General features: G+C 44.3%; 1 pseudogene; it reads right to left on the reverse strand.

The window, feature by feature from the left end:
- Nucleotides 1–17,365: 17,365 nt before the first annotated feature.
- Nucleotides 17,366–55,414, reverse strand: LOC134352498 (Ig heavy chain C region-like; annotated as a pseudogene).
- Nucleotides 55,415–72,089: the final 16,675 nt, after the last annotated feature.

Genomic DNA, 72,089 nt, shown 5'->3' on the forward strand with positions numbered 1-72,089 from the left:
ACCGCGTACCAATGATGCTGCTGCAAGTATTTTCCATTGAACCTGTGCACACATGTTTTCGTGTATTTGGCAACAAACTTGATTCTGTGCGTTCTACTAAAGGCGTGGCCGGTTAGGCTAGCATCAATTTACCATTCTTTTAGGCTTATTCTATTAAGAATATTAGTCAGGGAAATCGGTGACGTCTGGTGGACGTTCGATTAATTCAAATAAACCTTAAACAGGCGGAACTATCAATGGATATTCCAACTCCGATTTTCAGTTATTTACATTGACGTATGAGCAGCGTAAAGCTAACCTCACTAATTCTTGAGCAGTGACCTCCCGTAAAAGGTACATTCAGGAACGGAGCTGAATAATTCGAGGTGGAGAGCCACGAGACGCAAAGGGTGGACTGACCAGTGATCATTCATGACTGTTTGTTTTCCACTGTAGCAATCGGAAGGGAACTTATTGACGTTGCACATGTTTCTCCATGGAGAGCCAGTTGTTCAATCAAGGAACACGGCCAGGAAACGTAGGCAAATAAGATTTTGCCAACATTTTGCGGCGACGCACTGAAAGAACAGTTAATCGGAGAAACAGGCGTTGGATTAAAATTCAACGGAGGGGTTTTTGGAGTGCCCTGTACTGTGTTTTGCTCTTTCATTCCGATAGCAAAAAAAGAGTCTTGGCTATAGAGAAAATAAATACCTAATGTTATTCCTATGAGCTGGATTTCGCTGTGCCATCGTTGGGGTTTTCGCGAAACAGGTAAAAGACTCGAATCTTTCCTTTATAAGAACGGGATCATAATCAGGATAACAGTGTGAGGTTTCAAAATATATTGAGCAGAATGACTGGTCATTTGTGATTCCTGCGAATTCAAAAGTCAAATATGAATGTTGGAACAAAACGAGGAAGCACAGATGTACAAAGGGGAAGTTGAATTAAATATCAGATGAATGTACAATTGTACTATCTAACTTCCGAACTCGCATAATACAATCGATGTCCATCGTACAGATTCCGGAAGCCAAAGGGTAATTGGGTCACTATTCGGCAGCAACCCTGCTGTTAATCCTCTGGAGCTGTTTGGATTTATCAATCGTCTGTCAATTTAACTGCCCACATCGCTCCTATTTAGGTCCCCCGCCGATACAGTTTAATAATTTTGAAACCTAGTAGCTCGAACTCAGAAATGACCCTGAGTTAAGCAATTTCAGATTCAATTTCGGTTTGAAGGTCACATTTCTACCTTTCAGCTTTTGCCCCTTACTTTATCCTTCTTTTCTCTTGTGTCATTGATTTCTACCTACGTCCACCTCAGCTTTACTGTCCACCTGATGCCACCTTTCAGGGCCATTTCGGCGTCCCTCTCTCCGTCCTTTCGCTTCCCTTCCATTTTTTTACACAGTATGTTTCCCCTCTTTTGCAGGGAAAAATGTAAGTAGGTGAAGCAAGAGTATTCTTGGTCATTCAACAAAACAACGGATGGCCTTTTACCTTGGTACCACTCTCCTTTCCTAAACTCATATTCCTGATTCCATTAAGATCTCAAAAACCTATCGAAATTTTGTCTTTAATATTCCCAACATATCAGCCCTCTTCATGGCTCTTCAACCTCTTGTATTCCTACCATTATGCTGAAGATATTTCTACACATCTTATCCTAAACGGCACTTATGTGGCTACGAATACTGGTTTTGCCAGAAGAACCGTCATGCCTGATTTATTCTGAGTAGCTCCGCATGATTCTGTGCATTTGAAAGGTATTAATTCCTATTGTCTATAATTTTGTGGTGTAATTGCTCAGTTGTCCTAATGTCTCCTCATCACAACTCCAACTCCAACCAGCTTTATCATCACTGAAGAACTGAGGTGAAATTTGTTGTTATCCAGCAGCAATACAGCGCAAAGACATAAAAATCTGTAAATAGTGCAAACATTGAAATAATGAGGTAGGGTCAGAAGTCCATGGATCATTCAAACATCAGCGAGATAATATTTATAGACCTGTATACAGTATTGCAGTCTTGTGGGAAAATGTTAATTCTTTGGATTTGAAAGGTCACTGACTGATAAATGGAATAGAAGAGTTGTGAGGTTTGCCTTATGACGAAAGGTTGAACAAGTGAGACTTGTATCCACTGGACTTCAGAAGGGTAGCAGAGGAACCATTGTAAAATGTAAGATTCAGAGGTTTCTTTGGTGCCTGGATGAGGACAGACTAGAATCTCTTCATGGTTGTATCTAAAAGGTAGTGATTGGGGATAAGGAAATAGTGGACTAAATAAATATTTTGCGGCAGTCTTCAGTTTGGATTGCCCAAGCAGTATGCTGGAAGCTTGAGGTATTGGAGCAAAAATGCGTGCAGTTTCTATTACTGGAGAGAAAGTGTTTGGGAAGCTGAATGGTCTGAAAGTAGATAAGTCACTTGGACCAGATGGAATACACCTCAGAGTTCTGAAAACAGGTAGCTGAAGAGATTATGGCGGCATTAGCAATGATCTTTCAAGAATCACTCGATTCTGGAATGGTTGAAACTTGCATATGTCACTCCACCCTTCCAGAACTGAGGAAGACATAAGAAAATGAATTGTAGGCAGGTTAGTGGACTTCAGTGGTTGGAGAAATGTTGTAATTGATTGTTAAGGACGTATTTCGTGTTACATCGAGGGACATAGTAAAATAGGGCACAATAAGTATGGTTTCATTAAGGGAAAATCATACCTGACAAATCTGTTTGAGGTAATAAGAAGCAGGATAGTCAAAGGACAATTGGTGGATGTTGTGTACCTGGATATTCAGAAGGCCTTTAGTAATGTTCTGCACATGATGCTGCTTAATAAGATAAGATCCCATGGATTTTCAGGAAAGATACCAGCTGGAGATTTGGCTGATTGGCAGGAGGCAAAGCATGTGAATAAAGGGAGCCTTTTCTAGTTGTCTGCTAGTGACTAGTGGTGTTGTGCAAGGGTCAGTGTTGGGACCACTTCATTTTACATGGTATGTCAATGATTTGGGGATAATGGAATTATGGCTTCATGGCTAAGTCTTCGGATGATACGAAGCTAGGTGGATGCACACGTAGGGTTGAAGCAAGGAGGCTGCAGAAGACTTTGATAGATTCAGAGAATGTGCAAAGAAGAAGCAAATAGAAGAGAGTGTCAAGAAGTGTATAGTCATGCACTTTGGCAGTAGCTATAGAAGTATAGGCTATTTTCTAAACGGAGAGAAAATTCAAAATATCCGAGGTGAAAAGGAGTCCTTGTTCAGGATTCCCTAAATGTTAATTTGCAGGTTGAGTCAGCGGTGGGGAAGGTAAATATAATGTTAACATTTATTTTGAGAGGAGTATAATATAAAAGTAAGGATATAATGATGAGGCTTTATGATGAGGCCTCACTTGAAATGTTGTGAGCAGATTTGGGCCCTTTATTTCAGGAAAGGTGTGCTGAGTTTGGAAAGGGTTCAGAGGAAGTTGACGAGAATGCTTCCAGAAATGAACAGTTTATCATACGAGGAGTGACTGGTGGTTCAGGGATTTGCTGGAATTTAGAAGAGTGAGAGGAGATTGCATTGAAACCTATGGAATGTTGAAAGGGTTAGATAAAGTGGCTGTGGAGAGGATGTTCCGTATGGTGGGAGAGTCTAGGACCAGAGGGCACAGACTCAGTATAAAGGGACGTCCATTTCGAACGGGGATGAGGAGGAATTGCTTTAGCCAGATGTTGGTGAATCGATGGAATTGATTGCCACAGGCGGCTGTGGACACAAGTCTTTGGTTGTATTTCAGACTGTGGTTGACAGGTTATTGATTAGTGAAAGTATGAAAGGTTAAACGGAGAAGGCAGGAGAACGTGGTTGAGAGGGAAATGTATCAGCCACGATGAAATGGAGGAGCAGACTAGGCCAAATGACTCCATTCTACTGCTATGTCTAATGGTCCTATGGTCTCAAACTAGTGATCATTATTTTAAAACCCAGTGTTGCCATTTCTTGGCAGTAATGAACCTTTGTTCATCAATCTTTGTTATTGTTTGTCCAACTGACTGATTCTCTCTCTCTCTCCCTCTCTCCTTCACACATACATACACAAACTCTCTCTCTCTCTCTCTCTCTCTCTCTCTCTCACTCACACACATACACACACACTGAAACATACACACATACTACAGGTTTGGAGGCCAGGTACAGATTCAATGATTCAGGCATCAAATACCACAGTTCTGAACAGTTTTAGCAAACTTGTAGTGTAAGGTTAATAAACTGAAAAGTCAACATGGGTTCTCTCTACAAATATTGTGAGCTGTCGATGATTTGCCACACTTCATGCTTTTGAGTCCAGCTGTACTAGGTCTGTTTAGAACTCATCTACAGTACAGTTTACTTCTGACCAACACATAGAACATAGAACATTATAGCTCATCTCAGCAAGTATGTATTGACTACTGCTGATTTCAAAGTATACTCAAAATCTTTTGTATAGAATTAACACAAAATGTTGTCAAGCCAAGCTGCCTCTTCAAGAGGCACAAAGACACTTTATGGTGGATGGTTGTTTACCATATCCGCATTTTTATTTCATTTAGGTGTATGTTATCCGCGGGAAGACTGTGCAGAATTAGTGGAATGATATCAGCTTTTGAATTGTGTAGAATGTGAGAGGTCTGCTATTTCTGAAGTTGAGAGGAATAAGACTGATTGCAATGAAGTTTTAAAATGTTGGAACTTGATAGATCAGAATGGAATAAAATCACGCTGGTGTGGGATTCGATAAGATGACCTGCGTGAAAATGTGAAACAGGTTTCTATTTCTTTCCATTCACACAATACCAAAGGTATTGTCCAATGGTAAGCGGATGAAGGAAAAGATGAAACTCAGGCTTGAATTCATGAAATTCAGAATTTGCATGAATTTATCAGAAGCTCTGAGATAAATTGGATAAATGGACTTAGAAAACAAAAACAAAGCGATCTTCGTGAATGCTCAAATTCTGCGTTGCTCTACCAAGAGCGATTACGAGATGGGGTATTGGGGTAACATTTAATATTTTATTTCCAGCCAATAAATCAGGGGCTGAAGATTTCAGATTAAATTACGATGGTGTTCATGCTTTTCTGCTGGGATCCAATTAATGTGAATTATTATCTTTCTAAAGACATGGATTATATTAATTTCCTGATTGTGGCCGGGAAGTTCAATAAGCAATACGGATGAAACAGGCTGGGTTTGGATTGCAGATTTTCTCTCCCGAAGGGCATGAGCGAACCAAATGACTTTATACATTAATGTGGTAGTGTCTTGCAGTGCGCTGAAGCTAACATTAAATCAAAATTCTGGGAGGATTTAGTGTATTTAGTTACCATTGAAAGCATTCTGTTTCCTCATACACCAAGCAATGTTGCGGCAGTCTGACAAGTACAATGTTCGATGTGCTGTGTGTTCAGAGATAGTCTTCTACACTTCACTGTTGAATCACAGTCACCTTCCTATCAGCTTGAATCAGTCTGGCCAGTCTCTCCTGACCTCAATTACCAGCAAGGCGCTTTCACCCACAGAACTGCCACTCACTGGAATTTTTTGTTTGTTTTCGCTCCATTCTCTGTAAACTGTAAGTAACATTCTGCATGAAAATTCCAGGGATCCGTGGTACCTGAAATACTTAAACCACCATGTTTGGTACCACTAATCATTCCACAGTCAAAGGCAATTACAGCACATTTCTTCATGATGGTTTGATAGTTTGTCTGCTTGTTTCATCCATTGAGTTGCTGCCACATAACTGGCTGCATAGATACTTGCATTAATGAGCAGGTGTATAGATGTAAGTATTTGGCTAGACAGGGACAGACTAGCCAATTTGATAGAGGCTATCGAGGAAAATACCAGCAAAGTTGATTAAGGTAAGGCAGTAGGTAACGTCTACATGGATTTTAGTAAGGCTTTTGATGAGATCTTAAATGGGAGGTTGGCTAAGAAGCTTCATTTAGTTGGCAATCAGGATGAAATGGTAAATTGAATTAGAGATTGGCCTCGCGGAAGAAACCTGAGAATGGTCGTAGATGGTTGCCTGTGACTTGTGGTTTGTTCCAGGGATTGGCGCTGGGTCTGTTGTTCTTTATCATCTATTGTATATAGTGATGTGGATGATAATGTGGTAAACTGGATGAGCAAAAATTGCGGCAGACACCGCGATTGGGGGTGTAGTGGACGTGAGGAAAGCTATCAAAGCTTGCAGTGGCATCTGGACCAGATTGATAAGTGAGCTGAAAATGGCAAATAACACTCAATGCAGACAAATGTGAGGTATTGCACTTTGGGAGCACCAAAACAGCGTAGCACTTCCACCATTGTAGGGCATTGTGGTGTTGGTAGAGCAGAGTGTCTGGGAATAGAGATCAATAATTCCTTGAAGGTGGTCACAGGTAGATGGGGCCATCAGTAGAGCTTTTGGCACATAGACTTTCATAAATCAAAGTACTGAGTATAGGAGTTGGGATGTTATGTTGAAGTTCTATAAGACAATGGTGAGGAGTATTGTGTACAGGTCTGGTCACCTACCTAAAAGAAATATGTCAATAAGTTTTAAATATTGCAGAAAAAATGACAAGGATATTGCTGGAACTTGAGGATCTCAGTTATGAGGAAAGGTTAAATAGGTTAGGACTTTATTTACTAGAGCACAGGAGCAGGAGGCGGGATTTGATGGAGGTATATCACATTGTGAGAGTATAGATAGGATAAATGCAATCACACTTTCTCAACTACATATCGGTGAGACTAGAACAAGTGAGTTGAGGGTGAGAGGCGAAATTTTAAGGGGAAAATGACGAGGGATGTCTTCACTCAGAGCGTGGTGCCAGAGCAAACCATTTCACTACTTAGGGGAAATCTTGATAGTACATGGATGACTATAGGGGTATGCAGGACTATGGGGTGTAGATCAATGGGATTAGGGTGTTTTACAGATCGGTACAGAATAGTTGGACCAAATGGCCTGTTTCTCTGCTGTAGTGTTCTATGATTTTATGTCTGGTCTGACAACTGCTCTGCAAATTACTCTAGAAAGACCACAGTCAGTCAGGCCGTCACAAAAACCAAGGTCCCCTCTATGTCCATACTGCTCACTTCTTTAGTAAAGCAGCCTGCATAATCAAAGACCTCACCCACCCCGGAATTATCTTTTCTCCCCACTGCCATGGGGCAGAAGATGCAACAGCTTGAAAGCACGTAACACCAGACTAAGGACAACTTCTATCCCACTGTTAGCAGACTCTTCAACAGACCTGATGGAGTCTGGGACTTGTATTCTACCTTGTTATAATCATTCACTTCATCGTCTACAGGTGCTTTTTCGTCAACGTTCACACTTTATTCTACATTATTATTATTTACCTGATTCTAGCTCAATTCACGATGCAGTGTCCTCCTCCGTATAAACCGTACTGGCCTTTCATTGTATCTGGGTACGCATGACAAGAATAAACCAATACCAATACGAATAATGATCTAATATTCCTCAATCGCCACTGTTAGAATACAGCTCATGTTGGTGTCTGTTAGTCCAGTAACTTAACTACCATGAAATTAACTCTGTCTATACTATCAAAGCTCACTCATTATTTTTCACTCACCCTTGCAACCACCCTGATATCCCTAGGTCCTCTCCCGGCACACTTTTCTGTATAGCTGCTGCACCTCTTCTCCCTAAAATCTTTTTTCAAACCCTCTTCCATCCATACCGTCTATAAAATGTGTTACATCACCACAGAATCGTTCCTCACTGAGAATAAGAACGTCTATTTATTTGTCTCTACTTATTCCTTCTTACCCATTGAGGGACAAAAGTCTTTCTAAGGTTGGAGAACCACAATGCTACAAAACGCATCCTCATTTCCCGCACTCGCAGTTTGTCTTTCGGTTCTCCGTTGTCTTCGCACATGAACAACCATCTTAACGTTGCTCAAGGTGAATCATATTTTAGTCTCTCAATCCTCAGACAACCAAACTTCTGAGCGCCATCTATCTTTCGAACAGTTCAAAAGCTTATTTTTCGAGTTAAATTATGGACGGTGGCAATTCGATGTGTTGGAACCGAGACGATACAAGGCAGCGGGCCCATCACCGAGACCAAGGAAGACTCGAGTTTCGATCGATTTAAGCGCCGGGCCGGATCTGAAAGGTCACCAGAAAGGGCCGAAGCGACTGAACCCATTGTTTGCACGATTTAAGAACCGGGACAGATTGAAAATGCCAGGGTGTTGGGGTCTGAGGCAAGGGTCGGGCCGGTTCAGCTCGCTGTTCCGCTCTGTGCTGACTGGCGTAGGCTACTGCGTAGCCCGTATGCAAATGTATAAATCAGTTTAAGAGTCTGTGGACAGGACTGTCTTTGTGAACTTCAGTTCAGAATGCAATTTGTTTGCGTTCATTGTTTTCATAGAAACATAGGAAACCTACAGCACAATACAGGCCCTTCAGCCCACAAAGTTGAGCTGAACATGTCCCTACCATAGAAATTACCAGGCTTACCCATAGCCCTCTATTTTTCTAAGCTCCATGTACCTATCCAAAAGTCTCTTAAAAGACCCTATCGTATTCGCCTCCACCACCGTTGCCGGCAGATGATTCCACGCACTCACCATTCTCTGCGTAAAACACCTATCCCTGACATTTCCTCTGTATCTACTCCCCGGCACCTCAAACCTGTGCCCTCTTGTGGCAACCATTTCAGCCCTGGGCAAAAGCCTCTGACTATCCACACGAGCAATGATTTGAATGTTTTCCTGATTTATCACTCCCTCTCTCTCTCTCTGCACATTGGGTGTTTGATTGTTTACCTTTCTTTGTTTCGTGGCTGCCTTTTAAGCGACGAATCTCAAGTGTGTATAATGTATATATAGATTATAAATAATGTAATTTGAACTTTTGCAATTTTTATTGACGCCAAAGGGACAATAAGGCTCAGGTCGGATGTCAGATAGGAACGTACAGTCACCTACCTAAAGGAGAAAATGTGAGACTTTACAGCAGGCAGAGCAGGTAGATAAATGTAGAATTCCTGTTGTTTGCGTTTAAATTCACTACTGCGAAGCCTCTTCCGGTGATGCCTACACCGAAGAAGTTTAGATCCTCTCTTCGACGGGAGTTCAGTGAAACCATCTCTCACTGCTCCCCATCTGTAATTTCTTCGGCTCTTCAACTTTTCGACCACACTTTGACTCAAACTCGCTATCACAGCCATGTATCCTTTCTTGGAACGTGCCTCCGTCGCCAACTTACTCCAGTTGGCTTTAGGATTCGTTTCCAAGCCTCTCAATTTGGACCTTCTGAGGATCCCAGGTACTCACATTTTATTGACTCTGCCTCTCGCCGCTTCTCCCGTCAAGCTCTGAAGGCGACGCTCTCCGCCATGAGGAGGTACTTGGTGTCCCTATCCCAGACCCTTCCACACCTTCGGGACACTTTCTTCGCCGTCTGTAATGGTCCTACCCGCTATTTCATCCTCCGTCGGATCCACGCCAGCAATCGCCGTTTTTTTGACTTTGTCATGTTAGGCAAAGATCGCAAGATCTTACATCTACGGACTCCAGAGCCTGCCGGCCCCGAAGCTAGCACGCATGAACTTTCAATTGCGGCCTCTGCCATTGATCTCGGCGGCTCCAACACCTCAGGACATATTCAAAACCCGGACTCCAGCAACGACCATGGACACATTCGAAGTGATTACGCAACCACCAACTGCGACTCCAGCCTTGAACTCCAGGCCGGGTCTTTATGTGCTGCTGTTGTGACTCCCGTCTCCCCTTCCCCCACCACCACTCCGCAGCCCCGTCTTCCTCAGATCCCACCGTCAGCTCCTGGGCCCTCAGAGGCTCCATCTTCCTCTCACCCCAACCCTCCCCTCTCCATTGACACCCCCAGCCTCCCCCCTCCCTCCTCTGATCCCAGCTCTCATCCGTGCCGGGTCTTTACCATCCCCTCCGACCTTCAACTGTCGGAGGCAGAACGCTCTGTCCTCAGTAAGGGCCTCACGTTTGTCCCCCTTCGCCCACACCTCAGCGAGTTCCGTGTTCGCCACGATGCGGAACTTTTCTTCCGCCGTCTCCGTCTCCGAGCCTACTTCTTCGGCAAGGACTCTTCCACCCCCACCGATGACCCCTTCTCCCGTCTTCAACCCTCCTCTTCTTCATGGACACCCCGCTCTGGTCTTCTGCCTGCTCTGGATCTCTTTATTGCCAACTGCCGAGGGGACATCAACCGTCTCGACTTCACCGCACCTTGTCCCCATTCCAACCTCACTCCTTCGGAACGCTCTGCTCTCCACTCCCTCCGCACTAATCCTAACATTATTATTAAACCCGCTGATAAAGGGGGTGCTGTTGTAGTCTGGCGTACTGACCTCTACCTTGCCGAGGCACAGCGACAACTCGCGGATACCTCCTATTTACCCCTCGATCGTGACCCCACTAAGGAGCACCAGGCCATTGTCTCCCACACTATCAACGACTTTATCCGCTCAGGGGATCTCCCATCCACTGCTACCAACCTTATAGTTCCCACACCCCGCACTTCCCGTTTCTACCTCCTTTCCAAGATCCACAAACCTGCCTGTCCTGGCCGACCTATTGTCTCAGCTTGCTCCTGCCCCACCGAACTCGTTTCTGCATACCTCGACACTGTTTTATCACCCCTTGTTCAATCCCTTCCGACCTATGTTCGTGACACTTCTCACGCTCTTAAACTTTTCGATGATTTTAAGTTCCCTGGCACCCACCGCTTTATTTTCACCATGGATGTCCAGTCCCTATATACTTCCATCCCCCATCAGGAAGGTCTCAAAGCTCTACGTTTCTTTTTGGATTCCAGACCTAATCAGTTCCCCTCTACCACCACTCTGCTCCGTCTAGCAGAATTAGTCCTTACTCTTAATAATTTCTCCTTTTGCTCCTCCCATTTCCTCCAAACTAAAGGTGTAGCTATGGGCACCCGTATGGGTCCTAGCTATGCCTGTCTTTTTGTTGGGTTTGTGGAACAATCTATGTTCCGTGCCTATTCTGGTATCTGTCCCCCACTTTTCCTTCGCTACATCGACGACTGCATTGGCGCTGCTTCCTGCACGCATGCAGAACTCGTTGACTTTATTAACTTTGCCTCCAACTTTCACCCTGCCCTCAAGTTTACCTGGTCCATTTCCGACACCTCCCTCCCCTTTCTAGATCTTTCTGTCTCTGTCTCTGGAGACAGCTTATCCACTGATGTCTACTATAAGCCTAATGACTCTCAGAGCTATCTGGACTATTCCTCTTCTCACCCTGTCTCTTGCAAAAACGCCATCCCCTTCTCGCAATTCCTCCGTCTCCGCCGCATCTGCTCTCAGGATGAGGCTTTTCATTCTAGGACGAGGGAGATGTCTTCATTTTTTAAAGAAAGGGGCTTCCCTTCCTCCACTATCAACTCTGCTCTTAAACGCATCTCCCCCATTTCACGTACATCTGCTCTCACTCCATCCTCCCACCACCCCACTAGGAATAGGGTTCCCCTGGTCCTCACCTACCACCCCACCAGCCTCCGGGTCCAACATATTATTCTCCGTAACTTTCGCCACCTCCAACGGGATCCCACCACTAAGCACATCTTTCCCTCCCCCCCTCTCTCTGCATTCCGCAGGGATCGCTCTCTACACAACTCCCTTGTCCATTCGTCCCCCCCATCCCTCCCCACTGATCTCCCTCCTGGCACTTATCCGTGTAAGCGGAACAAGTGCTACACATGCCCTTACACTTCCTCCCTTACCACCATTCAGGGCCCCAAACAGTCCTTCCAGGTGAGGCATCACTTCACCTGTGAGTCGACTGGGGTGATATACTGCGTCCGGTGCTCCCGGTGTGGCCTTTTATATATTTGTGAGACCCGACGCAGACTGGGAGACTGCTTTGCTGAACATCTACGCTCTGTCCGCCAGAGAAAGCAGGATCTCCCAGTGGCCACACATTTTAATTCCACATCCCATTCCCATTCTGACATGTCTATCCACGGCCTCCTCTACTGTAAAGATGAAGCCACACTCAGGTTGGAGGAACAACACCTTATATTCCGTCTGGGTAGCCTCCAACCTGATGGCATGAACATTGACTTCTCTAACTTCCGCTAGGCCCCACCTCCCCCTCGTACCCCATCTGTTACTCATTTTTATGCACACATTCTTTCTCTCACTCTCCTTTTTCTCCCTCTGTCCCTCTGAATATACCTCTTGCCCATCCTCTGGGTCACCCCCCCCCGTCTTTCTTCCCAGACCTCCTGTCCCATGATCCTCTCGTATCCCCTTTTGCCTATCACCTGTCCAGCTCTCGGCTCTATCCCTCCCCCTCCTGTCTTCTCCTATCATTTTGCATCTCCCCTTCCCCCTCCAGCTTTCAAATCCCTTACTCACTCTTCCTTCAGTTAGTCCTGACGAAGGGTCTCGGCCAGAAACGTCGACTGCGCCTCTTCCTATAGATGCTGCTTGGCCTGCTGCGTTCACCAGCAACTTTGATGTGTGTTGCTTGAATTTCCAGCATCTGCAGAATTCCTGTTGTTTGCAGATAAATGTAGATGGCTGGAATGCTAAGCTAAAGGTGCTTCTGTTTGAACTCAACAAGTCTAACTCGCGAGGCAGATGAATTGTTAGCGTTAATTGCGCGGTTCTAAACCAGGAAGCACGACACAATCAGCAATTTACACAATTTGGCTCACAACACTACCTATTCACTTCAAATAACATAAAGTGAACTGTTATTTCACGTTAGCTGTGCGGACATTTACCGATTATGTTTCTTTGTTAATAAGGAATGAATAAATTAATAAAACTAATTAATTTTATTGCGAAAGCAGAGTATTTGCAATCGTTTTGTAATAACCTTCATTCAAATTAATTTAAACGGTGTAAAACTTCGGGTTACTTCGGCAACAGGCCCAGTTCTTGGCAAGACCATTTGATTGATTCTTAGTCTTAAGGATCATAGTTTCACAGTTGCATACATTAATTGAATTACCGCCTTGATTTTTTTTTTCACACAACATGCTGCTTTAAGTGTTACTGTGGAAAGTTTGATTAATGTCCAGTGGAGCAAAGTAAAATGCATGCGGAGACGTGTGAGATTTAAACCAGAATTTACTGTAAAACTAAGTCAATCGGCATTGAACACTTTTATTGCATTCTCTTTGTTGACATTCTAGCTGGAATTTGCTACAAGTGAAGAAAATGATATCGTTCAGAACAGCGATAAGGATATAATCTGTTGAAGAGAGCATTTATTATTTCCCTTGACTTTAGGTCCTCGGGAGAATTAACGGAAGTTATGCCTTGATGGTAAGAGATATTAGGATATATGGAATTGTGAAGGAATTGAATTGATGCAGAAACACATAGTCCGAATGTAATTGGCAATGACTGAATTGTACCTGATGTGTCAATATCACAGTAACGTAATTTCATAACTTCAAATCATTTGCAATATTATCATAGTGGTATCAAAACCCAGGCTGCACAGGGAGAAGCCGGATCAGAACAACAACCTGATTATAATCGCAGGAACTTACGTCATTCAGGTTCTGAATTGATTCTCTTGTGTTCTTTCAGGGTTGTAAGGCTTTGATTCTGACTTGAATGGATGTAGATTTTACTCATGTTACTTCACTGACGGGATGTGCTCTCCACTGAGTACGACTTATTCGAACGGCCCAAACGCATCCGCAAGACATCCGTTCTCCAGTTACTAATTGTGGAAATTCAAAGTGTAAGCAAAGAACAGAGAAGCATAGAACATAGAACAAAGAAATTTACGGCAGATTACAGACTCTTCGACCCACAATGTTGAGCTGACCATGTAAACTACTCTAGACACTGCCTAGATTTTCCCGAGCACATAGCCCTCTATTTTTCTAAGCTCATTTACCTATCTGAGAGGCTTTTTAAAAGACCCTATTGTATCCACTTCTACCACGCCACAAGCAGAGCATTCCACATACCTCCCATTGTCTTTGTGGAATAACCTACTGCTGACATCCCCACGGTACCATTTCCAAGCACCTTAAAACTATGCCGCCTCGTGTTAGCCACCTTTTTACCGCTAGATTTTGTTTTCAATGTGTGCATTCATGTAATTTTGGAGTTTCGGTAATGCTTTTATTTTGTCCATATTGAACATCACTGCCTATGCCCATCATGTGAATCCTGACTGTAACCAATATCCAGAGTGAAGCTCAAAGCTTTCGATTCCAGGACATCTGATAAGCATGGTAGGACTGTTTCCAGTGCTACTTTCAGTAACATCGTGATAACAGTTTTCGTAAGGTTCACATTATGCATTGTACCACATTGTCATATGTACATTATATACCATATCTGTTGCTATTCCTGTTGTCCTAAACTGCTTATGGCCTGTCAAGGCATCTGTAGATATCGTCTATTAATTCTATAATTTATCTGCATTAATTTTACGTTGGAATTATTTAAAAATACAATTTATTCTATAATGACCAACTTCTTCATAATTCAGTGAAACATTTAGTTCTCAACGTAGAAAATAAACATGTTCTCAAATGGAGAATGGAAATTGGAACTGAGATGTGTTACTCAAGATGATTATTAGAAATGATATGATTCTGCAATAACTCCTGCATGAGTGCGAGAAATATTTTGGGAAGTGTCCGATGGAATACAGATTCCCTGACAGATTGTGGATAAGAAGAAATAAAAGGAAGAATTAATATATTCGTTTCTAAAACACTACCCTGAAAGAAGGACTTAAATGGGACAACATGGTTACTTTACAGGAAAACTGAACATTCCAGAAAATTACCTTCGTGCATCAAACGCTATTTTGAAAAGTAATTACAAATGGAAAAATAAATCCAGCTAACGGAGGAACACATTAAAACTCGACGTCTAGTAATTCCTAAGGATTACTTGCTTGACGTTTTTGAATATTAAGAAAGGCATCCGTTAGTCTTGCGAGGCCATGAATCTGCGTCTGGAAAGTCTTCACTATCCAGGGCGCAGGCCTGGGTAAGGTTGTATGGAAGACCAGCAGTTTCCCATGTTGCAAGTCTTCCCTCTCCGCGCTACCAGTGTTGTCCAAGTGAAGGGCATTAGGACCCATACAGCTTGGCAACAGTGTCGTCGCAGAGCAATGTGTGATTAAGTGCATTGGTCAAGGACACAACACATTGCTTCGGCTGGGGCTCGAACTCATGACCTTCAGGTCGCCAGTCCAAAGCCTTAACCACTTGGCCACATGCCCACACTTGAATATTAAGAGGCAGCCTTTTAAACATGGGCTTTCTTTCAGAGTGTGAAATTACAATGCTATACTGAAAGGGTCATCAAATTGTTTCACAAGGGAATCAGTTTCCAATCTTTTCCACGAAAATTTCCCCTTACCTTTTCTTATTATAAAGGATATATTTTGCTGTCATTGACTTAGCACTGCTTTTGTAAAAGTCAATCCAATAGCAATTGACAATGCAGAATCAAAAGGTTGGGAGAAAGTGAACCAAAGTTGTTATAGATTTGCCGGGGCAATGTTGCAGCTGTTAAGCATCAACTAGTTCACCTGTAATGACAGAACACCACCTGTGAATTAGAGATTGTGGTAAAGAGAGAATCAGATGGAATGGTCAAAAGTGTGCATTAACACATAATCATTAGGACCTTTCTCAGTTGCAGGCATTTCTGGGGTATGCACAATAGACGAACCATTACATACATATGTAATAGCAATAATACAGGGATATGAATGATAAATGTGCTCATTTTTTGTACGTTTCCAATCAGCATCTGATAATTATATCTCAGATATAAAGGAGCTGGTGTACTTATCACTGCATCTGAATGTCGTGTCACTTGATGTAATGTTAACCTGGAGTTGTACTGTTTTTTCATATCATTTCCATTCAATCATATTCAGGTTACACTTAACCTGGAGTGAGCTTATCACCTTCCATACATGTTCTGAACAGAAGGGAACCAGTCTGTCACTATCAACCCTGACAATCCCCAGTGCATCTGAATATACAGCATCAAGCCGGAAGTAAGATCAGTCTGCCTGGTATTGTCCCTGACCGTGTCCTGAGTTCTTGTGAGGTTCAACTGGTTGGCATACTTTCAAACTTTTTAAATCTCTCCCTGTTCCAGGTTGTAGTTCCCTCCTGCTTTAAGATGACACTATCATCCCAGTAAACGCCGTCTGCAAATAAACCTCCCCACAAAAATGTATCAAGATATCGGACCTTGACAGCTGTTGCCCACACGGTCTGACATTTACCACCATGATATGCTTCGAGTGGTTGGTCAAGGCACACAATGTCTCCGAATTTGCCTGTCAACCTTGACTCATTGTAATTTGTCTACTGCTGAAACAAGTCTACAACAAATTCCAACTCCCTGGGCCTACACTCAGTCCTGGAGCATCTGTACAATACACATATCTACATCAGGCTATGTTTATTGAATACAGCTTGCCTTCAGTGCTATTATTCCAAAGAAATTCAACACAAAACTCTAGACCCTGGGAGTCAGAGCTTCCCTTTCAGTCTTCTGAGAATGGATCCTTGGCATCTTAACCAACAGACCACAGCTGTAGGGATAGGCGGCAAGATATCCACCATGATTATTCTAAACACTGGTGGTCAACGAGGTTGTGTCCTCAGCCGCTTGCTGTATTCCCTGTGACTGCGTAGCCAGATTATGTTCTAACTGCATCTACAAGTTTGCAGATAATACCACCGAGGTGGGTCGCATCTCAAATAACGATGAGTTGGAGCTCAGGAACCTGAATCAAATTCAGAATTATCTCTACCATATATCATGAAATGTGTTGTTTTGTGGCAACAGAATTGTACAAGACATACAAGAAACTAAAAGTTAGGATAAAAATGAGATGAATAAATAGTGCCAAAGAAGCATAGTAAGGTAGTGTTTATAAGTTAATGGCCCATTCAGAAATCAGGTAGAGGAGTGGACAAAGCTATTCCTCAAACATTACGTATGAACGTTAAGGCTTGTGTACCTTCACCATGTTGTTAGTAATAAGAAGAAGTCATGTCTGGACGATGAGGGTTGATGGATGGAATCTTCTGGAGATATAGTCTTTTGAAGATGTTCTCAATGGCAGGGAAGCTTTTGCCCACGGCAGAGCTGGCTGCATCTACAAACATCTGCAGCGTCTTTCAATCTTGTGTATTGGAGCCTGCATACCAGCTGGTGATGCAACCAGTCCTAATGCTCTCCACAGTATATATGTAGAAATGTGTTCAAGTCTTTGACAACATTCCAAATCTCCTGAAGCTCCTAAAGAAGTATGGCTGCTGGTGTGCTTTCTTCGTGATTGCATTAATATGTTAAGCACGGAATAGATCGTCGGTGATGTTGACGCCCGGGATCTTGAAGCTGTGCTCTGAGACGCTGACGCCCTGGAACATGAGGGAGATCGAGAGCTTAGTGGCATGGAATCACGAGAACAACATTTCCCTCAACAAAAACAAAACAAATGAATTTTGTTTACTTCCGACGGGCAGACAGTGCACATGCTCCTCACTACATCAGCTGTTGAGGATTGGAGGGCTGAGAATTTAGCTTCCCAAGGGAGAAAATAGCCAATCGCCCATCCTGGCCCAACTACCTAAACATCAGACCAAGATAGCTCAGCAATGCCTTTACCTCCTCAGGATAATTCTAGAATTTAGCATATTCCCGTCCATCTTGCCAACTTTTATCAAAACATCATAGAAAGCATACTGACTGGATGTAAACCGGCTTGGTATGGCGACGCCCTACGTGTGACCTCAAAAAACTGCAGAGAATCCTGGACACAGCTGAGCACATCGCGTGAATCACCTTACCCTCTATAGACTCTGTCTATACATCTCACTGCCTCAGTAAAGCAACCAGAATAATCAAAGAGCCCGCCCACCCCAGTCATGTTTTCATCTCCGTTCTTCCACTGGGCAGAAGATACCAGGTTCAAGAAGAACTTCTATATCATTGTTACCAGATGACTGAATGTTTCGCTGGTATAATATGGTGGACTTTTGAGTTCACAGTCTACCTCTTTGTGCCGTTTAATCTTATTCAGTATTAGCGCTACACTTTCTGTGCCCTGCAACACTTTATTCTGCACCCTGTTATGCTTTATCTTATATTAGCTCAACATACTGCTGCATTGAATTAATCTGTATGGACGGTATGCAAGAGAAGGTTTCTAATGTGCCTCAGTACATGTGGCAATAGTAATCCATTTTACCATTTTACCAATTTAATACTCTGGATTATACTGTGCACTGCTTCACACGTTCCTATAGTGAGCAAGTGCTATCATTCACGTGACTAAATACAGAGCTTGAATGTGTTTTGAAATTATCCTAACAGTTGTGTTGTCGTTCAGAAATCTGAATGTGGAGGGGAAGGAGCTGTTCTTAAAAAGGAGATTGCAGGTATTCAATCCCCTGTACCTTCTAGCCTACGGAACATACTAAAAATGCTGGAGCAACTCTGCAGGTCAGGCAACATCTATGGAGAGGAATAAGCACTCTATGTTTCTGGCCGAGAACGTTCATCAGGACTCGAAACGAAGGGGGAAGAAACCAGTATAACAATATGGGGAGAGGGCAGTGGAATGAGTACAAGCTGGCAAGTGGTAGGTAAGACCAGATGAGGAGGCAGTTGGGAGAGAGGGGAAGGGGTGATGGTGAGAAGTTTGGAAGAGGTAAAGGACTGAAGAGGAAGGAGACTGATCGAAGCGGACGTTGGGCTACGGAAGAGAGCGATGGAAGAAGGAGGGGCTGGTACGGCAAAGAGAAAACATGAGAGGGGATCCAGAATGGGGAATCAAAAAAAAACATAAGGGGAGGTGGGTGGGGGAGAAATTACCAAAAGTTAGAGAAATCGATGTTCCTGACATCAGAGTGGTGGTTACCCAGAAGGAGGTGTTGTGTCTCCTAACCAAGTGTCCCCTCGTTGTGGCAGTAGTGAGGGTCATGGGCAGACCTGTTGGAATGAGAATTCAAATTGAAATGGTAAACACCGGAGAACACCGCCTTTTCTGGCAGACAGAGTGATGGTGCGAAGCAGTTCCATAACCAGGTCGATTCTCACTGATGTGAAAAGGCTGCAAGTTGAGTACCAGATATAGTAGAAGGCCCAGACCACCTCGTAGGTGAAGTGTCACCTCACCTGGTAGGGCTGTTTTAGAGCAGTGAATACTGGCGAGGAGGCTGGAGTAGCATTTGTCGGGAGTACCTCTTGCGGAGAAAAGAGCCAGAAAGATGATTAGTGGGGAGGGACGAGTGGACGAGGGAGTCAGATGGAGACTTCTTCTTTAGGTAACTTGCTAGAGAAGACTTCATCGTTCTATCTCCTTCATCTATCATCTCCCAGCTTCTTACTTCAACCCTTTCCACCTCCCCATCTACCATAACCCTCATCTGTTTTCTTGTATTACCTTTCCCTCGCCTCCTTTTTTCTGGCTTCTTCCCCCGTCGGTCTGAAACTTCAATAGTTATCCGTCATCAGAAATGATACCTGACCTGCTGAGTTCCTTCAGCATTCTGTGTGCGCTGTTTGGATTTTTTTTTTTTGGTTTTCTTATCAGCTCCTCAAATGAGAAGTGCTCCTACCTTTTCATAATCATGGCTCCCTCCTCTATTTGGTGCGATACAAATTTAAATATAAAAGGTTTACTTTTCCTGTCTGACTTCTTCCTTCGCCCTTAATTTAGGATGTCTCTTTCAGCGTCTCTCTCTCATGTGCATAAACCCAGTCCTGCACACATGCACGACCATACAGATACATGATCTGATAACGAATTCGGCAGGCCATTCCCGGAATCTCTTTCCTTTCCTTTACTTTATTGTCGCCAAACAATTGATACTAGAGCGTACAATCATCACAGCGATATTTGATTCTGTGCTTTGCACTCCCTGGAGAACAAATCGATAGTAAACAGTAAAAATTAAAAAAAAATTACAAATCAAAAATAGAAAATAGAAAAGGGAAAGTAAGGTATTCAAAAAAAAAAACAAAAACAAAAACAAAGAACAAAAAAAAACAAGAGGCAGGTCCGGATATTTGGAGGATACGACCCAGATCCGGGTCAGGATCTGTTCAGCTGTCTCATTACAGTTGGAGAGAAGTTGTTCACACATCTGGCCGTACGAGTCATCAGGCTCTTGAGCCTCCTCCCGGAGGGAAGAGGGACGAAATTATGTGTTGGCTGGGTGGGTCGTGCCCTTGATTATCCCAGCAGCACTGCTCCGACAGCGTGCGCTGTAAAGTGAATCCAAGGACGGAAGATTGCTTTGTGTGATATGTTGGGCTGTGTTAACGATCTTCTGCAGTTTCCTCCGGTCTTGGACAGGACAACGTCCATACCAGGTTGTGATGCACCCTGGAAGAATGCTTTCTACGGTGCATCTATAAAAATTAGTGAGGGTTTTATGGGACAGGCAAATTTCTTTAGTTTTCTCAGGAAGTAAAGGCGCTGGTGGGCCTTCTTGGCAGTGAACTCTGCTTGGTTGTACCAAGTCAGGTCATTTGTGATATTAGAAACTTAAACCTGTTGACCTGTTCCACTTGCGCACCACCGATGTAAATTGGGTCGTGCGGTTTGCTACTCCTTCTGAAGTCAACAAGCAATTCCTTCGTCTTGCTGACGTTGAGTGATAGATTATTGTCTTCGCACCATGCCAGCAGATTCTTAATTTATCTCCGTACTCAAACTCATCATTACCCAAGATACGGCCTCCAGTTGTGGTGTGATCAGCAAACTTATATATTGAGTGCGATAGAAACTTAGCTACACAATCATGGGTGTACAGTGAGTACAGCAGGGGGCTGTGTACACAGCCTTGTGGGACACTGGTGCTCCGAGTGATTCTAGAGGAGAGCTTGTGCCCTATTTTTGCAGCCCGTGTCCTGTCTGTGAGGAAGTTGAAGATCCAGCTGCAGATCTGAGTGCTAACGCCTAGGTTCCGGAGCTTAGGAATCAATTTATTTGGAATGATGGTATTAAACGCAGAGCTGTAGTCAATGAAAAGGAGCCTTACATATGCGTCTTTATTCTCCAGGTGTTCTAAGGAGGAATGTAGGGCCAGAGAGATGGCATCTGCCGTTGTGTTGCTCCGGCAGGAGAATTGTAAAGCATCGAGGTTGACCGGTAGGTTGTGGTTGATGTGTGCCATAACCAATCTCTCGAAGCACTTCATAGCAATTGATGTCAGAGCCACAGGTCGATAGTCATTCAGGCATGGCGCCTTCCTCCTCTTCGGCACTGGGATTATCGTTGCCTTCTTAAAACACGAGGGGATCTTGGACTGAAGCAAGAAGCAGTTGAAGATGTCAGCAAACACTCCAGCGAGCTCGCTTGCACAGGCCCGGAGAATCCGTCCCGGGACGCCATCTGGGCCCGTCGCCTTCCTTGGATTTATCATCAGGAAGGCCCTTCTGACGTCCTTCTCGGTAACGATGAATCTCGATGCCACCAGGTCCGGTTCATCCGGAGGGGGCGGGACGCTCCTCTTCTGTTCGAATCTTGCGTAGAATACATTAAGTTCGTCAGGAAGAGAAGCGCCACGGTTGTTGATATTCCCAGCCTTTTATTTTCGCCCAGTGATCTCATTTAGACCCTACCATAATCTACCGGCATCCCTCTGGTTAGCCTGGTCTTCCAACTTTGCTCGGTATTGCCTCTTGGCGCCCTTAATGGCTTTCCGGAGTTCACGCCTGGCTTCCGTGTAGCGACTGGTATGCCTGGACCTAAAAGCCGCAGCTCTAGCCTTCAAAGGGGACTTGACTTCATAATTCATCCAAAGTTTCCTGTTAGGGAATACCCGGATCGTCTTGAGAGACACACAGTCCTCTGTGCATTTCCAGATAAAGTCCATGACAGCTGAGGCATACTTATCGAGGTTAGCTGCCATGTCCTTGAATACGAACCATCAAAGCAGTCACGGAGCACCTCATCCTTTTCCTCCGTCCAACGGGGCACCGCTTTTGATACCGTGCCCTCCTGCTTCAGTTTCTGTTTGTAAGCCGGGAGGAGGAGTGCGGCCTGATGGTCTGATTTTCGAAGTGAGGTCGTAGGATGGAACGGTAGGCAACCTTCACTGCTTTGTAGTAGTGGTCAAGTATATTTGGGCCTCTAGTGGGGCAGGAGACATGTTGGTATAACTTTGGCAGTGCATTTCTGAGGTTGGCCTGGTTAAAGACCCCGGCTGTAATGAGCAAAGCCTCCGGATACCTCGTCTCAAGTTCACTAATGTTGACATACAGTCTGTTCATAGCACACTCCACGTCCGCCTGGGGTGGGGGGCGGCGTGGGGAGGGGAATGTAGACCACTGTCAGTATTCCCGTGTCAGATAGTAGGGACGACACTTCACCGACAGGTGTTCCAGGTCCCGGCTGCAGGAGCTTGCCAGTGCCACTGTGCCCGAGTACCACGCAGTGTTGATCAGTGGGCAGACACCACCTTCCCTCGTCTTGCCCAAAGACGCAATGCGGTCCATCTGATGGATCGAAAATCTCTCCGGTCGGATGGCACAGTCTGGTGTGCCGGGGAGAGCCAGGTCTCAGTGAAACAGAATACGCAGCAGTTCTGCATCTCTCTGCGGTAAGTGTGTCTCCCTTTAAGATCATCCATCTTGTTCTCAATGGCTTGCAGATTACCTATTTGGATGGTGGTTAGAAGGACCTGAAGCCCCTCAGCTTCAATCTGACCCGCAGCCCAGCTCTTTTCCCACGCTTCTTCTGTAAATAGTGCATCCTTCCAGGTTTCCATTGATGCAGTGCGTTATTGGCAGCTCTTTGACGTTGGTGGACGCGTCCCGCGGGTATCGATCGGCGGGTGGCGTCGTCGGACGCTCTGGGTTGGGCCGAGAGATGGGGGAGGCTCCGCTGCCACTTCCAGGAGCCCGGGCTGTTGATTGAGTCGGGCCCCAAAGCCAACACTTAATCCCGGAAGGCCGGACTCCTGGCTGAAACAAGTCCGTTAGCTGAGTCGGTATCTGGCGACTCTGCGCGTGCTCTCCCGAGAAAACTGCCCTCGACACTATTCTATACCCGAAAAACTCCTTTAAACCTCCAATCTGCTACATCTAGCAGGATCAACAACACCCTGGTGAAGCTGCTGATCCAGCTGGAGAGCACCGCGCCAGAATTGCTTGTTCAACTCCGGACCGCACCCGGACCCAGCTAGCGAAACCTGGACCGAGTCTTCGCTTTCCTTTGCAGTATTCAGCAGACAAACCTGACTGACGTGCTAAGAAATTCCTTCCATTGGAAATCAAATTAAAACGTCAACATTGAATCTTTCTCCACATATGCAAAAGCGTTTTTTTTTACTTTTGTGTTCAGTCCCATCATATTCTTTCGAACCTAACTGTAGGAAAGTTTATTGTTGGCTAGAATTTAATGTAGCAATTATGTATTGGCAAATGCTGAAATTCACAGATTCTGGTAATTCTTTGGAAACTAACAAATCAAACCGTGTTAGATCGCTCTGCTTCTGTACGAGGCGCAAAGAAGATGTATTGTGAACGATCGTTTATCCGAGCTATAGTTTTGTTATATTTATGGGTATATTTATCCTGGGGGAGTTCAATGTTTAATTGGTGGAATAATATCAGTGGCTAATTGTGTATAAAAACTGCCAAGTCCGTTGTCTTTTCTACAGTTGAGACGAATAAGATTTTCTATAAAGTGATATGAGTAAAATTAGGAGACAATTTTCTATTTCTTTCCCGCACAAGTTAAAACAAACATTGCCTAAATGTTACCAGTGAATTTTGGGTGGACTGAGGCCAATTGGTTTTAATTTGTTAGATGAGAGTGTTGGCGTTCATGAGGTAATGCGGATAAATGGGAAGAGAGCAGAGACAGACAAAAATGCTGAAATCCTCGCTTTGCTATACCAGCAATGATCAGTGGATGGCAGTAACGGGTCCCTGAAATGAAATATCTTCCAGTCAATAAATCAGAACTGGAGATCCCAAATTAGAATTATTATGGTTTCAGATTTTTTTTCTGCTTGGATCTCCAATGAATATGGATTAATATCTTCTAAAGACAAGGAGTATAAATATTTCCTGGTCAGGGTGAAGAAGTTGAGTTTATGGCACCGGCACCAATTAGAAAAGGAGAGCAGATATTCTTTCCAAAAGAACACGAGCAAACCAATTGTGCATTTGTTCCGTATTTTTTGCTCATGTCTTGTGATCTGCTAAAGCTAACTTTAAAATAAGGACATTTATTTTTTAATGAGATGATTATCTCAATGTCTCGAGTTGCCATGGTTGGATTCCAACTCATGTCGCTGGCTATTAATCCAGTGGCAAATATGTTTTGAAATTAACGCTTTCCATGCTATCAAAGCTCTTTTATTATTTTTTCATTCACCCAATTCCACAGCAACATGCTCAAACATTATCCCGACAACACGCATTGAATGAAGAAGGAACTCAGCAAGCTAAGTAGCATCTATTGAAGGGAAATAAACAGTATCTACACTTTTTCCTTTTTCTGGTGAAGCTCCTTTCCTATTCTAGTTTCCATGCACTGCGCCCATACAATGTGCCGGATTGCCATGGACTTTCTTTGTCTCAAGTGGACAAGAACGTCTCATTTGATGTCAGTGCCACTTGTCTTTAACTCATTGGGGGACGGATGGTGGAATCTAACGTTCCAGAATTACAACACCATGAAAGTCACCGTCATTTCCAGCAAGCATATTTTCCTCTCGGTTCCCTGTTGTCGTTTTCTATGAAATTATACATGCTAATATTGCCCAACTGTATCACATCCTGCTGTGTCAATTCTGTTACCAGGAAACTGCCGAGCATCTTCTATTTTCATCTTGACAAATTGAGGCTGATCTTAAAGGTGCAAAATCATCTCGTAAATCGTGGATGAACTTGCAACCATCTAATAAGGATAATCGCAGAGAAATGGGTGGATGTGCAGATTCACCTGAAGGTGAAGAAGTGCAGTACACCTGTTGGCAGAGGTGGTGGATAAATGAAGAGGGGAAAGAATACAAAGCTCATTTTCTTCTATCTGAATGCAAGGAATCTAATTAGTGAGGTCATCATCATAGCTTGTCACGCCAGACAGTCAGCCACTGTAGTGTTGTTTGGTTCATGTTGAGCAGGTCAGTGTCAGCTAAATCAGGTGAGAGTGGGCAGTTGCGCAGAACGTGTTCAATGTTCTGCCCCCTTTAGCCATGCTCACAGGATTCACTGGTCTTTAAACCCCACTTCACCATATTGTCTCCCGTCCTACTCCCGCTTAGCTCTGTTCAGTGTGCACCACTTCCGACTGTCAAGCAGCGCCTCGTCTGGTAACATTTCTGTGCGGTCTTGCACTGTATTGTTTGGTTTTGGTTCTGGCTTCTGTTTGTTGCCAGAGGTCAATCCTGCATGTTTGGGGGATGTTCTGTGCGGTAGTTCCTCCACGGTAGCAAAGCTTTTGCTCGATTCTAGGCGGTTGGAAACTGGCACATGATGATGCAGTGGGTGCGTGGATCTGTTCACCTGTTTCATTTTTGTTGTAGTATATCTTCGGATCTCTGGGGAACAATTCCTGCAAGTCTTTATATGATGTTTGTGGGTGTGGGGTGCAGTGTGTCCGTAATTATTCGGCAGGCTTCATTAAGCAACGGGTCTATTTTGTTTGCATGGGTGGATCTGCCCCACACAGGGGTACAGTATTCTGCAGGTGCATAGCAGAGTGCGAGGGCAGTTGATCTCAGTGCGTGAGCATTAGCTCCCTATTTTGTGCCTGCTAATTTTTTTCAAGAGATAATTGCGAGAGCCAACTTTTCCTTGGAGTTTTTGGATGTGGGTAGCAAATGAGAGCGTCCAGGTAAATTGGCGTCGGATGGTCGAGCTCCTTCCCATACTAGAAGTTAGGTAGTTGAAGTCAACACTTTTACTGAAAATTTGACTTTGATTAAGATTTTCTTTCCTTTATTATCACACGATTGAAAATTGGATAATCTGGCAAAAGGGTATGGATTTTTTTTTCAGTGATACAAGAGGAGATGCCAACGAGAAGATAGTAGTTCAGTTTCGTAAATCTTGGATTGATAAATTTGGAAAAATTGCGTGTGTGGGATAGAGAAGCTGGGGTCGCTGTATCAGCCAGGGGTACCGGGTATGTCAAGGGCAGATCTCAGTGATGAATCTGTATTTATTTTAAAGAAGGCAATTGTGTATTAGACCGTAGGTCATAGAACTTAGAAGAGTACCACAGGAACAGATAATCCAATCCTCAATGTTGTGTCGAGCCAGCGACAAAGCAAGTCAAAAACAACCGAACACTCATCCCTCCTACCTACACTATGTCCATATCCCTCCATCGTCCTTACATCCATGTGACGATCCAAATTTCCCTAAAAAGCCTCTAATGTATTTGCCTCCACCACCATACCAGACGGCGCATTCCAGGCATCCCCGACTCTCTGAGTAAACAACTTCACTCTCACATTCCCCTTGAACCTTGCCCATCTCACCTTCGGTGCATGCCCTCTGGTGTTAGACATTTCAACCCCGTGGAACAAACTCTCTGTCCACTCTATTTATGCCTCTCATAATCCCCTCAGGTTCTGAAGTTTCAGAGAAAACAGCCAAGTTTATCCGGCCTCTTGTGATAGCTCGAAACCAGGCACTATCTTGTAAATCTCTTCTGCACCCTCTCCAAAGCCTCAACATCCTTGTGGGTGAACAGAACTACATACAACACTTCAAATGTGGCCTAACCAGAGTTTTATGAAGTTGCAACATATCCTCCTGACTTTTGAACTCAATGTGATGACTAATTAAAACAAGTATTGTACATGCCTTCTTAATTGCCTTATCAACTCTGGACTTGGATCCTGAAATCTCTCTGCTCAGCGACACTGTTGAGAGCCTTGCATTTGCCCTACCTGGGTTAAACTACATCTGCAATTTCTTAGCCCATGTCTGCAACTAATCCATATCATGCTGTATTCTTTGCCAGTCTTCTACACTATCCACAACTCCACCAGTCTTGGTATCATCCACAAATTTACTAATCCACCCATCTACATTTTCATCTAGGTCATTTGTATATATTACAAACAGCTGAGGTCCCAGCACGGATCCCTGCGGAAGTCCACCAATTACAGACGTCCAGCTCGAATAAGCCCCTTTGACCACTTCCCTCTCTCTTCTATGCGCAAGCCTGTGCTGAATCCAAACAGCCAATTCACTGCACAAACCATGCATCTAATCTTCTGGATTAGTCTCCCCTCCCGTGAGGGACTTTGTCAAACGCTGTACTAAAATCCATGTATACAACAACCACTGCCCTACCCTCAGCAATCTCTCTCATCATCTTGTCAAAAACACTCAATCAAGATGATAAGGTACGACCTGCCACAAGCAAAGCTATGCTGGCTCTCCCTGGTTAGGTCATGTGTTAACCCAAACTGATATATCCTATCTCTAAGAATTTTCTCCAGCAATTACCCTACAACTGACGTGGGACTCACCAATCTATAGTTCTAGGGACTTTCCTTGTTCATTCTTTAAAAAGAGGTACAGCATTAGCCACTCTTCAGTCCTCTGGAGCCTTCCCTGTGGCTAGAGAGGACATAAAGACACTGGTTAATGGCCCTTTAATCTCAAAGGTCAGTCACCTGGACAGACTGATTCCCAACGTGAGGTCCAGTACAACCACTCTCCTGATTGGACCGTCCACATATTGATCTAAGAAACCTTCCTGGATACATTTAAGAAATTGAGCCCCTTCTAAATCCCTTACAATAAGAAGGTCCAAGTTTACACTAGGGACGTTGAAATTTCCAATGACGGCAACCCTGTTATTTTCACACATTTCCTTAATCTGGTTGCATATCTCTCCCTCAATATCCCGGTGCCTAATCGGGGATCTGCAGTACAATCCCATCAGTGTGATTGCACCCCTCCTATTCCTGTATTCCACCTAAATGGATTTAGTGTCTGAGTCCTCTTAGTGCAGCTGTGATATTATCCCTGATTAGCAGTGCAACTCCACTCGCTCTTTTACCTCCTCCTCTATATTTTCTAAAACTTCGAAAACCTGGTACATTCAGCACACAATCCTGCTCCCCTCTCAGCCAAGTTTCAGTAATGGCTTCAACATCGTAGTTCCGTCTTGTACAGGACACCCCTTCCTCAGAAAAGATTCCAATGATCCAAGAAATGGAACTCCTGCCCTTTACACCATCTCAGCAGCCACTCACTCATCCGTGCTACCATCCTATTTCGATGTCATTGTTGTCAATATGCACCAGGAGTTCTAGCTGTTCCGTCTTGTTCTTGACAATATCTTGCAGCCGCTCCAATGCATCATGGAGCCCAGCAATTAGGAGGAAACACACCATCATAGTGCCTTGTTTTGTGGCTACAGAATATCTTTTCTGTCTCCCTAACTATAAAGTCCCGATTATAACTGCATTGCCTGAATTCATCCTGCCCTGTCAAGCCTTAGAGCCGGCCACAGTGTCAGCAGTCTGTCAGCTGCTGCCGTGATCTGATGTTCACCCACCCCCTAGCAGTATACAAAGGAGCGTAGTTGTTGCTGAGAAGAGTGGCCACAGGAGAACCCTGCACTGACTTCATATTCCGCCACCTCTCCTGGTGGCCACAAGTCTACTGTCGAAAGGCTATACACTGGGTATGACCACCTCTTCAAAAGTCTCGTCTGTTATATCTTCAGCCTCCAGAATGTCCTGATTACATCCAAGTCCAGCTCCAATTAATGAGGTACCATAATACATATGGTTGACATTGACGTCAGTGAGGCCAGCAATAGGTCTAATTTAGAAATGTAATCTAAGATGTTAAGACCTATTTGATTCAGGGAATGATGTTAAAATGAGGGTTTCTGGTGACCTCAGAAGGGTTTTTCTGTGATTGTTAGAAGGTGCTGTTACGTAACCGGCAACAACGAATATCAGTCGAGAGAGGTAATATAAAAACAACTAAACATTTATTGAACACAGATAAACAATAAAAATTACAAACGAAAACCTTAACCGGAAGTTAACCGCTAGGCAGCCATTTAACAGATCGTCACTCGGCACTGGTTCTTAAAGCGTTAAATGCGCAAACAGTTTTTAAAGCGGTAAAGTCAGATATAGTTCTTAAAATGGTAAATTCGAAAGTCCAACAGATTTATACGTGCAATTGGGAGAGACTTCTCTAGAGAAGGATTTCTTCATAGGCGCGATTTTCCTGTTGGTTCTGTTCAAATGATTCACGATGCAGGAAATGAAAAGTTTAAAATAACTGACCTTAAATTCTGGAGAGCAAACCTTTGCATGAACTACATTTATCTTTTGACAAGAGTTATATTGATACAGGTCGCTACTCCTTCAACGAGGACTCAATAAGGTCGATCCTTTGTTAAACTGCCGAACGATACCGAATCCTTTCAATCCTTCGGGTCCTGTACTTCGATAAAGTCTTTGCTCTCCCGTACTACTGCTGGAAAAATGTACATCTACACATCCAGCAAAAATGGCCAATCCAGCACTATTGTACCTTGCAACGGAACGTTACACTCCCTTTTAAAAAAAGAAACTGCGTCATACAATAAACACGCAACAGAAACGGAGACACAGACGCACGTTCTAGCTGGGAAACTAAAAACTAAAAAACTAACTGCGTCATCTAGGGTCTCCCTGATATACCCGTGGTGCCCATGTCATCACGTGACCTCACATCGGCGGGAAAATTACATCAGGTGACCTCCAAAAGACCATCATTCTCACACAAAAAAAATCACAGATCTCTTTAAGATATGTAACAGTGTTAACTAGTGTTCCACGGGGACTGGTACTGGGATCCTTTGTGTTTCAATATGTCATGACTGTGTATTAAGAATTAGTGTTAAATTACAAAGTTCAAGTTTCAAGGTAAATTTATTATAAAAAAAACATATATCGGCATATAGAACTCTGAGATTCGTTTCCTTGTGTGCATTCTCAGTAAATCCAAGAAACAACAGAATCAATAAAAGATTGCACCCAACAGGATGAACAACCAACCAATGTTCAAAATGGACCAAACTATGCAAATACAAAGGGGAAAAATAAAGAAATTATCATGATAAGAGTCATTGAAAGTGAATCATTGAGTTGTGGGAACGGTTCGGTGATGGGGTGAGTGAAGTTGAGTGAAGCTATACCAATTGGTTCAACAGCCTGATGGTTGAGAGATAATAACTGTTCGTGAACCTTTTGGCTTGTGTCCTGAGGCTCCTGTACCTTCTTCCTGATGACAGCAGCGAGACGAGAGCATGGTCTGGGAGGGTGGGGGTCCTTGATGATGGATGCTGCCTTCCAGCGACAGCTCTCCAGGTATTTGTGCTGAATGGTGGGGAGCGTTTTACCCTTGATAGACTGGGTCGTATCCATTACCTTTCTTAAGGCTTACCGTTAAAGGACGTTGCTGTTTCTGTACCAGGTCGTGATGCAACCAGTCAATATATTTTCCACCACAGATCTACAGAAGTTTGTCAAAGTTTTAGATAACATGCCGAATCTTCTCAAACTTCTAAAAAAAATGGAGGCACCTCAGACTGCCGAAGTGAGAATTTAAAATTATCGGTGAACATCTCAGCCAGTTGATCATCACAGGTTTGTAACACTCAGCCAGGTGACCCATCTGTGGTCTGTGTGAGTTCGTGAAGGATCATCCATGTTTTGATGGTCAAGTGAACATAGAATACGCTGAGCCCATCCGGGTACTAAGCTTTTGTCAGTACCTCCAGTTGAACTTTGTCTTATTGTGCGTTTTCCCCCTAGCCGGCAGTCTGTGGTTTGGTATTGCCATGTGCTCTTGTTTGTTTTCATGCCCCATGTGTTCCTGTCCCAGCTCCTGCTCTACTCCGGCCCCTGTATTACTGAGTACTCCGCCTCTCACCTGTTTCTCTTTACTATCTATTTTGCTGCCACTTCTGTCGCGTTGTGCTCCACCTATCATCTGCCTCTCTGTGTATTGCTCAGTGTATTTCAGTCCTGTGTTTTCACCTGATTGTTGCCAGACTGTGGCAGTGAATTTTCCTGAGCCTTTCCAGCATTCGTATCTGAACTCTGTCCGTCTGAATATCGACTCTGCCTGTTTCCCCGATTCTGGTTTTTGGATTTCTTTGGACTTTTTGATCTCTGCCTGAACTTTGACGTCGACTTTGTTTGCATCTCGGGATTTGTTACTCAATTAACAGTACTGTGTGCACAGTGCAGGGTCTGCGATTGAATCACTGCTCCAGCGTCCCGACAACGTTGTTATTACAAATGTCGCCTTGTTTTCTCTTTGTAAGAGGAAATGACATTAAATCCTTGCCACAGTGGTCGAGCATCCTTCCGTGGGTCAAGTTTGGTACGAAATTGCCACGATTTGCCGTGAAATGGCTTTCCGGAGATTGTAGGTGAACCTTTTGTATTTTACTTGGTCGCTAGACCTGAATGCCACTGATCTGGCCCTCAGCAGATTGCGGATCTCGTGGTTTCTACAGGGCTTCTGATTGGGCATAGTTGTCTTCAAAAAAACTTGAATGAAATCTGTGACTAAGATTTGTTCGCTTATAGTGGTTGTGTGTGTCTGTGTGTGTGTGTGTGTGTGTGTGTGTGTGTGTGTGTGTGTGTGTGTTGGGGGGTGGTTGTGCTGCTAACGGGGCTGTTGGCATTGGTTAATGGTTAAATTGTCTCTCTATTGGAGACATATAAAAGTAAAAACACACTTTTAAGATAAAGGAAGTAAAAGGGTGAAAAGATTTCAGGGGATCTAGATTGATTTTATCTCTAAGGGAATGTCGATGGCCTAGAATTCAGTGTCCAAAGGGAGCGGTGAATCAGAGTCGTTGACAACATTTAAAATGTATCTGGAGGAGCACAGGAACGATCTCTGGGGCTTTGAGCCGAGTGCTGGAAAGTGGGATTAATACGGACAAGTACTCACTGGTTAGCATGGCCCTGTAACATTGCTTCCCACATTGTCACCAAGCACGACCTTGAAAGAACGAACTATGGGTTTGTGCCTGATGGCGGCACTGTTGGAAAACAAATATTACGTTTAAGTTCCTTCACCTGCCTTCTACAACCGCGAAAACCCCAATTTCCGCCGCGCATCCCCCTTTGGCTCATCTGACCCAGTCCAGAATACTTACCACATCACTCGTCCTATCCTTGAAAACCAGACAGACAGTTTTAAAATTCTTGTCTCTCTTCTCAGCTTTCTTTCCGATCTTATCCTTCCGATCTCTGTGAACTCTGACTCTGTCAATCTCCAAACCACGTTCAGTTCCCCGATCATCTCCCACTGATCATCCCCATACCTTGTCATGCTACAATTATCTTTTAAATGTCGAAGCCGTCCAATTCCTTCAATGAACGTTGTGCTTTCTTAACACGGCCGCTATCTTTAAAAAAAGAACTACCCCATTACTCTAGCTTGTGTAAATATCTTCTAATGATTCAGTATGAATTGACTACGATTCCGAGTAGCACACTGAGCGTAGAACATGGACACAGAACTGAGCAGCCCTTGGCACAAATGTTGTGCCGATCTATATCAATCTACTGCACCGTCGATCCCATAACCCTTCATTTACTTAAGTGAACAGTAGATTCCGCTTAATTAGGACGCAGCGGGACCAGTACAGTTTGGCCCAATTGAGTGGCTGTCCCAATTAGTGGAAGGTTCATGGAAATATTTTAAAACATATAAAAAAGGCAAACTACGTGTTAAATGAGTAACAAATTATTCAAATCAAACGCGTCACAAATTAGAGCACTAATAATGCTACTACAGTACTATAACATTTTAGTTCGTAGGAATTATAATCGTAGGAATTCATCCACACTGTATGCTGCCCTATTCTTTTGATTGACTGTGAACATATCAGCGTAGGCACCTCGTGTAGATAATGGACTGCGTTAATACAATGCACTCGAAACATTCAAGATAATTGTCGAAACCTTCAAATTCTTCGTATTTTCTAATTGTTGAAGTAGTCAAATTGTTTCATTTTCACTCCCGGCCGTCTCCACTGCTGAATACTTGAAACCGCAGCGAGCAATGCATTTCCGAATTGTTTTCCTGCTTACTTCTGACCAGCTAACAGCGGCAATAAAACAGTGCTTCATGGACACAAACGCACACAACAGACGCTAATAAAAACTGCTCGGTCTAAGCACAATGTTCGCCACACAAGTGTACGCGACTGACCCTAGTTAGAAACTTTGGCAACAATCTCGTGTCTCAGTAAACTTGGATAGAGTGCTAAATAAATGAAGTGAAACCCGGCTGATGTTTTCGAACAGCTTTTGTTCCTTCAGAATTGTCCCAAATAAGCTGCTGCCCCGATTAAGCAATGACCCATTTAACCATAATCCACCGTATGTGCCTATCTGGGAGTCTCTAAATGTTCCTCTTGACCACCATCGCAGGCAGAGCTTTCCAAGCACCCATCACTCTCAAAGAAAACATAAAAACAATCTCTGGCATCTCTCCGAATCTTTACTCTACTCTGCTTCCACGTATGTCCTCTAGTACTGGCCATTGCCTCACTGAGAAATGGGCTCTCTATGCTTCTCGTAACCGGAAACGCCTCTCATCCACCTTCGCTCCATAGAGGAAAGCCCTATATCGCACATGCATGCTCTCCAATCCAGGCTGGATTCTGTTAAATTTTCTCTGCACCCTCTCTAAAGCTTCCACATCCTTCCTATACTGAAGTAAGCAGAACTAAACTTGCTTTATTATAGAAAAGTCGTGGAAGCTTTAAATGTGGTGTAACCAGAGTTTTCTAGGGATCCAACACAGCTGTGATTACCTCACAACTCCTGAAAAAAATCCTCAGTCCAACGTCCATCTGCCATTTTTCCACCCAGCTCTGCATTCTGCCTGTATCTCGTTGTTGCCTACAAGAAACTTTTCCACTAATCACAACACCGCCAGTGTTTGTGTCATCTACAAACTTACTAACGCACCCTTCCACTTCCTCACCCGTCTCCTTTGCAAACATACTAACTCACCGTTCCTCCTCCACACCCATCTCCTTTGCAAATGTACTAACTTGCTCTTCCACTTCTTCATCTATATTAAAAAACACAAACTGTAGGTGTCACAGACAATCCCTATGGAAAACCACTCATCACCAACCTCCAGGAAGAATACCCTCTATGTTCCACCACGCTCTGACTTCTACCGGATAGCCAAATCTATTCCGTGCAGCTAAGCTTCCATGGATTCCACGTCTCACGTCTGTCTGGAAAAAGCCTGCTTTGAGGAATCTTGTCAAATACATTTCTAAAATCCATATACAACACATGCACGTCTCTATCTTCATTATCTTTGTCATAACCCTCAAACATGCTCGTGAGGCGCGATTTCCCCCTCATAAAGCCAACAAGGTTTCGTAACAAAAATTCCACCGGATCCTGTTGTGACCGAACGAATGAACCATTGCACGAACTTTTTAAACTGAACTTCATTCGCTCATGTTATGATTTTGTGACACAAATTATTTTAACCCTGACTTTCATACGACAATATTTGATAATAGTTTCAATTAAAAAACAATCATTTTGGTGAATGTATCCAAATATCAAATAGTATATTACGAAGCGCATTGCAATAGCAATTTACAAGTGCCACTCGTTCACTTTAATTCAAATCTGGTTAAAATTTATTTAAATTTTCTGGATACACATAAACCATCTGTTTAAGTTACTGATTACATTTAATCGACAACGATAAGCAAACAACTTGATTAAATTTATTAACGGACGATTAAGGTAGAATATTTAATTAATTTGTAATAGCCATATTTAAAATTAATTACACTGGTTTAATAATTTCCGTTTTTTTGTAACACAGCAAAATCTCCAGAAGGTTATTTGATTGATCCTTTGCCTCAAAAGACGTTGCTTGTCTGAGTTGAATCTTTACCTTATTTCCTTTACTTATCATGCGGATTTAATTAGCATTGTGGTTCGGTTTTATCAATAGTCAGTGTAGCATTGAAATAGATACAATATTAACAAAAGAAAAGTATTTGTAGGCATATGAATTTTAGACCGGAATTTTCAATGGTTAAAAAAGCAGTCAATTAGCATTATACTGAAATCTCGTTGTTGACATTCTGACAATAATATGTCAGAGTATTATAATTAGTTTTACTATAATAAGTCATCCTGTAGGAAGAAAGTAAAGCTGGTTCTACTTTGGAGCACAGCATGTTCATTTGGTTACAACGCACAGAAAATGCTGGCAGAACTCAGCAGGCCAGGCAACATCCATGGACAGAAGTAAACACTCGATGTTTCGGGCAAAAACCATTTATTAGGTCTGGGAAGGAAGGGGAGAAGTTAGAATAAGAGGCTGAGAAGAGGGGAAGAAGCAGTACAAGATGGCTGGTGATAGGAGACACGGGGACGGGGAAGGTTTCTAGTAAAGATCCAGGAAGTTGATTGGTGAAAGAGATAAAGGGCTGAAGAAGGGGAAATCTGATAGGAGAGGACAGAATACCGTGGGAGAAAGGGAAGGTGGATGTTCACTAAAGGGGACTGATTGACAGGTAATTGTTTGCTTTATTTGAGGTCTTGAATATACATTATGTGATTGGGCACCATCCAATGTATTAGCGCCAGAAAAGCATTGTAATTTATTCGGAACTGCCTACACGCAGCGTATGGAATAGCTACTCTCGTGGCAAAGAATCAATAGGCATGAACAGAAGTCGTAATCAGTATATTCCTTTGTAGAATTCCTGTCTGAGAGAATCACTTAACTGGAACAATGCAATTACTTCCAAAATCCAGTAGATCTCCTTTAAGTTTTGTTATTCGTGCAATTCCTTTATAATATTGTCACGTGGTTTGCTAGTTATAATCACGCACCCTCCAACATGATTTTTATTTTATAAAGGAAGGTAACTGACTAAACTGCAGGACACACAGAATTATAGTTTGCTTAATTCAGTAGCCTTTTCTTAGTGCAGAACCTTGAGTATAAACATTATTTTGAAATGCAGACAATAGAGAAGATACGAAGAGTCAGTTCGAAACAACTCCTAAGTTTTCCTTTGTCAGTGAATATGGATAGTAGGAGAGGGCACCACTTGTAAGGTCAGACTAAACTGATAGATTTGTTGAGGTATGAAATTGGAATACCTGATTGCAAGGTGCATTTAATTCTTTGACATTTGTGGTAGATTCCAATCTTTCACTGCTGGACAATTATTTCACCACAGTTTATTTTACTTTATTCAGAGGAATACACTTTGCATTTCATTACTTTGCAACTGTTCTGTGAAATTTCAATAGAAACCAGTCATTGACATAGCAGAAATCAGAATTAAACTGATAGGATAAAGAGAAACAAAATTATAAATTCACACACACAGCATCAATGCTATTATAAATGCAGCGGTCTGATGTTATCATCTACACTAGAGATTCTGCAGATACTGAAAATTCAGAGCAACATGCAAAATGCTGGAGGAGCTCAGCAGGTCAGGCAGCATCTATGGAGCAGAATAACGATCGACTTTACGGCCCGAGACCTTCATCAGGACGGATACCATTAGTTGGATGTCTTCATTTGACTTCGGGTCCATGCAAACAAAAGCTGAATCTGCGTCTGCGTCAGCATTCTCTACTTTACCTGTAATGAGAGAACACGAACAGAGAATCCAGTGAACTTCCGAGAGAGGCAAACTGTCAAACCGACCGAATGGATCGAAAGAGTACAATAACAAAATAAAATGTTTTAATATTTTCCTTGTAAATTGTTTGATTTATTATCAGCTAGAGGCTGCATTTTTACAGGAAAAAGATTGTTCGATGGGCTCGTTTCGTCTCTATGTTTCCACTCAACAACTGATGCGTCACATGTCAGATGTGAAGGAGTTGGTGTATTTTACCGTTTGCTACTTAATCTGACACCTGGTGCCGCGTGGTGTAATGTCTGTGACTGTTCATATTTTCTTTAACCCGCCTCAATGAACTAACACTCTAAAATACACTGTTTACAGCTTTACATATTATTTCCGTGAGCAAGAACCACTATCTGCGTTAAACACAAAGAATGAATTGTCCCTTGACATGTTTTGAACTGTTGTGTCGTTGGTCAGCACCGCTGGACGTAAAAGGAGGAATATTGCAAAACAAGGCTGTAAGTGATCAAGGTGTGTTATGGAGCACTCGGCTTCATTACACAATAGATAGATGTCGAAAAGTATAAGGTGCGCCCGAAGGCACTCTTTGAATAATGCCCACATTTTTAGTCTGCATAATGAAGGACAACTTTTTTTTTGCACTGAAAATACGGCAAACGTTTAGTAGTTTCTTCATTGGAATGAGTAACTTGCCTCACGAGCAAGAATTGAAAGGATTGCAATTACACATAATGGAGTTCAGAATCATGTACGCTGATGTTTTGAAGCAAATAAAATCGTATTGTGCATGATGAAGATGAATATTGTGAAAGTTTCCACGCATGAGTGACCTACAACAAAGAGAAACATACACAAAATTAAGTAGGAACTCAGCAGGTTAGACAGCATCTATGGACAGGAATAAATAACTGCGGTCCTGACCATCGACTCTACATTCCTCTCCATAAATAATGCCTGACCTGCTAGCATTGTTTGTCTAGTTTGTCTAGCATTTACTATGTGTTACACTGGATACCATCATAAGCAGAATCCTGTGTTTATAATCTGCAGCTAAGGGATACCTTTTCTGAATAAAGAGCAACCGTGGACTGAAAAAAAGGTTCGAGGATATGTTACAGAGTACAGATCATTGTGTATATTGGAGATCCCGTATTTGCACCAAGTAGACTGGAAAACCCGAATGTATTGATAATGAGATCACCTACGATCTCAATGAATGACAGTTCGGGAGTTTGATCGGTCCACTCATTTTTCTATATTGTATCTTCCTGTTTTTTTTTGTTTTTTGTTTTTTTTTATCGTGACTAACTTATCTGGTCGTATTCCGTTTTGAGCCTTCTGGTGAATGTTTCAATATACAATTCTCATAGAGCAAGGGCGGCTGTGGTCAAAACAACGCTTTACACTACCAGCGACCAGCGTTCAATTTCTGCCGCCGTCCTGTAAGAAAATTTTACGTTCTCCACCTTGACCGCGTGGGTTTCCCTTGTGTCTCCGGTTTTCACCCACACTCCGGTTGCTTGATTAATAGATAGATAGATAGATAGACAGACGTATTTTATTGATCTCGAGGGAAATTGGGTTTCGTTACAGCTGCACCAACCAAGAATAGAGCATAAATATAGCAATACAAAAACCACAAACAATCAAATAGCAATATGCAAACATTGCCAGATGGAAATTAGTCATTGTAAATTGTTCCGTGATTAAGCCAGGCGCAGCTGCGCAGATCAATCGGTAATTTAAATTGCATGAACGATGTCCTGAGTTTTAGGCAATAACCTCCATTCAAAAATAATAGGACTAAATACCAAATATGACAGCATTACGGTGCACGGGACAACGCGTTCCGGTTCCCATGAGTACAATTGAAAGGAATGTTGGGTCGGTGATAAGACGCACAGAATCATCATTACTGGCAGCTACGCTGAACGTAATCCGCATTGCAATGTAGAAGTTGAAATTTTAAATAATGACAACAATGAAGCATAACTCTATGACGGTGGTGTCTGAAAAGAGGATGCTGCGGAAGTTGCATGTCATCTTGGACAATGTCTCCCATGCACGACGTAATGTACTGGTTGGGCACAGGAGTACATTTAGCCAGAGACTCATTCCACCGAGATAGGAAGTCATTCCTAGATTTTATTTCTATTTAATTATTTACGGCGAGACTGTAACGAAAACCAATTTCCCCCGGGATCAATAACGTATGACTATGACTATGACTATGACTATAATGACACAGTATATCACTATGGAAACGAACACATGAAAATTCTTCAGTTATAAATCACGAAATGTTGGACGCACTGAGCAGGCTACGCACAGCGGCGCAAAACGGGAAAAAGCTAACGTTTTGAGTCCAAAACCACTCGTCTGGACAGGGTGGAGACGAATTAGTTAATGCGACAGCTAAAAGCCGATTATGCCACTTTCTCATAGGCGTTGCCAACAGCGGGGCCATGGATTGTGCCCAGCAGGCTAGGCTGTACTAATGGAGAGAACAAAATTTGAAGGAAATCACAGATGGATTACTGATAGAAATGGTCATTTCTGGTGAAAAATGAAAGTGTTAACTATACGAAGCTGGATAATTTGACTTTTCAGGCGCGAGAGAAGATCGAGTGAAACGTGTGCAATAAGTGTACTTTTTTCTGACGGTGTGAAATAATGTAGTCTTTACGATCAGACAATAAGAACAGAAAATGAAGGAAGGAAAGGTATGAAAACAAAGATTGAGTTTAGAGCACAGAAACGGGCCCTTCAGCCCACTTCGCTCCGAGAGACCCACCTATGCTCATCCAACATTACTCGCATTGGTGTACAGCATTCGACACCTTTTCCAGACAAGTAATTACTTTGAGAAGGTTCCGGGATAATTTGGAGGGATGTGGACTAGAAAATAAATTGCTAATATTTAGATGTTTGAATGTAAGGTGGAAAACCTGAGGATATCAACTTAGGAGAAATGAATAGAACGATAGCGTATTCTATGAATAGACAGAGACTGAAAAGTGTTGGGGTTCATAGTGGTCTGCGTGTTCTTTTACGTAAAGCATTGAATATCAAGAGCAGGTTGTTACAGTTTCTTTTAAATATTGTCTGGAACTAATGCCGTAGAAATTTCACTTTCACTTGCCACATAGATCTTCCCGCAATAATACGTGGACAGCTTCATTTGATGAGGAGTTGTGATTAGATTTGAGCAATATACATCATAAACAACCATATGTCCTTATCATGGGAAGGAGTTAAAATTCATGAAGTTGCTGAAGGGTATTTAAGAACTGCCCTGAGAATCTAATACGATGATGTCCTTGCGCCTGTATAATGATTTTCATCATTTCCTTTGGTGCAATTTATGGCTTCAACCATTGCCAACCGACAACACAACGCCAAGGTAGCGCAGAGGCAGAGCGACGTTATGACAGGTCGGAGCGTTCTGGAGTTCGGAGCTCAATGCCGGTGCCATTCTGCAAGAGGTCAGTAAGTACTCCCGGCGGAATGCATTGGTTTTCCCGGATGCTCCGCTTTCCTCACACAATCAAGAGACCGACCGGGTAGGTTAATTAGTCATTGTATATTGCCTCTTGATTAGGATATGGTTAATTGGGGTTGTGCAGCTGCTGGGGCGGCGTGCCTGGAATAGCCAGAATGGCCTACTCCGCGTTGTATCGCTAAATAAATGAAACGTATCTCGCTGTATAATGAGATCTAATTGTCCAAATGACTGACACAACTTCCTGTAGACTACATTCCAGTTTTCCGTAAAAACGGCTATAGTCTGAACTCCCTACAGCGTGGAATGAACAGTCCTTGTAGATATTCGTGGATGGCATTGTGCGTTGTTGTGAGATCGGTGCCGAGAATCATCAACACCACGCGAGATAAAAATAAAGTGGCCATAAATGTGGATTCACTCTCCTCACCGAGAGGCATATCTATTTTCCTATTCCATCGAAGATGTATCTATCTATCTATCTATCTATCTACCTACCTATCTATCTATCTGTCTAGCTATCAATTTATTTACTTACTTATTTAGGGATATATGCAGAATAGGCCCTTCCGGCCATTCGGGCCGCACCGCCAGCAAGGCCCGATATAACCCTGGCCTAATTACTGGACAATTCAGAATGACCAACAAACCTACCACCCGGTACGTCTTTAGGCTGTGGAAGGAAACCGGAGTACCAGGAGGAAACCCATGTACTCCACGGGAGAATGTACAACTTCTTACAGAGGACGTTTCTCACCCAATTATTCACGCCGGTCGTGTCGGAGACCCATCACTAAATCAGCACTCTATCATTTGCGAGTTATTAGTATGCTAATTCTTATCTATTGATCCTATTGCATTTGACCTTAAATAAGTCTGTTTACAAGTGTGGTCGATTGGTTTATGATCTTAGAATTAAATTAGAAACGCCAAGAATGGCTCCGTTTATAGTGTCATTCATCAATTAATATTTATACACGTTCTTCCAGCTTTACCTTATTGAGACCCGATTGGTGAGGCATTTTAACATTATAGTTCAGTTTGTCTCCGCATGTTCAACAGAAATCCGATTATATAACAGTAATTTTAGTTGACGCTCACATATGTTATTGTATCAGATCGTCGGAGAGGTCTGATTACTAATACAGTACTACAGTAATGATCGTTTCAATCTGCTCATTGCCGACCTTCTGTTGTATTTTTATCTCTTGACTGGAAAGTAAAGCACGGAATGGATGTGAGCCTTTTGACAAATTGTGCTTACTTTTCCGGGTGCTGAAGTTTGCTTTCACAGTAGATTGTGAAGGTGGGTGCGTGACGACACAGGAGTATGTTGCGTCCTTCTTCCAATCGGCTGAAGTCAAGTAAAGGAGGCTTCTGGTGTTGAAGGTCATGTCCTGTTGAAGTGCAGTGGGGAAGCTGGTAGCGTTCGAGTAGAATGCGGCTCCGTCCTTCTGCCACAAAACGGTTATGTCATCGGGGTAGAATCCCGTTATCATGCATGTGAGCGTAGCGATGCTCGCAGTTTAAATCTCCTCTGCAGAGGGGGGAAAGAGACGTACCCTTGGTTCCAGTGCTTTGGCTGCAAGGGAAGGTCAACCCGTGTTAATCTCCAAAAACAGTCTTTCCGAAATGTGGTTGAAACGAAACGGTGCAAATCCACAGCAGGAATTGTAGTATCTGCGATGAAGGAAACGGTGTCTCTTTTTGCATTTGACAGGTTTCCTAACTATGCGCTGGTCAATTTGTTCAAGAATCCGTGGTGAGCCGTCTTGTTGTTAGTGAGCCGCTAAGGGTAATGGTGATGATAACTTTCTGTTTCGAAGCGTATCACGAGGGGCGTACCACGGTCCTAAGAGATTTGTTGTTTCTGATATAACGATTTGTATGTGCATATAGAAAATATCATTTCTGAGTAATGCATAAGAATAAACTTGGTGGTGGTTTGAATCGCGATGAAGAGCTTCAAAAGCTGCGGCAATAATGATCAAATACAGTGTTAGATTGTGCGGCAGCAGATGGACAAATGCGTGTCGATGCAGCTTGGGAACTGAAGAAGGGGGTATGCCATGAATAGAAAATAGCTCATTATTAAGGAACATTTATGAACAGAGAGACATTGCGGTTTAAATCCATAATTCCCCGGAAGTGGCAGCACGGGTAGTTGGTGTGTTGACAAAGCAACACGGCATACTTGCTTTCACAGGTCAGGATTAGCAGATGAAATTTAGGACGCTCTGTTTCAACTTTATTAAAGACTGGTGCACTAGATTTTGCCCTCTAGTCACCTCGTTGTAAGGTGAATGGCATTGCGCGGTAAAGAGTTCATAAGAGATTTAACTGTATGTTAACTGGATTGGAGAACGTCAGTTATGGGGAGCTTGTTTTTTTTCAGAAGTGAAAGAAACTGAGTCGTGACCCGATAACACCACGCAGAATTATCAGTGACACTGGTAGGCTAAGTAGACAAAAGCATTTGTATGTGTAGACTATGAAATCCAAAGACAGTATGTACTAAAGTTAAGTGGAAGGAGCTTTAGAGGGTACCTTATGTCACTTCATTTGGCAGACATTTAGTCGATCACTGAAATAGGAAAGATTTTTTTTTTCTGTTGCTGAAAATTGGATTGAGGTAGATGTGAAACATCTTTGAACATTGGGGTCAGAGAGCCAACTGTATTTCTGTGCAGTATTTTATGACTACAACTTTTTAGAGGGGTAGTACAAGGATACAACTATTCGAATGCCTGCTGCAAGTATCCAGAAACATTGATTTCGGTCTGGACCTGCTCTACTGGAGTTTATACAGTTGTCGTGTGGCTGTGCGCGTTCTATTTTAGGTTCTCCGATTTCCATATCGAAGAACATGCCAGTGCTAGCCACGTCGACTACCATAACTTACTCTTAATGTAGAGTACAATCTTCGAAGAGTTGTTGAAGCTACGAAACAATAAAACAGATCAAAGTGGAATTCGCTGAATAGGTGCTGAAGCGGGCTTGGTTTCTGTCGACCGAAGGGTCTGTTCCAATGCTGTCGGGTCCTATGACTTCAACATTTCAGTCGACGAATTCTTGGGTGGAACGCTATCGGTGCACCACTTGTCAGAAAACCTATCTTCCCTTGAATAAGATAATGCATTATGACTCTAGCAGAGGGCAACCCGTTCACCATCATGCCTGTTTTCCTCTGAATACTGCTGCCTGGCATCCAGCAGTTTCTGTTCCTCTTTCTGCATCTACACTGCTTTGCATTTCGATTGCTGCTATTGCACCCATCTTTTGCGTTTCGTGTCCTTTTTGATAGGGGAGCAGCTGACTGATTGTCCTGCACCGAGCAGGAGTATTCTACCCCGCTGTCCCACTCCGCCACGCTGCTGGTCAAACGGCCGACTGTCACGTACTGACTCCCGATCTTTGCTGCTTATTCTGTTTGAACGCCAACAGCCCTTTCCTTCCCACCCACTGTCGAAGAGATGGAAACCTCAGCTGGAGTTGTAGCGATCACTTCACACACCAGTGTGGCAGTTTTGTTTATCCAGATTTCTTCAACGGTGGGATCTCTGAGAAACAATGAGAATTCTGAAAGACGTACAGTAACTGAAAGCACTCATGACGAATCTGAAGTTTAGCAGGGATTTCAACTTTGTAATAACCTGCTACACGTTAAGAGCTTAAGGTGGAAATTGTTCATTTTAAATCATGCTTAAGTCGTCTTTTCATGAACCCTTGAGTTAGATCACGACTACACGCTATTCTTCTATACTGAAAAGAAAGGAAAATGGTTGAAAATTAATAACATATCGTCATTCATAGACAAGTGTGGCGAAGGATAGGGGGAGAGATACAGCCAGACATCCCCGGAAAGTACGACAGTGATAAAACACTGGCATGGGGAAGGGGCAGTGGCTTGTGGCAAAACAGTGAATGGGATGCAGCGAGACAGAGAGATTGACTGAGGGAGGACAGAACACAGGAAGCTAGAAGATGGAAGTGAATGTTAGATGGGAAGAAGTGCTAAATAAATATGCAGTGTTCGATCTAATTATGCAAGAATGAAGGACCAGTTTACCACAAGGTTTAACTGTCTGATAAGTCGAGTGGCTGCCTCGACTGCTTTCTCCCTTTCATTTTGTTTCTTTTCCAAAACTTTCATCATTGCATGTTGATACCAGCTACAGATATAACACACCAGTGAAAATTAATGGGCTGTTAAAATTGAAAGTTCAAGATGATCACGGAAGATTTTTTTTTACGGCTCCTTTCCTGTGCTTATCTTTTAAGATGTCCGGATTCCTTAGAATCATTTCAGATATACAAATTATATTCGATGCATTAACATGATCGGAAATCAATATTCACTGAAGCGCCATGACGTCTTCTGACTGCACTTCGCAATATTTCTTGTAATTCTTACCTCTGATATTTAATGTTTGCTGCCTAAACATTCCGACTCACATTCCTATCTGTCCCTTACCCGAATTGGAACTGGCACGCATCTTAATATTTAGTAGCATGGTTATTTTAAAATCTTGTCTGTAGATGATTGCAGCCCACCAAATGTAATAGTGAGTACGAAAGTGGAAATACTGCAGGTATGGATTGGAAACTGCTTCTTACCTGACTCAGCTCGTATTTCTTTGCGGATGTTGCTGCTGGTTGCAGAGTGGGATACTTGGCACGAGTACACAGCACCACTGGCCCATTCGTTCACAGGCACTTTGAGCACACTTGCTGAGGTAAACGTTTCGCTTGAACTTTCAGTGGAAGAAGTGGTGGTAAAGCCGGAATGTACGGTTTGTCCGTTTTTCTGCCAGGTCACTGCGATGTTTTCAGGTAGGTATTCGCGCATGAGACAAATCAATTCCACAAAACCCTGTGCTTTTTGTTCGGCAGTTGCAGAATAGACAAGAGTGATGTTTGGCGGGGTCGGTTGTTTTGCTAAAATTAAGAAAAACAGAAGTCTTTGAAATGATTGGATCAATTTTACGTTGTTCTTCTGACAGCTTGTAAGGCATAAGACAACTACAATATTCCTTGCATCATAAGAATCTCTACATGTCAAGAGCTACGTTAGCGCTTCCACGACCTTTCGGCTGAAGGGATGACTGAAGCTGAGATATTTCCTTCAGTATAATGGTATCACAGCTTATGGTGATTTGTTTTTATACCTTGAATGGTACTTTGAAACTTTGCCTGATTAATCTTCGTCGTATCAAAGCTGTCGTTGGCCGTACGAATTTATTAGAGGAGACAGATTGAAAATCTAGCTGTCAGAATAACATCTCTCACTCAATGTCAGCAAGACCAAGGAGTTGATTATTGACTACAGGAGGTGAAAACCGCGGGTCCATCTGCAGGTCCTCATCTAGGGGTCAGAGGTCGGGAGAGTTAGCAACTTCAGATTCCTCTGCGTTATCATTTCAGAGGATCTATCCAGAGTCCAGCTGGTAAGTGCCCTTAGAAAGAAAGCACTACTCTCTTAAAAGTTTGAAAAGATCCGGCATGTCATCGAAAACTTTGACAAGCATACGTCGATGTGCGGTGGAGAGTATACTGACTGATTGCATTACGGTCTGGTATGGAAATATCAATGCCCTTGAACGGATAGCCTACAAAAAAATGGTCGTGGATACAGCACAGTTCATGACGAATACAACCTTCCCCGCTATTAAGCGCATCTATACGCAGCGCTGTCGCAGGAATGTGCATTTATCTTCAAGGACCCTCAGGTTCCAGGCCACGCTCTCTTCTCGCGGCCGCCATCAGGAAGGAGGTACAGAAGCCTAGGTACCCAAACTAATTGGTTCGGAAACAAATGTTACCCTTTCAAAATCAGGTCCTTTATCCAGAAGGACTACCTTCACTCAACTTCATTCCCCCTGACATTGAACTTTTCTGACAATCTATGTGCTCAATTAAAAAAAAATTCATCTCATGTTGACGATATTTATTGTTTATTTATATTATTTTTTCCTGTTTGTTTTGCACAGTTTGTATTTTGCCCTTTCGTTGTCCGTCTTAATGTGTGCGGGTTTTCATTGACTCTATTGTGTTTTGTGGTATCTACTGTGAATGCCCGCAAGAAAATTAATTTCAGGTTTGTGTCAGTTGACGTATATGTACTTTTAAATTTGACGATGATGATATGTATTAGTCGCAGAAAAAACATTAGTAAGGTAGGCTTGCTAAATGGTAATCGTATCTGAAACGTCATCAGTCTGTCCATAATACAAAATATAGTATTTTACAGACTCCACAATTTTCGACTAGGTTCACCTGAACGGGACAAAAGTTATTTTTCAACTTCAGCAAGTTTCCATTTTTCTCAAACTGCAAGTTGCTGTTGATGATTGTTGAAGAGCACTGAGTGGGGGAATCAACAATGGCAGGTTGACAGTGTATCGACTGAGATAGAACTGGCAATAGATAACATTGATCATCATGCCACTTTAATTCTCCGAGTCCACCCTGCCAATTAAGGATCTATTTTTACACTACGAGAGACAATTTGCAGTGCCCGGTTCGATGATTGATTGATGTAGTTCATTTGGATTTTCAGAAGGCCTGTGATGAGGCTGCTAAACATGCTACGAGCCCATGGAATTACAGGAAGATTCTAGCATGGATAAAGCAGTGGCTGCTTGGCAGGAAACAAAGCAAGCCTTTTCTGTCTGGCTGAAGGTGACCAGTGGTGTTCCACAGCGATCTGTGTTGGGATCGATTATTTTTACGTTATATGTCAATGATTTGAATGATGTAATTGATAATTTTATTGAAACGTTTGCAGATGATACGAAGATAGGTGGAGGGACAGCTAGTTTTGAGGAAATAGAGGGGCCCTAGACAGATTAGGAGAATCGGCAGGCAAAGAAATGGCAGTTGAAATACATTGTCAAGAAGTGCATGGTCATACATCTTGGAGGAAGATTTGAAAGAGTTCACTACTTTCTAAATGAGGAGAAAATGCAAAAAAACTGTGCCGCAAAGTGACTTGACAGTCCCTGTGCAGGATTCCCTAAAGGGCAATTTGCAGGTTGAATCTATGGTGAGGAAGGAAATGCGATGTTAGCATCCATTTCAAGATGACTAGCATATAAAAGCAAGGAGGGAATGCTGAAGCTTTATAAAACACTGGTGAGGCCTCGGATGGAGTATTGTGAGCAGTTTTGGGCAGTTTTATCTTCCAAAGGAAGCGGTGAAACTGGAGAAGGTTCATAGGAGGTTCATTAAAATGTTTCCAGGATTGATTGGCTTGTCATATGAAGAGTGTTTAATGGCTCTGGGTCTGTATTCGCTGGAATTCAGAAGAATAAGGCGTGACCTCATTGAAACCTATCGAATGGTGAACGGCCTTGATAGAGTCGATCTGGGGAGCATGTTTCCTATAGTGGAGAGTCTAAGACGAGAGAAAACAACCTCAGAATAGACAGGCACCCTTTTAGAACGGATATGACGGGGAATTTCTTTAGCCAAAGAGTGGTGAACTGTGGAATTCTTTGCCATATTAAGCTGTGGAGACCAGGTCTTTATGTATATTTAAAGCTGAGGTTGGTAGTTTCTTGATTGGTCAGGACACGAAGAGGTACGGGGAGAAGACACGAGATTGGGTAGGAGAGGAAAATTGGATCAGTCATGATGAAATGGCAGAGCCGACTCGATGGGCCAAATGGCCTAATTCTGTTCCTATCTGTTATGGAATGAAGCTGAAGCTGAAGCTGAAATGAGCCGTTTGCGTCAAATCCATTTAGTCAGGAAGGTGCTGGTCAGGCTACAACTGTCGATACGTTTCCAGCGCATGCCCACATTAACTAAACCTATGCAGACATCTTTGGAATATGGCTGACATTGTAATAGGACAATGCTAACTGCTCACTAGAATCACAGGGATTGGTGTTTGGGTCCCGAATATTTATAATTGGTCTCAGAGGATTGGACTGAGCCAACATGGATATTAAGAATGAGTTATGGAGATGTGCAAGACACACAGAAGCTTAGCGTTAGCGCAACACTGTCACAGCTCGAAGTGTCAGTGTACAAAGTTCAATTCTGACGCCGTCTCTAAGAAGCTTGCTTGTTCTCCCCATGACCGTGTGGGTTTCCCAGGTACTGTCATTTATTTTTAATGTCTAAAGTCAGAACAGTTAGTAAATCGTCCTATGATTCGGCTAGGGTTACATAAGTGAGTTGCAATAATTCTACGTTAATCCATTTTAGTTTATTCGCCCCCACAACCACATCAATTCCATGAAATTCTATCATTGTTCTAAGCACTGTGGACAATATTCATTTGCCAGTGAGCTAACCAACTGAACTTCTTTCGGATGTGGGAGGAAAATTGAGTATAAATATGAGATTCCCCCTTTAGGACAGAGATTAGGTAGAGATTTATTTTCTTTCACAGGGTATTGCAAATGTTGAAATTATTCAAATGCAGAATGCGAAAATTGGCATACTTTTTTTAAAAGCAGAGATCGTTGCGGACGCACAAAGCAAACGGTCATCACATATTACAGAAGGAGAGGGGATATAGAGCTTATAATAAAACTGACGACCATGAAGTGAAAGAGTAGTCCAATACATTTTATTGGACTGGAGAACAGGCGCTGGCATCACACAGCTTCCCTTCGATTGCAAGTAGCGTAAGAAAATAGAAAGGGTGTTGATGGTGTTTCTAAGTATTTAATGAATTAACCCTCTGGTACTCTTCTCACATGTCGATTCCTTGTCAATTTCTCAGTTAAGTGCATGGAATGGGCTGTGCTTGACGTCTGAGAAATTCCTTTCCCAAAAGGATCAAGACGCAAGGAGAGGTCTACATTAATTTGGAAAAAAGAATAGCCGGGCAGATGGAGTAATACACCACAGCGCTATATACGAACAAAGACTATGTTGTTTACTTGTCTATTTAACAAAAAAAAAGCACACGTGGAATTGGACTGGGTTCCCACAAAACTCCATAAACAACAAGATTCAGAGGACTTTTAAACACGACTAAGGTTGGACAAAGGAGCTTTCCAGCATGTTTCAAACTAAGAAATAAGAAGCAAACAAATTGCAATAAGGTCACGTGAATTGGACGAATGATGGATATTTTCGCAAATTGCTTCGCTGTCATTTGTGGGTCCCATAATAGTGTCAGAGGTTTTCTTTCATCTGAGTTTCCATTGGGAAGGAACTACTTGTAAACGCTATCATTCAATTGACTGATGAAAATTAAAACCCGTATCGCAGCAATGCTTCCATTGCAACCTATATTTTAGCATACTGCTTCAATGACGACAGTTTTATATTTTGCACCACAAAACAGTCTGATTAACACTGTAAACCTTTATAATTGGTGTCTTGAGCGACACTTTACATCGGGAATGTCATTCATTAAAATCTGGACTGTGACATTTAATTAAATATAGCGCCGTGGCAATTGACTAAAGCATTCAGCGAGATGGTACAGACTTAATATTATGGTTTGTTGACTCCCGGGTGCCAGGCTCCGGGATGTCTCTGACCGGGTGCTCGAGATCCTGGTACAAGAGTGAAAGCAACCAGAAGTCGTGATACATGTTGGTACCAACGACATAGTCAGGAAGAGGGATGAGGTCCTGAAGTGTGAGTTTCGGGAACTAGGCCGAAGGCTGAAGAATAGGACCTCAAGGGTGGCGTTCTCAGGATTGCTGCCAGTGCTACATGACAGTGATGGTAAGAATTGGAGGAGATGGCAATTGAATGCGTGGCTGAGGAGTTGGTGCAGGGAGCAGGGTTTTAGATTTTGCAATCATAGGGATCTCTTCTGGGGAATGTGGGACCTGTACAGATTGGATGGATTGCACCTGAACTCGAAGGGGAGGAATATCCTTGCAGGTAGGTTTGTGGGCATGGTTCTGGCGGGTTTAAACTAATTTTGCAAGGGGGATTGGATGCTGAGCGATAGAGCAGTGAAAGAAGTGCATGGAGTAAAGCCAGATCTAACATATAGAGAGGCTTTGAGGAAAGAGAAGCAGAATAAAGGGTGCAAAGGTAGCAATGTAGAAGGGCTGAAGTGTGTGTACCTCAATGCAAGGAGCATCAGGAACAAAGGCGCTGAACTGAGAGCTTGGATACATAAATAGAATTATGATGTAATGGCCATTACAAAATCTTGGCTGACACCAGGGCAGGAATGGATTCTCAATATTCCTGGATTTCAGTGTTTTAGAAGGGATAGAGAGGGGGAAAAGGGGGAGGAGGGGTGGCATTACTGGTCAGGGATACGATTACAGCTACAGAAAGGGTGGGTAATGTAGCAGGATCCGCTTTTGAGTCAGTATGGGTGGAAGTCAGGAAAAGGAAGGGAGCAGTTACTCTGTTGGGGGTATTCTATAGGCCCCCTGGTAGCAGCAGAGATACAGAGGAGCAGATTGGGAGGCAGATTTTGGGAAGGTACAAATATAACAGGGTTGTTATCATGAGTGACTTTAACTTCCCTAATATTGATTGGCACCTGATTAGTTACAAGGGTTTAGATGGGGCACAGTTTGTTAAGTGTGTCCAGGACGGATTCCTGTCACAGTATGTGGACAGACCGACTAGGAAGAATGCCATACTAGATCTAGTACTCGGAAATGAACCGGGTCAGGTCACAGATCAATCAGTGGGTGAGCATCTGGGGGACAGTGACCACCACTCCCTGGCCTTTAGCATTATCATGCAAAAGAATAGAATCAGAGAAGACGGGATTTTTTTAATCAGGGAAGGGCAAATTATGAGGATCTAAGGCTAGAACTTGCGGGTGTGAATTGGGATGATGTTTTTGCAGGGAAATGCACTATAGACATGTGGTCGATGTTTAGAGATTTCTTGCAGGAGGTTAGGGATAAATTTGTCCTGGTGAGGAAGATATGGGATGATAGGTGAAGGAACCATGGGTGACAAGTGAGGTGGAAAATCTAGTCAGGTGGAAGAAGGCAGCATACATGAGGTTTAGGAAGCAAGGATCAGATGGGTCTATTGACAAGTGTAGGGAAGCAAGAAAGGAGCTTAGGAAGGGGCTGAAAAGAGCAAGAAGGGGGCATGAGAATGCCTTGTAGAGTAGTGTAAAGGAAAACCCCAAGGCATTCTTCAATTATGTGAAGAACAAAAGGATGACAGGAGGGAAGGTAGGACCGATTAGAGATAAAAGTGGGAAGATGTGCCTGGAGGCTGTGGAAGTGAGAGAGGTCCTCAATGGATACTTCTCTTCTGTATTCACCAAGGAGACGGAACTTGATGGTGAGGACAATATGAGTGAGGTTGATGTTCTAGAGCATGTTGATATTAAGGGAGAGGAGGTTTTGAAGTTGCTAAAATACATTAGGACGGATAAGCTCTGGGGCCTGACGGAATATTCCTCAGGCTGCTCCATGAGGCGAGGGAAGAGATTGCTAAGCCTCTGGCTAGGTTCTTTATGTCCTCGTTGTTCACGTGAATGGTATCGGAGGACTGCAGGGAGGCGAATGTTGTCCCCTTGTTCAAATAAGTTAGTAGGAATACTCTGGGTAATTACAGACCAGTGAGCCTTACGTCTGTGGTGGGAAAGCTGTTGGAAAAGATTCTTAGAGATAGGATCTATGGGCATTTAGAGAATCATGATCTGATCAGGAACAGTCAGCATGGTTTTGTGAAGGGCAGATCGTGTCTAACCAGTCTGATAGAGTTCTTTGAGGAGATGACCAGGAATATAGATGAGGGTAGTGCAGTTAATGTGATCTATATGGATTTTAGTAAGGCATTTGACGAAGTTCCACACGGTAGGCTTATGCAGAAAGTTAGAAGGCATGGGATCCAGGGAAGTTTGCACAGGTGAATTCAAAATTGGCTTCCCTGAAGAAGGCAGAAGGTCGTGCTGGAGGGAGTACATTCAGATTGGGGGATTGTGACTGGTGTTGCCCCACAAGGATCTGTTCTTTGACCTCTACCTTTCGTGATTTTTTTATTAACAACCTTGATGTTCTGGTGGAAGGGTGGGTTGGCAAGTTTGCAGACTACACAAAAGTTGGTGGTGTTATAGATAGCGTAGAGGATTGTCAAAGATTGCAGACAGACATTGATAGGATGAAGAAGTGGGCTGAGAAGTGGCAGATGGAGTTCAACCAGAAGTCTGAGGAAGATCACTCTGGAAGATCACTTTGGAAGATCACTCTCCAAGGCAGAGTACAAAGTAAATGGCAGGATACTTGGTAGTGTGGAGGAGCAGAGGGATCTGGAAGTACATGTCCACAGAGCCCTGAAAGTTGCCTCACGGGTAGATAGAGTGGTTAAGAAAGCTTATGGGGTGTTAGCTTTCATAAGTCGAGGGATAGAATTTAAGAGTCTCGATGTAAGGATGCAGCTCTATAAAACTTTGGTTAGGCCACACTTCAAGTGCTGTGTCCAGTTCTGGTCGCCTCACTATAGGAAGGATGTGGAAGCATTGGAAATGGTACAAAGGAGATTTACCAGGATGCTGCCTGGTTTAGAGAGGATGGATTATAATCAGAGATTAAGGGAGCTGGGGCTTTACTCTTTGGAGAGAAGGAGGATGAGAGGAGACATGATAGAGTTGTACAAGATAACAAGAGGAAGAGATAGAGTGGATAGCCAGTGCCTCTTCCCCAGGGCACCACTGCTTAATACAAGAGAATATAGCTTTAAGGTAAGGGGAGGGAAGTTCAAGGGGAATATTAGAGGAAGGTTTTTTACTCAGCGAGTGGCTGATGCGTGGAATGCACTGCCTGAGTCAGTGGTGGAGGCAGATACACTAGCGAAGTTTAAGAGACTACTAGACAGGTAAATGGAGGAATTTAAGATGGGGGGTTATATGGGAGGCAGGATTTGAGAATCGGTACAACATTGTGGGCTGAAGTGCCTGTAATGTGCTGTACTATTCTATGTCTATGTCTATGTCTATTGTGCCCCGCTTTCAAAGACGATACTGATTATGTTGACATTCATTCAGTATCTTTTCCGGCCTTACGCACAGAACTCTAGCCTACCTCTGCCCTCCCTCAGCACTCTGACCACTGACACTAAAATATAACCAACGTCATACAAGTCCAACGATTCTGAACAACATAAAATGTGTTTGAACCTGGTCTTCCAAGCTCTCACCGAAGGTATGGATTTCTTAGAGAATGATATGTGTTTCTAAATAGAAGACATTTTTTCTTCTATTCTAGCTGAAGACAAGTTGTTTTCCGAATGAGCATCTGTTTCAACAACTCCCTCGAAGTATCAAGTTATTAAGCTATCGATCTCTTTCTGAACTGAAATCTATTTCATCTTCAAAGTTCTTTTCTGCATGGGTCTGCGATCATTGGGGTGTAAATCCACACTCAAATACGCCAAGATATGAAGACATGGCACTTACATCAATACAGCAGGTAATACTTTAAAGTAACCGTCGGACGTGGGTGGGGCGTAGCAGGTCGAGGGTAATTTGTGCGCTTCAATTTGTAAAAATACTCCAATTTTCGTTTTATTTTAAACGAGTGAAAGTATTATCTTAGGAGGAGAAAGGCGTATACTTAAATTCTCCTGGGGTGTCTCAGTGAAATGCTTATACTTCAAGAATACATGATCATATTGCCCTTTTCGGTTTGTATCATTTAAACGAGAATATAATTATACTTCACAACGGGGAAAAGTACGTGCTTGCTAAAAACGTAATAAAAGATATCACTTAACATACATCAAAGTTGCTGGTGAACGCAGCAGGCCAAGCAGCATCTATAGGAAGAGGTCCAGTCGACGTTTCAGGCCGAGACCCTTCGTCAGGACTAACTGAAGGAAGAGTGAGTAAGGGATTTGAAAGTTGGATGGGGAGGGGGAGATCGAAAATGATAGGAGAAGACAGGAGGGGGAGGGATAGAGCCGAGAGCTGGACAGGTGATAGGCAAAAGGGGATACGAGAGGATCATGGGACAGGAGGTCCGGGAAGAAAGACAAGGGGGGGGGGTGACCCAGAGGATGGGCAAGAGGTATATTCAGAGGGACAGAGGGAGAAAAAGGAGAGTGAGAGAAAGAATGTGTGCATAAAAATGAGTAACAGATGGGGTACGAGGGGGAGGTGGGGCCTAGCGGAAGTTAGAGAAGTCAATGTTCATGCCATCAGGTTGGAGGCTACCCAGACGGAATATAAGGTGTTGTTCCTCCAACCTGAGTGTGGCTTCATCTTTACAGTAGAGGAGGCCGTGGATAGACATGTCAGAATGGGAATGGGATGTGGAATTAAAATGTGTGGCCACTGGGAGATCCTGCTTTCTCTGGCGGACAGAGCGTAGATGTTCAGCAAAGCGATCTCCCAGTCTGCGTCGGGTCTCACCAATATATAAAAGCCCACATCGGGAGCACCGGACGCAGTATATCACCCCAGTCGACTCACAGGTGAAGTGATGCCTCACCTGGAAGGACTGTTTGGAGCCCTGAATGCTGGTAAGGGAGGAAGTGTAAGGGCATGTGTAGCAATTGTTCCGCTTACACGGATAAGTGCCAGGAGGGAGATCAGTGAGGAGGGATGGGGGGGGGGACGAATGGACAAGGGAGTTGTGTAGGGAGCGATCCCTGCGGAATGCAGATAGAGAGGGGGAGGGAAAGATGTGCTTAGTGGTGGGATCCCGTTGGAGGTGGCGGAAGTTACGGAGAATAATATGTTGGACCCGGAGGCTGGTGGGGTGGTAGGTGAGGACCAGGGGAACCCTATTCCTAGTGGGGTGGTGGGAGGATGGAGTGAGAGCAGATGTACGTGAAATGGGGGAGATACGTTTAAGAGCAGAGTTGATAGTGGAGGAAGGGAAGCCCCTTTCTTTAAAAAAGGAAGACATCTCCCTCGTCCTAGAATGAAAAGCCTCATCCTGAGAGCAGATGCGGCGGAGACGGAGGAATTGCGAGAAGGGGATGGCGTTTTTGCAAGAGACAGGGTGAGAAGAGGAATAGTCCAGATAGCTGTGAGAGTCAGTAGGCTTATAGTAGACATCAGTGGATAAGCTGTCTCCAGAGACAGAGACAGAAAGATCTAGAAAGGGGAGGGAGGTGTCGGAAATGGACCAGGTAAACTTGAGGGCAGGGTGAAAGTTGGAGGCAAAGTTAATAAAGTCAACGAGTTCTGCGTGCGTGCAGGAAGCAGCGCCAATGCAGTCGTCGATGTAGCGAAGGAAAAGTGGGGGACAGATATCACTTACCAGGTTTCACAGTCAGCTTTGTGCCCGTTCCGTTATGGAGTTTTTAACACAATGATTAACTTCCTATTCAGCACAATTCAAAAACTAATCATTGAAACTGAATTGTAGACGGAGGCTTTCCACAATAATACAGAAAAGAAGGGCTGACCAATGTATTCCATTTCCTTCAGTTTCACCCGCCCTTGTATTTATTCAGTGCGTTGTAAGCGCACATGATAATAAAACTGGAATTTCGCTGTTTGAGTACCAGGGACTGTAGGTAGAATTCAACCTAAAGGAGAAGTAAAGTTGTTTGAAAAACGATGTTGAGTAACATCCATGCACGTAACGGCATATTTTGTAGTCCCTTTTACAAGGAGATGAGCTTAAAAAATAAAACTGTTTCGGAGGTTTGTGCTATGGCTTAGACTACTGTGGCACTGTCGTTGCACATCAGTTCATATCAGCACAATATCCTCATTGTTGTAAATAGCGTATAAATCCGTCAGCTAATCCCATACGTCCATTATACAATGGCAGGGGACAAAAATTAAATGGTTGCACTGGCTTGTTTAAATCCCGTCGATAATCATTCTCAGCCAGGTAGATAATATCAACGCATTGTTATTAATATGATTATCACATATGTACTGTAATTGCACAAACATATAGAGCAAGGCTATGTTTTGTGTACCAGTCTCTGGCAGAGATAAAGAAACTTTGTCAGAAAGCAGTTTTAGTCCCTAAAGAAATATTTTACATTAATTTCGCATTAATAACTGCCGAGGCGATTTGTGCATAAAGGGGACTGAAGATTCATCACTGTGGTTTGCTCCTTGGCACAGTGGTTGATTCAATAGCAATAAGGTCTCCATTTACATAACTCTGGGAGAATACTGACGCTGCACCTCCAACTGTATCCACTTGGATATAAGCGGCATTGTGACTGTCGCCAACTTAGTACTAATGTACGCTCGCTCTACAGCGGAATCACCTGCTGCTCGGAAATTTTCTTTTCCATAAGAACGAAGCAGTCAGAGATTCTCGCGTGAAAGATTTTCAAACTTATTGAATTGGCATGTGCTCAGCTTCGTTACTGTGGTCTTCAGCACTGCAAAAATACGTGGCTGTGTCTTCAACAATTAATTTGCTGATCTGCAGGGAAAATGACTTGTTTGTGCTGTTGACTGTTTCCGCATATCGTCCTCCAATAGACAGCCTATCCCAATCCGATTGACTCGGTCTTTGGATGAACCATGATGTGACATTCAGGTTACAGTTACCATCTTTTAAAACACAGTTGATGGTCAGAGTTTCGCCTGGTTGTTTTATTGCTTCTCTTGGTGTCTGTTCAACCGATACACTGAAGGCATCTGAAGGAAAGAAAACATATTTAATCATCGCATATCTGAAGCAGCACAGGATTTAACATAAAATGAAATTTGTGGAAGCAACAGCAATATAGTAACCATTATTCCCTGTAAAACTGAACTGTACTTACTTGGCAACCAGGTTAAAAATATCGAAACATATAAAATATTCATCGCTCCTTCACGACCTGAAAGCCTGCTATATAGAGAAGGTTCCAGACATCAGCGCAGGCTGTCTGTGCAACCTTGTGGTGAAGCAAAGACTTTATAAGCCTCGAGAGTCTGGCCTCATTTGCATAATGCTGAATGACTGCACATTCACTACGATTGTAGCTTGGATAATGATATGCATTATATCCCATAATTACATCGGTAAAATATATGACGCATTAACGTGAATGTACGGATAGAAATTTAGAGAAAAATCTTCATTGCTTCCTTCCGTCGTACTGAACGTATTTCTCTTTGCTCTGTTATATGGAGAGAGCTTTGCAAAAATATGTTAAAAGTCTAATGGTCATTATGACACAGAAAATACTCTGAAACCAATTCAATTCATCACCACGAATAACTAAAGATTATTCCTATTGATGCAGACAAACTGAACACATTCCTGTCTCCCTATCTTGCTTCCTCTATTCACCACTGGTTGTCAGCATGAATCTGATCCCAGACGTAGTAACAAAATCTGAGCCGAAGTTTATTTTCATTTGTGGTTTCGAGACTTCGCAGGCAATGTGCGTGGATAGTAACGAAGCAACACACAAGATACTGGAGGAACTCGACCAGACAGAAAGCATTACGATGAAAAAACTCAGATCTGCCGAAATTAGTGTAGTAATCCGGGTCATTTCTGATCAGAAGACAGAAAGGAAATGGACTTAGGGACGAAGATCCTATCAGATTGTTCATTGTGAAGGAATTTGTCAAATTCGAACAACATGGCAAACTGCGAACCATATTCCGTAATGATGTCAAAGGGAGAAGAAGATGGGGAATGAATATGATAAATGACCAACTTCTGAGGCTAGCCGATACGCATAAAATACATAATTGTAATGGAATCTATAACTTCTTGGGAAGAGTGGATGGCGGCAGATGTGGCAAATTTAGTCAAGAAGATAAAGAAAGCATGATTAAGGTTCAGGGAGATAAAATCGAACAGTGATACTGAAAAATGTAAATGAGAGAGAAAAGTTTCAATAAGAAAATTAGGAGAGTGAGAGAGCGCGCGCGCGTGTGTGTGTGTGTGTGTGTGAGAGAGAGAGAGAGAGAGAGAGACCATATTTTGGCAAGTCGGATACATACCACAAGAAACAGAGATAACTCGGCAGAGGACAGAACCATTCACGGATAAAGCAGGAAGCATGCTTTTGGAGAGCGATTATGTGCGTTCAGTCCTAAGGTGTACTTTGCCCATGTTTTTACCAAGGGGAGAGAATTAGAGGGTACTGAGACCAGAGTGGAGCGTGCTAATTTGTCAGGACATTTTGAGATTAGGAATCCCTTTAAAATCATTCATTTTGAAGTGTTTGCAGGGACTATTGAAGTATTCTAGAGAAAGGCGAGAATGGTGATTGCTGGCGCCATGACCAACATATTTGTACAAGTTCAACTTGAAGTTCGTTTATTGTCATTTGAGTGTACATATAGACAACCAAACGAAACAACGTTCCTCCGGACGACGGTGCACCCACACAACATATATCACGCAGATACAAAACACCGAATTATACTCTAAATAAGTTCGTAAAATATAATTCAAAATGTATGTAGTAATGCGGAGCGCAGATAAGTAGTAAACAGAACAGTAAGCAATGCGCTGTCCTAGAGACGATACATAGGTCTTGGTTGGGTATTCATTATTCTCACACCCTGAGGGAAGAAGCTTTTTTTGGGGGCGGGGGGAGATGTTGTTCCTTTATTCAGGAATGGAAATGGCGTTAATCTGGAAATAGTAGATTGGTGGATCTTATTGTCAGTGGCAGGAAAAGTGATATAGAGGATTCTTAGAAATATAATTTATGAGCATTTGGAAAAGCATAGCTTAATTAGAAATTATCAGTATAGCTTTGTGCGAGGTAGGTTATCTCTTAGTATCGGTATTGAAGGTTTCAAGAAGGTGATGGAGATGATTGATAAAGGTAGAGAATTAGAATATGTCTACGTAGGTTTTAGGGAGATATGCGAGAAAGCCACGCATGGGATACTCGTACAGAAGATTAAGAAGCATGCTATCCATGGTGGCTTGGCCGTTTGGATTCATGATTGTGTTGCCTACCGAAGACAGAGTGTAGTAGTTGATTGATGGTTCTGGTTGCAAGTACATCACTAATGTTGTTCCGTACCAGAACCTCCGACGTTAGTGATGATATACATAGTGGCGAGCATTTGGTCCATGATGACAGACGAAAACAAGCTCGTTAAGCTCGTTTAATTCAACAGCCGATTTTATTGGGACAAGCACAAAAGCTGATCGGGCGCTATGACCCGGAGAGAAACCCACTCAGTCACATGCAGACGGGGAAGTGATTATTACATGCCCTGGTTACAGTCACTGTGACCCACAAACACACATGCAAATAACTGTACGACCCAAGCTAGTGTCAGCCGGTCCCGGTCCGGCACGACTGGCTTCGGCCACTCAGGCAACCGCACTCGGTATACCACATCGGGGATGCAGTCGAGCAGCTCTCCCGGCCCCTTCTAATGGATTACAAACTTGGGGGATAGTCTCTTCTTCCGGCTGCGGTAGTAGACCCGTACCGGGGCCTCCACCTAGTACTCCGGCATTGGCGCCCTAGACTGACTCCGGCTCGTTCTGGGACGTGCAAGCAGCTTTGTAGTGAACGAACAGCTCCAAGTCCTGGCCAATAGAAGCGTTCGCGCAACTTGCCCAACGTCTTTGCGACCCCGAAACGGCCTGTCCCACCAGCCCGTGCACGGACCGTAACACCGTGGCCACCGCCAGAACAGCAACCCGGCGTGCCCACTGAGAGAATAGGGTTTTAATTTCTGGATCTAGGGCGGAGACCTCTGTCCAGTCCGGCCATCGTCTCACGCTCAGCAATCCCTTTACTCGGACCAGCAGAGGATCGCTCACCTGCTCGCCGTGGAGGTTCGCGGTGAGACCGTGGTGCTTTGTACTGACCCCGCCGGGTCCGCTTTCTGAAGGTGTCCTGCCGGAGGACCACGGCTTCGGCGCCGAATTAGAGCATTGCCCCCAGTACATCCACGCGCCCCCGCGCCCCCGCGCCCCCAGCGTGACAGCAGGCCCAGGTCAATGAGGCAGGACTCCCGGATGTCAGCCATACGCACCTCGTATTCTGCTGTGTTTTTCCCACTGCGATGCGCAGCCACCTCTTCCCTCTCAGCGCCGCACAGTTGCCAGTAACCATAGCCGCAGGGTGGATGGGCCGTGTTGCGAGGAAACCCGGATAGGTAATGGTGAGGATTGACACCGTGTCCACCAACGCAAGACCTCTGATGCCCTCTACCACGCTGTCCACGCAAAAGCCTTGTTCTTCACCCAAACGTCCCACCCGGAGAGGCGACAACCGCAGAATTCTGCTGGAGGCGTGGAGCGGCGCCGGCTGGCTGCGCTGGGCTATGGCGTGGCGCTGCTGCGGAGCAATCCCAGGCCATATAGGTTGCCTCGCCATACAGATAGCAGAGACCACTCCGTCGCACGCCATGGTGCCTGCGCGGTGCTGGTCGGAACTGTGTCACGGGCTCCTCTTCGTAAGTTTCCTCCTCCAACTCGGTGACATAAGCCCAGCATCGCGGCGTTCCGGGTGACACTAGAATGCTTTGGGGGAGTGAAGTTGCTTCGCCCTTCTGCCTCTGCCAGCGATGATGGTGATGTCAGTGTGACATGCTGCCGAAGACACTCTGGCTTGAGCGCTTTTTCAAAGGCGTGGAGGGCAAGCCCTTCTTGGGCCGCGGAAAGGAACTGGGGTTGGCCATGACGAGCATAGTGGCGGAGATCTGCTGCGACCGCCCTCCAGGCCTTCTCCTACACGGCGCCACCTGCTGCCCAGTTCTTCTCTCATTGCTTCCTCCAATGGCCTCTACCTGAAACGCAGCTCCTGCGCCGCTTGGATAGCCCTATAGTCATGCTGCTCAACCGGCGTTAGGTCGAGCAGGGACCGCGGGGCGTCCCCCTCCGGTGCCAGGACAAGGGCCACCGCCGTTCTGGTGGGGCTCCACATTGTGCCACGCGGCAAGTTTGACGCATCAGGTAAGGCTCCAGGCGGCTGGTAGCATTCTATTTGAGGAGTTTAGGGAGGACTATGTACCGTGAAAACTGAGGCCTGTTGGTCTTCCTCTTCCTCCAGCGGTGTCGGTGGTACCTGCCATATTGCCCGACCTCCCATTGCTGCGTTATCGTGGGTCCCCCGGTACGGTCCAAGAGGGAGGTGGGGGATGTGCTCCGCTATGCCCCCGGGTTCGGGAGCCTGGGTAGACTCGCCCCACCGGGTTCCTGGGGAAGGCATAATGCTCAGCTCCTAGGTCCTCCGGGTCGGCGTCCCATCTTCGGGTGCCCGGCCCGGAGTAGCGGGGTAGTCATACTGCTCAGTCCCTTGGCCTATTCCCCGGGTTTTAAGGCATTCTATCCGATGTCGTAGCTCTTCAATCTCGCCGTGAATTTCTAATCCCACTCCTGATCCCAATGTGGCGAGCATTCGGTGACAGACGAGAACAGCTCCTTTAACTCATCAGCCGCCTTTATTGCAACAAGCACAAAAACAGACTGGCCTGTATGACCCGAGGAGAGAACCACTCAGTCACATACTGATGGTGGAGGTCATCATTATGTACCCTAGTTACAGTCAATGTGACCCACAAACAAACATAAGGATAACCGTATAACCGAAGATAAAATGTAACAATAAATGAACTTGAACATCCCACCATAATCCCGCGAAACAAGAACAATAAATAGCGCTGGCCACCAGGAATGCTGGGGCGGGCTGTCGACCAGGCCCACTCCGCGCACCACCCGCCCCGCGACCCCCGGAGCAAAGTATGTAGAAATTACACGTCCTTCAGATGTCCTTGCTTCCCGGTAGCCACAAAGCAAGAAATCTGAAAGAACACAATTTAAAGTAAAAAGAATAACAATAAAAAAAAAAGAGACCAAGCAACGCACACAAAATTTTGGCGAACTCAGCAGGCCAGGTAGCATCAATGGAAAAAATGTAAACAGTCGATGCTTCGGGCCCGAACCCTTTATTAAGACTGTTTATTTTTTTTTGTGTGTATTGCTTGGAATTCCAGCATCTGCACGTTTTCTCGTATTAATAAAAGACCAATACTCGATGCACAGGAGAATGACAAAAATGGAAGGCATGCAAACAATTGAAGCGAGCAACAGCATTCCAAACCAAAAATGAGTCCCCAGATCCGATCCCCGGAGCACCCCGGAGTAGACCCGAAGCTTCGCTGATCCGTTCATCTTATTAGCGGCCACGGAGCACAGCAGCCGGTGCAGTCTTTATAGTCTCAGCGCTATTGAGATGACCATCGTTGAGACCGAGCGAAATCGGCTCTCGTCCCGACCGATACCCTATCTTGTCAGTCTATCTGAGCCAAGGTTTAAATTGACCCAACGACGGAACAGTGAAAGGCTCTGGAACCCTGGAGAGAGGACTGACCATCGCGGAGAGCGAGTGAAACCGGCTCTCGCCTCCAATATGGGTCGACGTTTTAATTCTACTTCGCACTGGGACCCAGGTACCGTTGACTTGGAAGGTCCTGGGACAAGAGCACGCTGCCCAGCTAATCGATGCAGCCTTGATTTCGTTGCCCAGCCCGAAGCCGCTCTTAAGTTTTTCAAGTACGCTCAGCCTTTCCTCTGCCTTCTCCGTGATGGAAAACTGGCACATTGCTTCCAGGGGCAGGACCGTTCCCCACTCTCCGTCCCTGCCAAGAGCTTGATGCGCAAGCCGTGTCTGCGCATTGCATTCAATGTACCGACTCCCCGGCCGGTATTTCAGACAGAACTCATTAGTAGACAACGCAGCAACCACAGATGGCCTGTGGCACCAATTTCACCGAGGTCAGGATGTAAGGAAATGGATTGTTGTCCGTCCCCACTTTGAACTAGGCACCATACATATAGTCACTTAGCTTATCCACTAAAGCCCATTTCAAAGCCAGGAACTCAAATTGTGTGTGGGGTAAAGGGTGAGTGACTCCAGCTGACAAAAGCGACAGGTGTCAACCCTGTACCCAGGTCACGATACAGAACTCCCCGAAGCCCTGTCTGCTCTCATCCGTATGCAGTACATGCGGCAATCGGGGGTTTGCAAAAGCCAGCACAGCTTTTATCCTCAGCTGTTACTTTCGTTACGGAAAGGCTTCTTCACATTTCGGATCACATCTCGCTCCAAAAAGCTCCGCGTGGCTAAAATAATATTTAACAGCTTCTCTTTTCGTCCTACTCCCTTTCTTCCCCAAGAGAGTGTTACAGCACGAAAGCTGATTTAAGTGGTAACTCACGTTAGAGTTTTCCTTCACGAACCTCCGATATTTCTCAGAATCCAAGGAACGAGGTCAGGCCGCTCACAGACTGGGGCCTTGGCCGTGTGGTTACCGCCTCTATCTCAGACGGATCAATAGCTACTCCATTTCCTGAGACTATGTGCCCCACATAGTTGACAGACGTCCTGTACTTGTCCAGGGAAAGTTTTACCCTGAATCTTTCAGGCAGCCCTGCACCTTTAAGTAGCCTAGCCTCATATCCCTTCAAGGTGAACGGGAATACTGTGAGATCATCCAGGTACAGCAACACCTTAAGGAAGTTCATATCCCCCACGGCTTTCTCCATGAGACGCTGGAAAGTCACCGGGGGCTCCTGATATGTCCTGGGCTATCCTTTCAAACTGGAAGAATCCCAGTAGCCGTCTTCTCTTTGTCAGCCTCACTCATGGGTATCTGGTAATATCCACTCCTGACGTCCAGCCCACTGAACCACTTCGCACCACTCAGGCAGGCCAACGCATCCACCATTCTCGGAACAGAATACTGGTCGGCGACTGTACGCCTGTTCAGAGCCCGATAGTCCACACACGTCTGTACCTTCCCATTCTTCTTCCTGGCCACCATTATTAGAGACGCATAAGGGCTTCTGGACTCAGTGATGATCCCAGCTTCCTTCAGTTTCCGCAGATGCTGCCGAACGTCCACACCTCTGCAAGCGCCAGTCGCCGCGACCTGTCTCTGAACGGGGTGTTCTCTGTCTCCCGAATGGTGCGGCGAGTGCTCTTGGAGCAACCCACATCAAACTCGTCAGTGGGAAAGACATCTTCCAGCTTCAACGTCTTCTCTATCAAACTTCCCTTCCAAATTCCAAATACCAAGGTGTCCCAAAAGTTGAATAACTCGGCAGTCAAATTTCCCTTTTTTGGAGAGAGTTTCTTCCCGACTTGTCTCACAGAGACACTAGATTTTACCGTCACCGGAAAGAGATGTGCCATTGGCATATGCCGGCTAAGGGTGCCCTTCCTCTCCGAGGTGGTCCGGACAATCACAGTAATCCCGTTCACTTGTGCAACCGAGGGTTTCTGCAGCTCGAGTCTCATCAATACCCCCGCAGGTAAGGATGACTTCTCTTCGTGTTCTTCTGGAGTATCCACCAAGAGGTCCTTGACATCAGGCATTCCGGGAAATTTGGAGTTTCCCGTCACTTTAGCTACTTCCTCAGGCCGTAACACGAATGGTTTGGACTGGGTTTACCGCACAGTCCCCCGTTTAGAAACATAGAAACATAGAAAATAGGTGCAGGAGTAGGCCATTCGGCCCTTCGAGCCTGCACCGCCATTTATTATGATCATGGCTGATCATCCAACTCAGAACCCAGCCTTCCCTCCATACCCCCTGACCCCTGTAGCCACAAGGGCCATATCTAACTTCCTTTTAAACATAGCTAATGAACTGGCCTCAACAGTTTGCTGTGGCAGAGAATTCCACAGATTCACCACTCTCTGTGTGAAGAAGTTTTTCCTAACCTCGGTCCTAAAAGGCTTCCCCTCTATCCTCAAACTGTGACCCCTCGTTCTAGACCTCCCCAACATCGGGAACAATCTTCCCGCATCTAGCCTGTCCAATCCCTTTAGGATCTTATACGTTTCAATCAGATCCCCCCTCAATCTTCTAAATTCCAACGAGTACAAGCCCAGTTCATCCAGTCTTTCTTCATATGAAAGACCTGCCATCCCAGGAATCAATCTGGTGAACCTTCTTTGTACTCCCTCTATGGCAAAGATGTCTTTCCTCAGATTAGGGGACCAAAACTGCACACAATACTCCAGGTGTGGTCTCACCAAGGCCTTGTACAACTGCAGTAGCACCTCCCTGCTCCTGTACTCGAATCCTCTCGCTATAAATGCCAGCATACCGTTCGCCTTTTTCACCGCCTGCTGTACCTGCATGCCCACTTTCAATGACTGGTGTATAATGACACCCAGGTCTCGTTGCACCTCCCCTTTTCCTAATCGGCCACCATTCAGATAATAATCTGTTTTCCTATTTTTGCCACCAAAGTGGATAACTTCACATTTATCCACATTAAATTGCATCTGCCATGAGTTTGCCCACTCACCCAACCTATCCAAGTCACCCTGCATCCTCTTAGCATCCTCCTCACTGCTAACACTGCCACCCAGCTTCGTGTCATCCGCAAACTTGGAGATGCTGCATTTAATTCCCTCATCCAAGTCATTAATATATATTGTAAACAACTGGGGTCCCAGCACTGAGCCTTGCGGTTCCCCACTAGTCACCGCCTGCCATTCTGAAAAGGTCCCGTTTATTCCCACTCTTTGCTTCCTGTCTGCTAACCAATTCTCCACCCACACCAATACCTTACCCCCAATACCGTGTGCTTTAAGTTTGCATCATCCAGCCCAGTGCGGCCACACACTTCCTCAGAAGCAGCTCGGAACATGAGGTAAATAGACAATGTTCTCTGAAAACTCTCTCCAACTTTCTCCTTGTAGGCTCCCATTAGTCTTTTCACAATACGGGTATTCGTCCCCAAAAGAATTGAAGCTTCGCCCTTTTCGACCGGGTCCGGACAAACTAACACAAATGTATTAAGGACCTCAGCTGCTCGCACGTCTGTCTCCGAAAACTCCAAATTCAAGGACAAGTGACAATTATACGGGTAGTCATCCGTACTAAGACTCCAGACCTCTAGCGCACTGAATTGTGTCAATGGTAAATGCGTCAAATACCGGCTGTAAAACAAAAGGTACAGCAGAGTAACCTGAGAGCCTGTGTCAAATGTGGCTCTGACATAAATACCCTCGATCCGTAGCGATACACTAGGGCTTGGCCCCACTAAGCCTTCAGGAATAGAATTTTTTTGCTTCAGAGTGTTCGTTGATACATTGATTGGAACGCATTCCCCCTGAGAAGCCAGGACGTTCCCTCACTGGGTTCTAAGCTTCCTTTCGTCTTTCTCCGCTTAGGTAGCTGGGGCTCACTCTCCGAAGATTTTCCGGCCTTCACACTCCCGCCTGAAGTGTTTGTCTTCCCCACAGTTATCGCAGACTATACCGGTCGCTCCCCTTCCCGCGGGACCCCATTCACTAGCAGCCCACTGCTCAGTCCGTCCCCTCAGGGGGTTCGATTCCCAGTCAGCTTTGTCATGCAGAGTGGTCGCGCCCGCAGACAACAACATGGATATCTCAGTTTTAAACTCTGGTACGAGTTCCCCTCTCACCTCCGAGGGGGTGCTATCAGGTATCACTAGCAACCGAGGCTACTACCGTGGACTGTTCCCTGCTGACGGAGATCTGACGCACCTCCGTCGCATTCTCTTCCTCTCTTAATTCTCTGATCAGCTCGACAAACGAGTGAGTGGGGCGCGTCTTCCGAGACATTGGGAGACCCCAAGAGGTCATACCATGTGTCTGTGCGCCTTTCAGGTACACAGCGATCTTGGGGTTCCATTTCCACAGCTCTCTCAGAGTGGCAGCACAATTTGATAGTGTGGTAAAGAAAGTGAATGCCATGTTTGCCTTTATCAGTCAGAGATATGTGTTCAAGCCTCAGGAAGTAATGTTGCAATTTGATATATGCAGAAGTGGTTTATAAGGATTGTGTCTGGATTAGAGGTTATGTAGTATAAGGAGAGCTTGGGGAAACTAGGGTTGTTTATGCTTGAGTGGCCTACGAAGGGGAGACCTGAGAGCACGTTAGAAAATTATGGGAATCATATAAATTGCAAGAAGCCGAAATATTTTCAACAGGTTTGAAATGTGTAATACTAGAGGGCATGCATTGATAGTGAGAGGAAATTTGAAAAGAGAGGTGCGGGCCATGTATTTTACATCGAGACTGATGTGGTTTTGGACTCGTCACTCGCATCCTCAGTCTTCATTTCATTATGAAATGTTATTTCCTGTTAATAGTAATCGAATGAATAAATTGCATAGACAAGAGAACGAAGTTCAGGGACCATGTTTCTATGATAGAGCCATTCCTGTTCAGTGACACCATTTGAGGCGGCCGAAAATACTTAACTATCTGTTGAAATTAATGTGCTACCCATGTCAGAGCAATAACCAAGGCGCAGAAGAAAAAACTGAAAGCAAATTGATATCGATATTCATAATTTTGTCAGTCTAACAAGTGAACATATGATATTATTGCCGTAACTTTATGCATGTGCATTCATACTGACAGCTTAGGGTGATTCTTAATTCCCGGTACCATGTTATTTTTGTCTGGGTGTAAGGTGCTTGGTGCTTAAAATCAGCTGATGGAGCTCTGAAAAACAATTCCTCTCTTCGTTGTTCCATTCTGTTGTGAAAGAATAGCCCAACAAAAGAATGTAACGTGCTGAACGACCAGTAAGTGACCGTTGTGCCCTTATCTTAAGTCGCCATCCGTTATTGCCCATCTGTTGTTGATTGAAAACCGCAACATCTGGGGTCAGGTTTGCCCCGTGCTGCTTTTAGAAGGAGGCGTTCGCATAATTTCAAGAAGTAAAACTGTGAGATGAGACACTGAATACAATTATTGACAGATAGAATAGGTGGGTGCAGGTGGCAGTAGTTTTCTACAGCTGTTTCAGTTAGCGGAGCTGCCACCTGCACTGCGCGGAAAAATCAAAACCACAAGCATATTCATTGGTAATGTTGGACGAAAGTGAACATCTGATTCAATTGAGTCTTTAACCTATGACTTTCCGATACACGTGTTTTGTGCAGTGGCCTCAGAAACTCGTCAGATATGATTTGATAACCGATCAGCAGTACGATTAATATATACAGATTCTCAATATTTTGTGTGCGCTTCAAGCACACGCTGATCAAAACATTAAAACTTTGTTTCTCGAAATGATTTTGAATTAATAATCGGAAACACCAAGACAGCAGATGATATTTTGAAATATATTTTGTGTCCTATTTCGTCAGAGGTTACATTCCAGAACGAGTCAGGTCAAAAATTGCAAAGGAGGTGTTACGAGAATACACATAAAATTAAGATGTTTGCTGGCCTGGGCTAGCTTCAGTGGCATCAGCAGTTGGTCTGCCACCTGCCCTCAGGGGAAGGAGAGATAAGGAACAATGGAGCAGCGTCTGGAGATGTGTAATGAAGGGATGTGGGAGAGAGAGCTGTCTGGAGCGGCTCCCCCCTTTGAACCCTGAACTGTTTGAAGTGATGGACAGGCGATACCCCAGCAGGGGGATAAAAAGGGACAGGTTCGCTAAGACAGGGACACACGCCACCCGAGGTAACGAGACCCTGGAAGCGGTGCGCCTCTCACGAGTGGGTGAGAAGTGCCAGACAACGACAAGGGTGGAAAGGTACGATCAGCGGGAACCCGGTGTGTGTCCTCCCTTGCCTGGGTGCCGGGTTCACTGCAGAGGATCGACCGCATCTGGAGGAGGGGTCACAGTCGGTGACCTCAGGTGACATCACCAAGGACCCGCCCCAAAGTTGCTTGTGAGCAATCTCGCTGGTCTGTGAGTGAAGCCGTTCTGAATGATCAGTTGTTCCTGTTCTCTCTGTCTCTCTTCCCCCACCTTGTCCATCGCCATGGCAACGATTACTGCGAATTGAACTACTAACTGGACTGAACTTTGAGTCATTTTGAAATTGGTCATTTACCCCTAGACAACGATAGAGCTTGATTGATGCTGTTATCTTACTTCTGTGCACATGTGTGTTTATCATCACTGAACTGTTGCATTTATTATCCTTTCGATTACTGTGTTGCTTGTTTCTTTAATAAAACTTTCTTAGTTCTAGTACTCCAGACTCCAACTGAGTGATCCATTTCTGCTGGTTTGGCAACCCAGTTACGGGGTACGTAACATAAGTGGGGTTCTCGTCCGCGATTTTGAACGCTAAATTTGGGACGGAGTAAATTGATTGGGTTAAAATTCCCGAAAGAAAGAAATGACAAACAGTAGAAATGGAGGTTGAGGAATTTATAAAGGCGCCGACCTTGGAGACATTGGAGGATGCCAGGAAATCGGAATTGATAGCTGTGGCCAAACGGTTGAATCTTGCTAAGGTGAAGTCGACAATGAGGAGAGAGGAGATACACAGAGCTATTGTAGAGCACTATGTATCTAAAGGTGTGTTTCCCCAAGGTGAGCTGGGGGTGGTGTCTATTGAAAAACCTGCTGGAGACGCGGTGCAGGTACAGCTTGAAAAACTGAGACTCGAGCACGAGTTCCGGGTACGACAGTTAGAACACGAGGAGAAACAGAGGGAAAGGGAATTTGAGCTGGAGAAGTTAAAGATAAGGGCCGAGCAGGGGCTCGTGCCGAACCAAGGTGGAGGGTTCCGGGCGACCCAAGAGGTTAGGCTGGTTCCCCCATTTGACGATACCGATGTGGATCGGTACTTTCTCCACTTCGAAAAGGTGGCTATAAGTCAGGACTGGCCGAGGGATAAGTGGGTTGTTTTACTTCAGAGTGTACTGAAAGGGAAGGCCCAAGAAGCTTACTCCGCTTTATCCGCGGAAGATGTCCAGAAGTATGAGGTGGTGAAGGAGGCCATCCTCAGGATTTATGAGTTGGTCCCGGAGGCATACCGGCAGAGGTTCCGGAATGCGAGGAAGCAGTGGGACCGCACGTATTTGGAGTTTGCTCGTGAGATGCAAACATATTGTGAGCGTTGGTGCGCCTCGAAGGGGGTAGAGGGGGATTATGACAGACTGCTGCAGCTGATTCTGATTGAGCAGTTTAAAGGTTGTGTCCCTGAGGGTCTGAGACCCTACCTCGATGAGAAAGAGGCAGCCACGTTAGCCGCAACTGCTAAGTTAGCGGATGAGTATGCGTTGACGCATAAAATGAAGTTTGCCCCGAGTAAAGGCTACCAGAAGGGTAGTCAGGACGGCGGGGAGAGTCCGCCGGAAAAGTCAGAAAGTAAGCCGGGGACTAGTGAAAAGGATAAGGTAGACCGGGAGCAGTCTGGTCGGAAGTCTCCTGGGGTCGTCTGTTATAATTGTGGGAAAGTCGGACACTTTGCGTCCAGGTGCTTTGCCCCAAGAAAGGAGACGGGGAAAGGAAAAGCGGAAATTTTGAATGGCTGTATCGAGCTGTTAAGCGAACCGCTAGGGAAGGACAGGTCTGAAAAAGTCCAGGAAGGGCGCGAGAGGTTTATCTCGGCCGGACTGGTGTCAGTGAAGGAGAGGTTAAAACCAGTTCCAGTGCGGATCTGGAGAGACACGGGAGCGTGTCAGTCACTAATACTGAAGAGTGTATTAGAGTTTAGCTCAGAGACCCAGACTGGGGAGGTAGAGGTCAAAGGTGTTGGGGAAGGGACAGAGTCAGTCCCTTTGCACCAGATACACTTACAGAGCAACCTGGTCTCTGGACTAGTCACGATCGGGGTGAGGTCCGAATTACCGATGAAAGACGTGGAAGTCTTGCTCGGTAATGACCTCGCCGGGGGAATCGTGTTCCCAGTCGTGAGATTGACAGGTCAGCCTGCCAGCATTGAGGCCCCGCCCGCGATGGTGAATTTGGCTGAAAGATTTCTGCCAACCTTGTATGAGACAGGGTGTAGTGAGATAAGAGGTAGTGAGGGAGCTGGGACGGACGTAGCAGTAGCCAGGAAAGAATTTGTGCAGACGCAGGAGCGAGACGAGGGGCTGATGGTTTTTGCCGAGACCGCTCTCTCTGACACAGCCTTGACAAGCTATTGTGCGGATGAGGAAGTGCTAAGGAAGAAAGGGAAATCAAGTACAGCATCCGCAGATGAGGAGTGGGGGGTGGTGCAAAAGAGTTATGGGGATGAGGTTTTTAACATGGCCCACGAGGTACCCCCCGGTGGACATTTTGCGGTGCTGGAGGAAACAGTTGGTGGAATCATGAAAGAGATTTACCGGCTGCCCAGGGGGAAAAATGTTATTGATCATGACCGACGCGAACTGAGACGGTCACCGGCTTTTGTTATGCTAACAAACCTAGTCGGTGTTAGCGTGGAAATCAATGAAGCTAGGGGCCCCCTGATAAGAGAAAAGAACCATTTTGAAAAGATTAGGCTGGGATCGGTCAGATGGGAGAAGGCTATTGTTTTGGCCAGGTCTACTGATAAGGTCTCTCCCTTAATCCCCGAACAAAGCGAATCTTTAGGAGTAATTAAACGACTCGCACCTATGTGTTTGATTGTCCCGAGGAAATGCAAAGAACTGGGACGTTGGGTTATGTCTGTTACAATAGGGCAGCCCAGTAAAGAACACTCATATATATTGAGTAATTCAGTGACTAAAGGGCTGATGACCACAGAGGTGTGTATTGGCAAGTTAATACGGCTGTCTGAAGCCAGTTTGATAGTGAACCTTGAAAAAAATGAATTCGGCCACACGAGGGTCACTTACCTGGAAATTGTGGTGACACAGGGGCAGCTGGCAGCGATGCAAGCTACAGTGCAGGCTATCGCTGATCTCCCAACCCCGACAGACAAGAGGGCCCTCAGAAGGCTTTTGGAGATGGTGGGGTACTGCAGGAAGTTTTGCAATAACTCTGCGGTCAATACCCGTCCCCCTCCTACTAAGCCCTTGCGAGAGAAAACTGAGTCGGAATGGGACGACCCTTGTTATTGTGGTCCGGGACAAAACCAAATGAGAGGTTACATTGGTCGCAATTCATCAGTGTTTTCGGCCACTATGAAGTTTGCTGAGTTGGAGCCTGGTCTAAGGGATTATTAATAACACGTGTAAAAGGAACAGAAAATGTGATGACTGTCTGTCAAGGTGTTGACAGCTTCAAATTCTCTGTATTAGCTAAATAACTGTTAAAGATGTATATTGTGTATGTATCAGATAATGTAGTCATGTTTGTAATTTTTACCTCCCGGTAAAAATCCTTAAAGGGGGGAAGTGTTACGAGA

This window comes from Mobula hypostoma, chromosome 10 (assembly GCF_963921235.1).
Source record: "Mobula hypostoma chromosome 10, sMobHyp1.1, whole genome shotgun sequence".
In the NCBI taxonomy this organism is placed as follows: Eukaryota; Metazoa; Chordata; class Chondrichthyes; order Myliobatiformes; family Myliobatidae; genus Mobula; species Mobula hypostoma.